The 72,089-nt window shown below is 38.4% G+C and overlaps 1 protein-coding gene and 1 pseudogene across 1 annotated transcript; one reads left to right on the top strand and one right to left on the bottom strand.

The window, feature by feature from the left end:
• The first annotated feature begins 36,144 nt into the window (after positions 1-36,144).
• On the top strand, positions 36,145-54,648 carry LOC114308685 (uncharacterized). The gene is made up of 8 exons (XM_082905048.1): positions 36,145-36,592; positions 49,847-49,916; positions 50,013-50,346; positions 50,937-51,035; positions 51,361-51,581; positions 52,270-52,339; positions 52,712-52,791; positions 54,133-54,648. The coding sequence occupies exons 1-8, from the start codon at positions 36,145-36,147 to the stop codon at positions 54,134-54,136; spliced, it is 1,326 nt and encodes a 441-aa protein (XP_082761174.1). The 3' UTR covers positions 54,137-54,648.
• A 4,820-nt stretch (positions 54,649-59,468) lies between these two features.
• On the bottom strand, positions 59,469-59,954 carry LOC114291101 (21 kDa protein pseudogene; annotated as a pseudogene).
• Positions 59,955-72,089: the final 12,135 nt, after the last annotated feature.

Raw genomic sequence — 72,089 nt, 5'->3', positions numbered from 1 at the left:
AAAGGGACCCTATTTTGCATACATTGAAGTCACTTTCCAGGCCTCATTCTGAGGGTTATAGCGATCCCGGGTTTACCCTTGTTGTACAGTGATCCGGACATGTGTCCGTGGATGTTGGTAGTTGTTTATTTCCTAGTTTGCATCCTCTTTACTTTGTATTTTGAGTTATGGGATGTGTTGGGCAGGTTTGTTACAGGTTGGTTGTGCTTGGGAGCCTAGTGTTGCTGCCCAGATTTTTGGTCCTTCGCTCGAGCGAGGAGTTTGTCGCTCGAGCGAGAGTTGTGTTGCACCTGGTTCTGGACCTGAGAGTTGTAGTTTTTGGCTCGAGCGAGCTTTTCGTGGCTCGAGCGGTCTGGGTTTTTCTTCGCTCGATCGAGAACTTCTTAGCTCGAGCGAGAGTTTTCTGTGTCTGGTCGCTCGAGCGACCAATCCTTCGCTCGAGCGAGAGTGTTTTATATCAGCGGACAGCAGCGTCTTAAACATCACTTTTTCAGTCCCTTTCTTTGAGCAAAACCTAAATTCGACACTCACTCTTCCTAAACTTACACTCTCTCTAAGATTTGATCTCCCTAGGGTGTGAATCTAGCCTAGGGCCTTTGTTAAAAAGATAGAGGGTGCTGAGAGCTTCGACTTAATCTGAAAAAGTTTGGATTTGGAGCAAGTTGATCTTGGAGTCTTCATCTCCTTTTGGGCTAAAACTTCAAGGTAGGGATATCCTACTCCTCTCTATGGGTTTTGTCTTTGAATTTTGGTATTTTGAGATGTTGGGCTTGGTTTGGTAATTTTGTGAAAGTTTGGGGCTTTTGTGCAATTATACAAAAGTTGGGGTTTGATTCATAATAAACCTAGATGCATGTTAGGCATGAAAAAATGGAATGATTGTTGAATCATTGATGAAAATGGGACCTAAGGGTTGAAATGGTAATTATGGAAAATGGCCTAATTACATTGTTTAATTAATTGGGATAATTAATTGATGAGAAATGAGGAAATGAAATGTTGATTGAACATCCATTTGTGCATTTATTTTCTGTTTTAGAAATAACTGCTTTGGGCTATCGGTGGAGGATAGTCGTGATTGTTGTAGACAATGCATGATGATTAAGTAAACGGAAACTAATCAATGGAATGTGTCATGGAACTTGACAGTTGATAGATTACATTAATTGTATGTATTGTGTGATTGTATATAGAACCAATGTGTTTATATACGTTATGTGTAGAGGAGGAGATAGGGGATGTACTCCGCGGTTTAGGGGAAGATAGGGGATGTACCTCTAAACCGGATAGGTATTGGGAGGAGATAGGGGATGAACTCCGTAGACAGAGCTCATATGCTTGTCTAGAGAAGTGAAGATAGAGCTCATATGCTTATCTTTGTGAAGTGTGGATACAGCTTGTATGCTTATCTGTGGATATTGTTGATATACATATCTGTTGTAGAATGTGGATACAGCTTGTATGCTTATCTGTGGATATTGTTGATATACATATCTGTTGAGAATGTGAGATATAGTTTTTATACATATCTGAGGAAATGATAATAGAGCTAGCATGCTTATCTATTGAAAAGGGAAAATGAAAAGTAATTGGGACTTGTAAGTCGTTGACATAAATATGTAATTTATGTGATTGTATCAGTGTTGACCAACTATCAATTGCTAATGTTTTAGCCATTGTCCATGGTTGGTTTAGTGTATTTCTACTGGGCTGTGGCTCACCCTATATGGGAATATCATTTTCAGGTACAGGAAGCATGCCACCTCCAAGGACATAGCTGGGAGGCTAGTGGCGGGCATAGTTTTGTCGTTTTTACTTTTGATGTATTACATGTAATTTCAAGCCAAGGGCTTAATGTGTAAACGAGTTAGAACTCTTTGTTGTATCCAAGTGTTAACTTGGAAAGCTGTAAGCCCGTAGGGCATTTTGTTATGAGGTTAACATGTAATACTTATGTAATGGAACTCTAATGAATGAAAGAATGTGGTTAGTTTATATGTAAATGTATGTCTTATTAGATGGGTTTATTGTTGTTATTTTGAGGGCGTTACAACTTGGTATCAGAGCGTGCCGGGTTCGAATACTTTGGGTACGTGGGAAGTGATTAGGATCACAATGGGTTTGTCTCGCTTGATAGAGACTTAGATGTGGTATCGTATGCTATGTGCCTAATTGCTAACATGCTTATGTGACTATGTGGGTATGGGATTTAATTTCTAGGATGTTGATTGGATCCTTGAGTTTCTGGGAGTCTTGTTGGAAAAGCACTTGATCAATGCTATTTCTAACCGGAACTCTAGTAACGCCTCGGGACTATCATTATCCGGAAATGAAATTCGTAAGTGCTTATGTGTTTATGTGCTTATGTGGAGTGAATTACAGTTGTCCACGCATTAGGACGTGAGTGTTTAGTTTCGGCACACCTATGAATGTGCTAACGTTCTGTGTTACCTTTATTAGGATGTCAGGACGAGGAAGAGGTGCTAGGCGTGGTAGACCTGCGAGGCAGGAAGTACCGTCACAGGGTGAGATTCCGGCTGTGCAGGAGGGAGTTGGGCAGGCCAATGTGGCCGTGCCAGTGGGTCAGCAGGCTATGGGTGCCTTGGCCAGAGAGATAGCAGGAGCCTTGGGTATTCTTAGAGCTGGGAATCAGGCAGCTGAGGCAGGGCCTTCTTTCTTGAAGAGGGAGTTCTTCCGGTGTAATCCGGACGAGTTTATCGGGGATCCTAAAGAGCCGCTTAAGGCAGATGAATGGCTCGAACAGACAACGAAGACGTTTGAGATGCTTGGCATCGAGGACGGAGCACTGAAAGTGACCTTGGCATCCTTCCAGCTGAAGGGAGATGCGGGTCAATGGTGGAAATACGAGAAAGCTCGTGTTGGTGGTACTTGGGAGGCGTTTATAAATGCTTTTCAGGAGAGGTTTTTGTCTGCAGTAGCAAGGGAGAAGCTGAGAGATCAGTTTAGTCGGCTTAATCAGCAGGGCTTGTCAGTGGCCGAGTTTGAGGCTACTTTTACCAGTCTGTCTAGGTTTGCACCTGAACTGGTGGCGTCTGAGGAACGCCGTTGCTATGAATTTGAGCGGAAGTTGAGGCGGGGCCTCAAGTTGAGAGTTGGTGGGTCTTATATTCGAGACTATAGACACCTAGTGGATGCTGCAGCTCATATGGAGCTTATGATGCAGGAGGAGGATGAGGGTCAGAGAGGCTCCAAGAGGAGCCAGGATAGTCAGAGTGATGGCAGGAGACAGAAGGGTAATAACCCTCAGCAGTCTCAGGGTGCAGTCTCTAGATCGACCTTTCCAGTGCCTAGTGTAGGCTCGGGGAGAGGCAGTCAGGGAGAATTCACTTGTTACAAGTGTGGCCAGCTGGGTCACAAGGTTTCGGTTTGCCCGCAGAAGGGTGGGGGTCAGACAGCTGCTTCTTCTTCAGCTAGACCGCCGAGTCAGAGTTTGGGCAGGGGGCAGCTCTTGACTTGTTATCAGTGTGGACAACCTGGGCACATGAAGAGGTTTTGCCCACAGTTGGGTGCCACTTCGGGAGCGTCTGGTTCTAGGCAGACGCAGGGTTTTCAGCCAGCTCAGTCTGTGCAGGCCTCGAGGGCCAATCCGGGAGCTTCGTCATCCCAGTCTGTGCAGCAGTCTTTTGCTCCGAGAGGTGAGCAGGTAGACCAGGGGCCTACGGGGCGCGTGTATGCTGTTACCGCGCAGGATTTAGTACCAGCTCCATCAGTAGTGAGAGGTACTTTTCTGTTTTGCAACTCGGTTGCTAATGTGTTGATAGACACGGGTGCATCTTATTCTTTTGTATCTGCTGCATTTGCATCTGTTTTGGAATTGGAGTTAGCACAGTTAGCATCTCCTATTTGTGTGGTATCGCCTTTGGGCGGTGAGTTGATCCTGAAACAGGGTGTTAGAGGATGTGATATTGAGGTCGCCGATTATAGGCTTCCTTTTCCGTTTGTTGTCATGCCCATGAAGGGTTTTGATGTTATTTTGGGTATGGACTGGCTATCGTCATACCGGGTTGTTATTGATTGCTACCGCCAGAGGGTCACGTTATGTACCTTGAGCGGGGAGTGGTTCCATTTCTTGGGAGACCGGGTTGGTAGTGTTTTGCCACCGGGGTATGACTCGCGAGGGCGAAGTGAGCTTAGTAGTCTACTTGCCAGCTTTGAGAGTGGTGAGAGTGGTGAGACCCAGGTTGTGTTACCGAGGGTGGTTTGTGAGTATTCGGATGTCTTTCCCGAAGATCTTGTTAGTTTGCCACCTCACCGAGAGATAGAGTTCTCTATTGATTTAGTGCCTGGTACGGCGCCGATTTCTATGGCACCTTACCGTTTTGCTCCAGCAGAGTTGGTTGAGTTGAAAGTTCAGCTCCAGGAATTGCTCGATAAGGGCTTTGTTCGCCCTAGTGTTTCACTGTTGGGAGCACTTGGCGAGTTTGATTTGCTACTGGGCGAATCTGTTGAGGCTGCGGCCTTGTTTTCTGTTGTTGCGCAGCCTACACTTGTGATTAGAGTGTTAGAGGCACAGAGAGGTGACCTTGAGGTAGAATCCCTCCGAGAGAAGATCTCTAGTGGGAAAGTTGAGAAGGGTTTGACGGTGTATCCCGACCTGAGTGTGAGATACCGAGACCGTTTGTTTGTACCGGAGGCTTGCCGAGAGGAAGTACTCCGAGAGTTTCACCATTCGCGCCTTGCGGTGCATCCGGGAGGTACTAAGATGTATCAGGATTTGGGTCGCCAGTTTTGGTGGCGGGGTATGAAGAGAGATGTGGCTGTTTTCGTATCGAAATGCCTTACTTGCCAGCAAGTGAAGGCCGAGCATCAGAGGCCAGCGGGTTTGTTGCAACCCTTGCCTATAGCCGAGTGGAAATGGGAGCATGTCACTATGGACTTCGTTGTAGGTCTTCCGAGGACTCAACGGGGTAGTGATGCTATTTGGGTGGTTGTAGACCGGTTGACTAAGTCGGCGCACTTTATGCCTATGCGTGTGAGAGATTCGGTAGACCATCTTGCCGACTTGTATATTCGGGACGTAGTGAGATTGCACGGGGTCCCAGTGACGATCGTCTCAGATAGAGATCCTCGTTTTACTGCTAGGTTGTGGCAGAGTTTGCAAAGTGCCTTGGGCACTAAGTTGACCTTTAGTACGGCTTATCATCCTCAGACTGACGGGCAGTCCGAGCGTACTATTCAGATCCTCGAGGATATGCTTCGGGGTTGTGTCCTGGACTTCAGTGGGACGTGGGAGAGGCACTTGCCATTGGTAGAGTTTGCCTACAACAACAGTTTTCAGTCTAGCATCGGTATGGCACCGTTTGAGGCCTTGTATGGCCGACCGTGTAGGTCTCCAGTTTGTTGGGCCGAGGTGGGTGATGCACCTTTGTTGGGTCCGGAGTTGGTTAGGGAGACGACGGAGAAAGTTGAACTTATCCGTAGGAGGCTTGTTACAGCCCAGAGTCGACAAAAGAGTTATGCCGACCGTAGGAGGAGACCTTTGGCGTTTGAGGTAGGTGACCATGTCTTTCTGAAGATATCACCTAGGCGAGGCTTGATGAGATTTGGGAAGAGTGGAAAGTTATCCCCTCGGTTTATAGGTCCTTTTGAGATCCTTGAGAGGATAGGTGAGGTTGCTTATCGGTTAGCCTTACCGCCGCAGTTGTCCGGAGTGCATGACGTGTTTCATGTGAGTATGCTTCGGAAGTATAAGCCAGATCCATCACATGTGTTGGATTGGACTGATTTAGAGGTAGATGAGGATGCCTCGTATGAGGAGAGACCGGTTCGGGTCTTGGATAGGCGGGATCAGGTCCTGCGTGGTAAGACCATTCCTTTGGTGAAAGTCTTGTGGAAACATCACGGAGTGGAAGAAGCCACTTGGGAACGTGAGTTGGAAGTCCGAGAGAAATATCCGGACTTGTTTGTTGATATGTAATCTTGTATTTAAATTTTACATTTTGTTGAACTTAAGAGCTTTTATATATGTCTTAAGTTGTGAAACATTGAAAATGTTTTGGTTATTGGAAGTATGTTTTGGAACTTGCCTCATATGGAGGTTGAATGTAACATTATAGGTGTTAAGTATATTGTTGACAATGGAAAGTTAGTGCGTATTGTTGATGCATGTTGATAATACATATGTTGTTTACATATTGTGATATGTCTCTTGTTAAAGGGATGGGATGACCGGTAATGGGTCGAATTGTTGAATGTTAAATTGTAACATTGTTTAAAATGGAGGAAAATCTGTTTTTGAAAACTTGTGCTTAATTTCGGGGGCGAAATTCTTTAAGGGGGGGAGGTTATAGCGATCTCGGGTTTACCCTTGTTGTACAGTGATCCGGACATGTGTCCGTGGATGTTGGTAGTTGTTTATTTCCTAGTTTGCATCCTCTTTACTTTGTATTTTGAGTTATGGGATGTGTTGGGCAGGTTTGTTACAGGTTGGTTGTGCTTGGGAGCCTAGTGTTGCTGCCCAGATTTTTGGTCCTTCGCTCGAGCGAGGAGTTTGTCGCTCGAGCGAGAGTTGTGTTGCACCTGGTTCTGGACCTGAGAGTTGTAGTTTCTGGCTCGAGCGAGCTTTTCGTGGCTCGAGCGGTCTGGGTTTTTCTTCGCTCGATCGAGAACTTCTTAGCTCGAGCGAGAGTTTTCTGTGTCTGGTCGCTCGAGCGACCAATCCTTCGCTCGAGCGAGAGTGTTTTATATCAGCGGACAGCAGCGTCTTAAACATCACTTTTTCAGTCCCTTTCTTTGAGCAAAACCTAAATTCGACACTCACTCTTCCTAAACTTACACTCTCTCTAAGATTTGATCTCCCTAGGGTGTGAATCTAGCCTAGGGCCTTTGTTAAAAAGATAGAGGGTGCTGAGAGCTTCGACTTAATCTGAAAAAGTTTGGATTTGGAGCAAGTTGATCTTGGAGTCTTCATCTCCTTTTGGGCTAAAACTTCAAGGTAGGGATATCCTACTCCTCTCTATGGGTTTTGTCTTTGAATTTTGGTATTTTGAGATGTTGGGCTTGGTTTGGTAATTTTGTGAAAGTTTGGGGCTTTTGTGCAATTATACAAAAGTTGGGGTTTGATTCATAATAAACCTAGATGCATGTTAGGCATGAAAAAATGGAATGATTGTTGAATCATTGATGAAAATGGGACCTAAGGGTTGAAATGGTAATTATGGAAAATGGCCTAATTACATTGTTTAATTAATTGGGATAATTAATTGATGAAAAATGAGGAAATGAAATGTTGATTGAACATCCATTTGTGCATTTATTTTCTGTTTTAGAAATAACTGCTTTGGGCTATCGGTGGAGGATAGTCGTGATTGTTGTAGACAATGCATGATGATTAAGTAAACGGAAACTAATCAATGGAATGTGTCATGGAACTTGACAGTTGATAGATTACATTAATTGTATGTATTGTGTGATTGTATATAGAACCAATGTGTTTATATACGTTATGTGTAGAGGAGGAGATAGGGGATGTACTCCGCGGTTTAGGGGAAGATAGGGGATGTACCTCTAAACCGGATAGGTATTGGGAGGAGATAGGGGATGAACTCCGTAGACAGAGCTCATATGCTTGTCTAGAGAAGTGAAGATAGAGCTCATATGCTTATCTTTGTGAAGTGTGGATACAGCTTGTATGCTTATCTGTGGATATTGTTGATATACATATCTGTTGTAGAATGTGGATACAGCTTGTATGCTTATCTGTGGATATTGTTGATATACATATCTGTTGAGAATGTGAGATATAGTTTTTATACATATCTGAGGAAATGATAATAGAGCTAGCATGCTTATCTATTGAAAAGGGAAAATGAAAAGTAATTGGGACTTGTAAGTCGTTGACATAAATATGTAATTTATGTGATTGTATCAGTGTTGACCAACTATCAATTGCTAATGTTTTAGCCATTGTCCATGGTTGGTTTAGTGTATTTCTACTGGGCTGTGGCTCACCCTATATGGGAATATCATTTTCAGGTACAGGAAGCATGCCACCTCCAAGGACATAGCTGGGAGGCTAGTGGCGGGCATAGTTTTGTCGTTTTTACTTTTGATGTATTACATGTAATTTCAAGCCAAGGGCTTAATGTGTAAACGAGTTAGAACTCTTTGTTGTATCCAAGTGTTAACTTGGAAAGCTGTAAGCCCGTAGGGCATTTTGTTATGAGGTTAACATGTAATACTTATGTAATGGAACTCTAATGAATGAAAGAATGTGGTTAGTTTATATGTAAATGTATGTCTTATTAGATGGGTTTATTGTTGTTATTTTGAGGGCGTTACAGTTTTGAGGTCTACCTTGGCTCTATCCGAGGCCCATTTCACCATATTTTAGGTCTATGTTGCATGTGTAGACCAATCCCATCCAAGGCCCTTCAAAGAGGCCTTTCTTTGCATGTTCCCTAGACCAATTTCAGGGTCAATTCGGTGAGTTTTAGGGCTGTCATATTTGATTTCCAGAGTTGGTTGTGCCATGCTAAGTGTCCTTGATGCATGTGCTTAATTTCCCCTTGTATGGCCTTCCAAAGAAGCCCCTCATTTTTGCATGCATTGGCTGCATTTCAATGATTATTTAGACATATTTTGGCATGTTTTATTCACTGATTTTTTCTAGTTTGGTGAGATTTCATATGCTTCATATGCATGCCATGTAAACCATGTTTGCTAGTCAAAGTTGCATGCTATTTTAGTCCATCATGCTAGCATCTTTTGGTCATGCTTTGAACTAGAAATGTTCATGTTTTGGGACTTCTTTGGCTCTGTATTTGTGCTTCACGGTCAAATAATGCATGCTTTGTATAGCTACAAGTCAATACATGTGTCTAGTTTTGAGTTTCGGGGCTTATTCCATTCATCGGGTGCCATGTTTGCATGATTCGGGACCATTTAGTATTATGTTTCAGTGTTGAAAATTACATGTTTGAATGCCATGCTTCATCCTTGCCATGCTTTGGTAGAGTGGTATTTTATGCCTTAGGTTCGGTCCTCGGTTTGCGTGCATGTGTGCACTCATTTCGGTCATCTCATTTTCAACTTATGGCCACTGATGTGAGTGTGGCTGAGGTCCACTCATGATTAGTGTAAGTCCATTATGCATTGTGTATGCCTTTCAATTCATAGCATTGTGTATGCTAGGTTGCATGTTACAGCTTTGTGTATGCCATGTTACATCGAGCATTGTGTATACCATTTCATAGCATTGCGTACGCTAGGTTGTATGTTAGTTGCATCATGTATGCCATCCTATTTGCATTGTGTTTGGAATAGGAGTTAGCCTGAGCACGGAAAACGAGAGACGTTTCGTACTCCGAGTGACGGAACGTGTCTCAATTCCCTGTCGCCGACACTCCGGATTACCCATGATGGAGTTTAGGTCCTGTTGTGTTTTCATGTGCATTCATCTCATATTGAGTCGTGCAATTCGACTCCTCGGCCATCATGCATCGATATGCGTGATTGGTGGCACGAGGATCGAGAACTACACTCCCCGAAGAGTAGTCATGCATACATATGTAAAATACTTTGCCATGCTCCTTTGTTGCTTTCTGTTGCAGCAAATCAGAAATCAGCAGCTTTCCAAAGCCTTACACAGCATTCCGAAAACAATTGCAAACAGAGGCGAATCGGGCATCGCAATGGATTTCCGCACTAGACAACTCAAACATGCATCTCCCATCATTTGGAACAGAGCTGAGGCAGTCCATAGGCTTGCATGCTGATTTATCGCTTTCCTAGTTAATTTGTTAATTAATTAGGGTTTTGTAATATTTAATTATTTATTCAAACTGTATTATTCTTTCGGACCCTTCGAGTGAGGGCACAATTGTAATAAGTGTGCGTGAGTGTGACGTGTGTCTTCCAACCCCACGTCTTTCTCCCTTTTATTTACCAGCTTATGATGGTTAGATTAGGGCATGTTTCAATTAGCATACAGTATGATAGCATGTTTGCATCATTCATCTGTCTTGCATGCACCGGGCTCGGCGCATCATACTAACTGCATTTGTATTTGAATTCCAAGTTGAATACGTGTTAGCTGTAGCATTTCATATGCCATCTTAGAATAGCCGAGCCTATCTTAGTTGCATTTTGCATGTGTTGCATTAGGCATTTCTGTATAGTTAGGATCATGCATGGATTTCTAACATAGCTTCTGTTTTGGCTTGGAGTACTCGGTAAGTTTTATGCTTTAGCATCCTTGCATGTGTGTGAGTGACTGCCATGATAGCATGCTTACCATGAGGCTATGTGCTTATATGATATACCTGCCTGAATGCCTGTGGGTGAAGGTTGGTTTATCCAAATTGGAACAATTCATTAAATGCGAGTTTTAAGCCCACTAGATAGTGGCAAATCATCTTGTTTTCTAAGCCCACCTGAGTCTGGCAAATCCACATTTTAGCCTACTTACGAGTAGCACCATCAAACCATTTTCAAATAAACAAACATGAGATGTTTCGTTCCAATTCAGGCGATCCAGTCTATACTTGTATGCTGTGCGCATCACATAGTAAATCTAGGCTAATAACCGGATTAAGAACGCATAATGTTTTCAAAACTAGATATCATGGTTAGTAGAGGCCGATCTTTGATCGGGCGAGCGGGGGTGCTCACGAAGTGACCTTCCCCAATTGTACCCAAGTTCCCGAGCTGAGGCAACTTTGGTGATGACGGACACGTGGCCTTAGGCAACGAGTCAGGGTTTCCTAAATTTCCTAAAAATAAAATATTTAAGTGGCGACTCTGTATCTGGCAAAGCAGTCCATGTTCGGCACTTCTTTCAAAAAAAAAATTTGTTTTCAAAAACGATTTGTCGGATTTGGACTCTTTGATAATTTCATCGGTCTTGCATTGCACTCTGCGAGATTAGATACAGGACCGTGACATTGAGTCTTGAACTGTAGTGAGCCCAATGAACAAAATGGGGAATTTCCCTCCCGGGACGTTCGGGGACGCCTACAGTTTCTGGCGACTCTGCTGGGGAATTAGAGAACTTGACTCGAACTCATGATATCTTGTTCTGATTACACTTATGTGTTTCTTTGCATTGGATGTGCATTGGTGCGCCTAGGACACCGTGTTTGCCATCTGCTATTCCTGAACGGTTTGCCGGAGGCTTGCTTTGTCAAAGCATGCCATAAGGCTGACCGGTTACGGGCTCTGCCAGTATGGGAGGACAAACCCCGGTTTTACCGGGGCACCCTTTTTGACCATTCGACCTAGTGCATATTCGGAATCCATAGTGATCATTCCAAACTAAGACAGGTTGCTTACCCGTGTATAGGTTGTTTGAAACCGCTGCGTGCGTAGTGAAACCCTAGTTCCTGACAGAATAGGACAGGGAAACCTTACCCCAACATAGGGGTGTTTTTGGCTCTTACTTGTTTGTTATGTGCTTTTAGAGTGCGTCTCTATACGAATGCATGTATCAGTCTGTAAGTTTGGGCATCAGGCCTGCGGGCACCGGTTCAGTATTTTCGGGTATCAAGGGCCTGCGGGCGCCAGTTCATTATTTTCGGAATCTGCTATCTGCGGGTATCAGATTCAGTCCCAAGGACAGTGATTTGGGAATAGTAATTCGGGAATAATGATCGGTCTTTGAGAACAGTGTATCAATTGCGTTTTAATTATACCCGACTGTGTGTTGTGTTTATTTATGCTGTTATGCTGTCCGTTTGTCTGCTCGTTTATTTCCTTATTATTGCTTTATTTATCTTTTTGCTAGGTAGTTTAGCACAATTGCGCCAGACCAAGCAGATATTCCCAAAGCACTCTGGACAAGAGGTCGCCGACTCAATCGATCTGAGGATCTGGTCGACGGACAACCAGTGTTTCACTCTCTACCCCCAGTTATCAGACGGAGGTTGAAAAGATGCAGTGTATTTGAGCAGAGGTTGCCAGAGCAGCGGATTACCCCATCAGTTGACAGTCGGATTGAGATCCCAATTATTGCTATAGAGATAGACTTGCCAATAGTTCAGACAGATCAGGGCAGTATGGCGGGACCGACAGGAGTTGAGGAAATGATGCGTCAGATGCAGGACACCATGAGAGCCATGCAGCAGGATGCTGTTCGCCAGGATGAATTTGCTAAACAACAGGCCGAGATCATGGCCCCGTAGGCGGAGTTAATTGCCAGATTGTAACAACAAACTGGGGCATCTGCTTCACACCCAGTTCCTCCCCCACCAGGAATCCTGGCACCCGAAGAGGCACCAAATGTCCAGGCAGATACAGACATACTAACGGGGCCAGCTCCGCCCCCAATTCTGCCCCAGCTATCTAAGGCTCCCACGCCTATCAATCAACTAGACTCTCCCTTTGAGTTCGAGGTAGACCATACAACACTGAAATTGAGCAAGCTTGAGAAGTTGTTCAAGAAATCCCAAGGGGTAAAGGCTATCCCAGATATCGAAGACGAATATACCGACGTGGCTGTGATGCTGCCGGATAGGTTTAAAATGCTGCAGATTGATCGCTTTGACGGATCTGGAGACCCCATGGTGCATCTCCGGCTATTTTCAGATATATTACGGCCAATGGGCCTCACCAGACCACAAAAGCTTTCACTACTCGGTCGGACCCTGTCGGGTGTGGCCGCCATCTGGTATGCGAAGTTAGAGGATGATGTCAAGCGGAGTTGGGATGAAATGGCCGAGGCCTTTGTCACGCAATACTCTTACAATACCCAAATCGAGATTACGACCTGAGATCTCAAAACAACAAGGCAAGAACCTAAGGAGAGCTTCTCGGATTTCGTAACTCGGTAGAGGGCGAAGGCTTCGATGATGACCCTGAGGCCTACCGACAAAGACCAAATCAGGATGATTGTACACAATCTCCAGCCAAAACTGATGCAAAAGATGATTGTGCTCCCCTTTCCCACTTTTTCAGATCTACATGAAATGGGGGTACAAATTGAAGATGCAATGAAACAAGGTCTGATTGACCAAGATAGAGAGCAACCCCGAAGAACTTTCAACCGCAACAATAACATAGGCACCAGCAATGCCACAAATGCCAGAGCTTCAGAAGTAAGCGTAGTCACCACCATTCCCCCTCCCCTTCCAAGACCCATGACAGCTAGACCTTTCTCCGGCGCGTCCGGAAGCAACACACAAACCACTCGATTCCAACCCAGAGGCCAAAGAACCTTCACCCCACTGTATATGCCCCTGTCCAAGGCTCTAGGGGTATTAATCAAGAAAGGGCACTTAAAGCCCCTGGAGCCGAGGCCATTGCCAAATCCACTCCCTCATTCTCATAATCCAGCAAAGTACTGTACATATCACTAACAACACGGTCATGACACTGACCAATGTTATAGATTGCGTCATGAGATTCAAGACCTCATTGACAAACAGGTGATTGTACCTCCAGAAAAACCCAATGTCACAACAAACCCTCTCCCACCGCACAACCAAGCTCCACCTCCCAAAAGAATCAACTTCATCCAGACTGGGGTCGCGTCTTACGATCCCAGCATATATATCACTTCTTCCTACCTGCCTAAGCCAGAGGTGCTCCTTCCTGATTGTACTGGCTCTTTGTGCATGTTGGACATCTCCAGAATCCAACCCCAGCCAATGGTGGTGACTGGCAAAGATAGGATAGAGGAGATTTTGAAGGAGGATGGAATTGTTCAATCAGGGTTTGAGCAGTCTGGGAGTGTCGCTGGGGAAGCCTATGATCCGAGTGATTACATTCTGCCAGCAGGCCGATTTGAGCCTAATATTGAATTGCCAGAGAGGACAGAGCTGTGTATGATCCGAGAAGATGGATTTGAGAAGGGGACAGATGATTTGACGATTGTGGAAGAGGACTTGGCCAACCTCCAGTTTTTCAATGATCAAGATCCGGGAGGCGCGGCAGTCGACTGGTTTGATTATGAGGAATCGACACAGGCTACTGGGTGGCTTGATGACTTGCCAGATGTTGTTGACGAAGCTCAATTGGAGCAGGGCCCGGCAGGGGCGAGCATATCAGTGGTGGCCGGAAGAGCCGAAAGTCAGAATGAATCACTAGAGAGCACCGGTGCTAAGAATTCCGCTCGAGACTTGGGCAGTATGAATGTGGGAATTGTTGAACAACCAGCTGTACTAACGCAGCTGGAACAAGAAATGTTTAAGGATGCTGAGAGAATTAGGAAAGCTAAGGGCCCTGAGGGGACTGAGAGTGCTATGTGCACGAAGATAGAGAATGCTGCGAGCATGTGGACGGAGGTACTGCGAGTGCAATTGAACCGGAGCCAGACAGGTGTCTGTTGGCTGTCGACGAAATATGGTGAGAAGACGATGATTTATGTCTTGCCCACATGGATGGGGATTGGGGGCATAATCAGCCAGATGATACCTGGTATATCGGTGAGGTCGATCATATGACGAGAAGCAGACGGTATTTCAAGCCCCCGTACCTAGACCAGCCAGAGGCATCTGGGAAAGATAAGGAAGCTGAGAGACAGAAAGAGAAGCAAGTCGAAGAAGAAGCTGTACTGAAGCAGTTAAAGAAGATATAAGCAGACATCTCCATCTGGGGACTGCTTATGGCATCGCGAGTACATCGACAAGCTGTCTTATTGGCCATGGACAAGGCTAAGCTCTCTATAGACACCACGCCCGAACAGCTGGTGGGCTTAGTTTTTCCAGGAGGAGCTACCCCGATGTTGACCTTTTCTGACAAAGAACTGCCACCTGAGGGTGCGAATCAGAACAAGCCACTCTACATCTCCGTGGAGTGCAGAAACAAATGGATACCCGTGGTGCTTGTCGACACAGGGTCCGCCATCAATGTATGTCCAGCGAGGACTGCCTATGCAATTGGCTTAAAGACCGCGGACTTTGTGCCAACAGCCCAGGTGATTCGGGCTTACGACAACACAAGCAGAGAAGTCATGGGGACAGCGAAAATTCAAACCAAGGTTGCTTTCACATCCTAGAGGTTCCCGCCACTTTCAATCTGTTTTTGGGGCGGCCGTGGCTGCATCAAGTGAAGGTAGTTTCTTCTACCTTGTATCAAATGGTGAAATACCCCCATGGAAAGGGAGTAGCCATTGTTTTTGGGAATTCATCGATCCATCTACCGCCGGAAGTATCTACGCCAGTTTTGGAAATTGAGCACGGTATGGAGGATGTGTTCTTATCCGGTTTTACCCTAGCTGAGGCCCGGGTCGTGCATAACATCTTAGCTGTTAATGAGGGGGTGTATGTCAGTGCTCAATCGATATACCTCATGAACAAGCTTCGACATATCCCCGGGATGGGATTGGGAAAGAGTGGCCGGAAGGGCGTTGCAGCATCGGCCGAGGTGCCACATAATCCACATACCTTTGGTTTGGGTTATCTGCCCACCAAAGAGGATTGGATAAGGAAGGGTAAGGAGATAGCTGGGAGAGCCAGAGTGAAGAAGGCGGGGAAGCCTTTTGACTTAATGCACCGGCCCATTCAGGGTACCCTAAACAGACGCTTCGTCCGGGAGGGGGGAACTTTCCGTTCTGTGGCTTCCCAGAGCCGTGGCTGAACGCGGAGAGGAAGCGCGTGCCGGGGTTTGAGATCTTCTTTGACCTGCAGTTATCCAGGGATGACGTTGCCGGAGAGCAGACAGACCCAATAGCTGAGGTCGAGCAGAGCAAGAAAGTGGAGTCCGAGGACGTCGAAAGTGAAATGGGGGTAGCGTTGGCATGTCTACTTTCAGATCCTCCGATCGAACAGAAGTGCTTGGGGGATAACTTCTCGGTATGCATGATCGGGAACGGAACGGCTGTGAGCCTACCAGCAAACATTTTGGATGCATCTATCGCACCCTCTCTCATTTGGCAATATGAAGAGGGATTTTTGTCCAGCAGCACCGGGTCAGGTAGTGAGCCGAAATCTAATTCCACCGAATCTTGTGAGTCGGAATTAGGTTCCAGCTCGACTGAGTCTGAGTCTGGTAATCCTGGGGATGATAACCCGGATGCCACAGTCTTGTCCAGGTCGTCTTTTTCTTTCTCTTTTGAGTCTGTTGTAACCGAGGAATCAGACGATTTGGATGTGCTTAATGAGAATCAAGTAGCTGTGGTTTCTGAGTACTTTTCTGTGCCCTTGATTTATTGCATTAATTCAGACTTTCAAAATTTTGATGAAAACGACGAGGAAGAAATTCCTCCGGTTTTACAACGCTTAATTGATCAAGAGCAGGAAAGATTTGTTAAGCCCTTAATGGATGAAATCACTACCGTGAATGTCGGTACTGAGGAGGACCCGCGGTTGGTCCAGATCGGGTCCACGTTGTCTTCGGAGGAACGCGAGCTCTTAGTCGCTTTATTAAAAGATTTCAAAGATGTTTTCGCGTGGTCCTATGAAGACATGCCTGAAATCGATCTTGAGATTGTACAGCACTGGATCCCTCTTGACCCTGAGGCCCGACCAATTAAACAAAAACTCAGAAGGATCCGCCCGGACTGGGCTTTCAAGATTAAGGAAGAAGTCACCAAGCAAATTGACGCAGGTTTCCTGCAGGTATCCGAATACCCGACTTGGTTGGCCAACATTGTTCCAGTGCCGAAGAAGGATGGTACGATCCGAGTATGTGTGGATTTCAGGGATTTGAACAAAGCTAGTCCAAAGGACGACTTTCCCTTGCTGCACATTGATGAGCTAGTAGACTTCACAACGGGGCATGCTTTGCTTTCGTTTATGGATGGCTTCTCGGGCTACAACCAGATAGTAATGGCACCTGAAGACCGAGAAAAGACTGCCTTCACCACCCCGTGGGGGACCTATTGTTATAGAGTAATGCCGTTTGGGCTGAAGAACGCTGGAGCTACATATCAACGGGCTGCGACCAAAATATTACATGACATGATCCACAAAGAGGTTGAGGTGTATGTGGACGACATGATTGTCAAGTCCAAGGAAAGAGAGGGCCACTACACCACCTTGCAAAAGTTCTTTCAAAGGATCAGAGAATTCCGGTTGCGGTTGAATCCTCAGAAGTGTACGTTCGGTGTTACAGCGGGGAAAATGCTGGGGTTTCTCATTACACAGAGGGGTATCGAAGTCGACCCTTCCAAAATCAAGGCCATCCTAGAAATGCCACCACCAAGGACTAAAAAGGAGGTGCGAGGCTTTCTGGGTAAAGTGCAATTCATAAGACGGTTTATCTCAAAATTAACCTTGACTTGTGAACCACTTTTTGGTCTCCTGAAGAAAGGAATAAAATTCCAGTGGGACGGCCGATGCCAAGCTGCTTTTGAAAAGATCAAGGAATATTTACAGAACCCACCTGTGTTGTCGCCACCAGAACCGGGAAGATCGTTGATATTGTACCTTTTGGTAATTGAGACCACAATGGGCTGCATGCTCGCGTAAGAATCAGAGGACAAAGTGGAAAGGGCCATCTATTATCCGAGTAAGAAGATGCTGGAGTATGAGACTCGCTACACACCATTGGAGAAGGCTTGCTTAGCCTTGGTTTGGGCTACTAGGAAGCTGCGGCACTACCTGTTAGCTCACTCTGTAATGTTGGTTTCGAGATTAGATCCCATCAAATATCTCTTCGAGAAACCGGCACTTACGGGTAGGCTAGCTCATTGGTTGTTGTTGCTTTCCGAATTCGATGTAAAATATGTGATGCGCAAGTCGGTCAAGGGAAGAGCAATAGCAGAATTCTTAGCTGATCATCCAGTGGAAGGGGGTGAAGCAGTTGAGTACTTATTCCCAGATGAGGCCATTTTGCATATCGACGACGAGTTTTGGACGATGTATTTCGACAGAGCGTCCAACCAGTATGGGTATGGAATAGAAGTGTTGCTGATAGCACCCGACAATTCCCGTATCCCTCTAGCCTTCAAACTCCGATTCAAAGTCTCGAACAACGAAGCAGAATATGAGGCATGCATTGCCGGTCTAGAAACAGCCCTAGAACTAGGGGCAAAACGGTTAGACGTCATCGGGGACTCGAACCTTGTTGTATCTCAAGCGAAAGGAGATTGGAAAGTCAAAGAAGAAAAGATGTTGATGTATCATCAGGCCCTGGACTTGTTAATTCCTCGGTTTGAGAAGCTAAACTTCGCTCATCTAGCAAGAGAGAACAACAGGTTTGCAGATTCACTAGTAACTCTATCTTCCATGATAGACATCCCGTTCGGAGTCTGGATGCGTCCAGTCATTATTGACCAGAAGTTTGCGCCAGTTTACGAGTCAATTGCTACTATAGACGAGGTTCAAGATGAGAACCCCTGGTATTACGACATTTGGAACTTCTTAGAGAAAGAGGCGTATCCACTAGGGGCAAATGCCAAGGATAAAAGGGCAATCAGAAGAATGGCTGTTCAATTCATCATCTGCGGAGGTAAATTGTACAAGAGAGGTCATTTGGGAATGCATAAGCTATGTGTTGAAGCTGAAGAATCAAAACACCTGATGGAGGCCATCCATGGAGGAGAATGTGGAGCACATGTGAACGGGGTTATGCTGACACGGAAGATCCTCAGACAGGGTTATTATTGGTCCACCATGGAGGAGGATTGCATCGGCTTTGTTCGGCGATGCCACAAGTGTTAGATCTATGTAAACCGCATGAACATCCCGCCATCGAAGCTGTACAATATGACTTCGCCATGGCCATTTTTAGTTTGGGAAATCAATGTGATCGGGGCTGTCACTCCGAAGGGGTCTAACGGGCATGAGTTCATCCTGGTTGCGATAGATTATTTCACGAAGTGGGTTGAGGCCTAATCCTATGCGGTGTTGAAGGCTTCGTATGTTGCAAAGTTCATCAGGAACAACATCATCTGTCGCTATGGGGTCCCAAACGAAGTCATTTCAAATAATGGTTCCCACTTCAAGAAGGAAGCATTAGACTTGTTGGAGAAATACAACGTGACTTTTCATAAGTCGTCTACATACCGGCCGCAAACCAATAGAGCAGTTGAGGCCGCCAACAAGAATATCAAACACATATTGCAGAAGATGGTGGAAACCTACCGGGATTGGCCAGACAAGCTGCCGTTTGCTCTGTGGGGGTACCGGACTTCAATTAGAACTTCTACTGGGCCGACTCCGTATTCATTAGTTTATGGGATGGAGGCTGTTCTACCTATTGAAATTGAGGTTCTGTCTTTGCAAGTGCTGGCTGAGTGTCAGATAACCGAAGCAGATTGGCAACAGAACAGATTTGAAGAACTCATGCTTTTTGACGAGCGCAGACTGAAAGCACTGTACCATGTTTAAGGCTATCAGCGTAGAATTGCCCGGGCTTTCAACAAGAAAGTTAAGTCCAAGAATCTAAAAGAAGGAGATTTGGTGCTCAAGGACAACCGAGCTCCCATCCATGACCCAAGGGGCAAGTTCAGACCTAATTGGACTGGTCCCTACATCATCAAAGCTATCTGGTCAGGTAGAGCTGTGGTTCTAATGGACCTAGATGGCTTAGAGTTCTCGCAACCGATCAACATGGACAAGTTGAATAAATACTACCCTTGAGAGGCTCGCTAGGCCGAAAACCCGAAAGGGCGACCTAGGCAAAAGTTAGAGCATTGAAAAATTCAAAAATATAAAAACTGAGCTCGCAAGGTTGAAAACCCGCAAAGGGCGGCCTTGGCAAAAGTTAGAGCGTAAAAGGAGAGTGAAAACACTCGAGCGAACCTAAGCCTGAACTACGTAAGGCTTGATTCCCATCTTTGGGATACGTAGGCAACTTCATCCTAAAGTTCAGCCATAAACGTTTCCCCAATCAACTTTGTCCATTTGATCATCTCGGCTATCTTTGTCTATTCAGCATTCAAGAGTTCGGTTATGATCTCCGGTGCAGTGCTCTTCAGACTAGGGGCAACTTTCCATTGCTGTGTAGTGTCGCGGTACTCTTCAGACTAGGGACAACTTTCCAGTTGCAGGGATCCGGGGTTGTGCACCTTAGTGACAGATTTCAGACATGTCTAGTTCTGATCCATATCGAAAATGGTTTTGAAAAGTTTTAATAAAAGTTGACTTTGTTCAAAATTAATCTTTTTACAACTTAGACCATTTTTGGACCAAAGCGAAAAAATTTCAGTACCTACAACCTTCAATTTCACTGATTTCAATACAGAGTTCTCCTGCTCTTGCATATGTATTGAAGTTGCTTTTTATTACAATCACAAAGAAAACTTGAAAGTTCTAATAAAGCAATAAATCCGGGACATAGCTAAGTCAGGTGTTCCTGCGCCCCCTCCCAGAGTTGGTCGAAGCCTCTGATGCCAAAGTGGGCCCTTCCTGTGCCTCTTCATTGAGCCAATCCAAGCACTCATCAGACAAGGTGCAACTGAAAGTGGGAGCAGGGGCCAGGAGCTCTCTAATCCTCCATGCTGTGGCATACCGGGCAAGTTGTGCGCCTCGAACCGAGAATGCAGCAGGATACTCTATCCCCTCTGGCGGGCATGTCTGATCATGGCCGAACTGGTGCCGGAATCGAAACGAAAAGTAGAACACACAGTGAGTCAGACCAATCAACTGGATCCCGATCTGCCGGGACATGCTATAGCTCATTGCCGGGAGATTGAGCTAAGGACAACGCCAAGCAATGCGATCCACAGACAAATTGCACATCCAGTCGAACCACCATCCCTCATCAAGGGCATTGACTAGTCATTGTCGGAAGAAGTAGTCACGAGCTGAGTAGGCCGGGAAAGAGTCCACGACCTGCAATTTATCCATCAGCCATACCTGGGGAGGGATGAAAAATGAGAAAACAAAGCATAGAGAGATGTGCGATGAGAGAAAAGTAAGAAAAGGGTTTTGTGAGAAAAATCGAGCTTGAGGACCGAGTAATGTGAGCAATATATATGTGAGAAAGGGTGGGAAACATTACCTGCAGCAGTAGTGGACTTCCCGCGAATCTGGTCGTCTCTCGGCGATAGAAAGCATCCAAGCCCATCAGCGTCTCGGTCAATGTCATGGCAATGCAGCTCTTTCCTTCTTTCAAGCCTTGAGAAACTTCAACTAGACGGATACTAGATCCGCTAAAGTCTGGGGCAAGCAAAAAGTGAGATAGTATGCACAAGCAAAGGGCGTGTTGCCAAAAACCTTGCCAATAATGGTCACCTCGGTTACCGGCATCAGAAAAGCGGTGAATCAAGCCAAGGACATCTAGTTCCCCATTGCAAATCAAAGACCGGGCATCATGCATGGTGAGCCCACACATCTATCATAAAGCTTGGGCGTGACCGAAGCGAAGCTGAGACAAAATCTCTTCATGGCGCTCAGATTCCATCAAAACTTGAAAATCTTCAAAGGTCGGACACATCTCTTGCCTGCCGAAGCTAAAGACGTGTGTTACCGGATTCCAAAACCTCGCCGCGACATGGAGGAACGGAATGTGCAGCGAAGTACGGCTCAGCGTGAATAGTGCATTCAAGCCGAAGCCCCAGAAGTTCAACTTTTCCGAGCCATCTAGAGAAGCAATCCAAGTTGTGAGATTTTGGGTAAGAAATGCTTCCATTTTGGTGCAAAACTAAGATGAAATGAGAGAACCATGAGGCTGGAGTTTTTAAAGAGGATAAGGCACTGTTCGGAGGACACGTGTCAAAAATTTGGTGGTTGCCAAGCTAGGTGGCCGGTCGGCCACCTTTTTTGGCAGGTCGACCACCCCTCTCCCCTCCAATGCAAAAAGCTGGTCGGCCAGCTCCCTTAGGTGGTCGGCCATCAAGAGGAGGGTGGCTTTGGTCTTGTTCTAGCCTCTAGAAGAAAGTTCCAAGCATTTCCATGCATTGGGGGCCTCAAAGGTGCGAGTTTTCCTCTGTTTCGGATGCGTTCCGTCACCCAGATCGTCCGAAATGTGTTTGTTTATCGAGTTGCTGTTTAGTCTTGCTTATCGAGTTGTTGTTTTGCTTATCGAGTTATTGTTTTGCTTATTGAGTTGCTGTTTTGTTTGTCGAGTTGTCAAGTTCACCAAGTTGTTAAGCTTTGTCGAGTTGACGAGTTTTGTGTATTGAGTTGTTACTCTTTGTTTATCAACATTGTTGTGTCTTGCTTATCGAGTTGTAAACTTGCTAAGATTCTGTCCTTTCTTAGTAAGTTAAGTTGCTTTGATTGTTGCGTCGGTTCACTACCTGGCTTGGCAATTTTCAATGCATAATTTCCATTCAATCTCATTTTTGTGCAAAATAATGCGATGCGATGCAAGAACATAAAATACAACACTTTTTTGAACAAACGTTGTTTCATTCCATCATGCTTCCTTTGTTACAACATTTTACAACAAGGGTACAAGTTTTACAGAAAATAAAACTACCTAATAATGTACAATGTGCTACAACTACTAGTAAAAAAGGCAAATAAAGCAGGAACATCTGTGCTCACAAGCGCGAGAAAAAGAGGCCCTCTTCGTCCTCTTCTGCGGAACAGTCTCAGCACCATCATCGCCATCTGAGTCAGAGCTGTCATCCTCAAGGTCCTCCTCGGCATCATCTCCGCCCACAGAACCAGACTCAGAGTCATCCTCTCTGCCAGCAGATGTCTTTGACTGTCGATGCGTGGACTCCTCCTCCTCACTAGACTCCTCCTCAATGATATGTGCTCGGCGCCCACCTCGTCTGCGAGACGACTCCCCTCTCCCGGCTCCTCAAGAAGGCCTAGATGGCCCAGCTCCTCCGGAAGGCCCAGATGGCCCAGCCTGTGGTCCGGTATATATTGGAGGCATCTGAAAAGAAAGAGTGCAAATTGAATACATCAGCCAAAATATGTATATCAGATGTACAGACAAAAAGCTACATGGAGTGGATGTATGCAAATATAGTACATGGATGTGGTGTGTGTCAGATGTGCTCTCCACATACAGTCGGTCAATCAATGCAGCGAAATGTTCAAATTCAGCATGTCATCAGAAATATGATAAATGCAAGAGAACTGAACAGTACCGAGACGCCCATAATGGACAGCTGCATCTCTCTCCGCAAGACCATGCCTTCGAGCGAGGCCACTAACCCGAGTAATCCCTCAGCATACTCTGTGGTAGGCTGCAGATGGAAGTGTAAATCATCAGCGAATGAATGAATGTCCAAGTATCTGAGTGATAAAGCAAAGATGTAAAACATACCGGTGGTGAGTCAGGGTCTCTGGTGTATGGATGATCTGGCATAGGAGGCTCTAGGGGAATTGGGTAGGAAGCCCCGTATCTCCATCCCGTCAACTCAGTCAGGATACCTGGCCATCCGGCATCGTGATAAGTCGGGGGAATCGAGGGGACCAGTCCATCCCCGCCTCTGAATGTGCAAGCCCTACCGGCCGAAGGAATGTCTCTGGCTCGAGTGCGACTCGAAGACGGCATGCCGGTAGACCTCCTCGAGGGAGTACGAACACTTGTCAATGGAGGCATCAAGTAGGTGTGACGGTAGGTCGCGTACCCCCCGTCCTCCAAATACAGCAGTACATCAATGCCCAGCCTGGCATCAATGACACCCTGGGGAGTAAGCCTATCAGCGAGCCGCATATCGTTTGGGGGTGCTGAAGGGACACTCAGCACAGGGAAGCCCATAGTTTGACGAAGAAAGCGTTCCCCCAAGAACCAGGCCCTACCAACTGGCCCCTCAAACAAGATCCTATACCGGGAGGAGGCCCATCCTCCAGCAAACTGGAATCGAAGATCTCCACCCAGAGGCGCCCAGGGCTGCCATGAGATCTGCGGATGACCAATGCATAAGTCGGTTAGAAATCGCAAATGTGCAAAATAAATCAAAAATCAACACATAAAGAACTGAGAGTTCTGACATACCTCGGTCGCCCGCACAGTGTCAAAGTACTGCCGCAGGTAAGGGAGAGTCTCCTGGGGCCGCGACCGGTACTGGCCCTCGAAGATGAGCGAATAAGGGGTCATGAGAGGAGCCTCCACCTCAAGCTCCAGGGCTAGCGTCGGAAAGTACGCGAAGACCCATAACTGTGGAAAACAGGGCAAAAGCCATCAGAATACAGAATGCTGAGTGCAGAATCTGAATACAGAATGCTGAGAGCAGAATACAAGTACAGAATGTAAAGTGTGCCGTGTGTGCAATGTACATATAATGAAAAGCAGAAATGTAAATCAAGAGGGTAGAAGGTACCTCCCAGGCTCTCCAATAGCCGCCGACTATGTTCCCCCGTCCGCGGGAGGTCGCACTCATATAGCAATAGAGGGTAGCCAAGCTGGCACCACCCCAGTCATACTGACTAACCTGTGTGAGGTCTACCAAGGCACTCAGCAAATATAGCCCAACGGTGTTCCCCCTGTCGGCGAACAGAGTGGTCCCGAAGAGGAACATCAAAAACCCGTGGGCGTACTGCGCAATCTCCTCAGGAGTCTCGGGCTCAGTCCCTCTGAACTGTGTAGAGAACCAAGTATATCGGACTCGGCCCGAAGATCGGTCGACTGGTGGGTGAGCTCCCAACAGATGAATCCAGGATGCCTCTCACTCGCTCATGTCCTCGTCGTAAGGGATCGCCCAGCCTCCCACATCAAGGCCCGTCAAAACGACGAAATCAAATGGGGTCATGGTCATGTCCCCGGCAGTTGAGAAAGGGAAGGAGTTGGTGGTGTCCCACCGTTTCTCTACCAAGGCGCCCGTCAATGTCCGGCTAGCTGGATAACGGGATATCCCGGTACAAAAGGTCCCGAATCCTGCCAGATCAACCCAATCGCGGACAGCCTCCGGGAGCTCTGCGTACCAATCTCTCGCAGCAATAGAACCGTATCCCTGCGTCACGCGGGAGGATGTCTGCATTCATAACGAACACATGTATTCAGTTTCAAAATGGAATGAATAAACTGTATGCAAATAAAGGAAATGTGTTGTGTGCAAATCAAATCAACTTTCAATCAAATGTGGGCTGCGTGTTCAGATTTCAGAAATTTAAAGTTTGGGCTACGTGTTCAACTTTCAATTAAATGTGGGCTGCGTGTTCACCATCAAATTTGGGCTGCATGTTCAGATTTCAGAAATTTAAAGTTTGGACTACGTGTTCAACTTTCAATTAAGTGTGGGCTGCGTGTTCACAATCAAATTTGGGCTGCGTGTTCAGATTTCAGAAATTTAAAGTTTGGGCTGCGTGTTCAACTTTCAATCAAATGTGGGCTGCGTGTTCAGATTTCAGAAATTTAAAGTTTGGGCTGCGTGTTCAACTTTCAATTAAATGTGGGCTGCGTGTTCAGATTTCAGAAATTTAAAGTTTGGGCTGCGTGTTCAACTTTCAATTAAATGTGGTCTGCGTGTTCGCCATCAAATTTGGGCTGCGTGTTCAAATTTCAGAAATTTAAAGTTTGGGCTGCGTGTTCAACTTTCAATCAAATGTGGGTTGCGTGTTCACCATCGAATTTGGGCTGCGTGTTCAGATCTCAGAAATTTAAAGTTTGGGCTGTGTGTTCAACTTTCAATTAAATATGGGCTGCGTGTTCACCATCGAATTTGGGCTGCGTGTTCAGATTTCAGAAATTTAAAGTTTGGGCTGCGTGTTCAACTTTCAATCAAATGTGGGCTGCGTATTCACAATCAAATTTGGGCTGCGTGTTCAACTTTCAATTAAATGTGGGCTGCGTGTTCACCATCGAATTTGGGCTGCGTGTTCAGATTTCAGAAATTTAAAGTTTGGGCTGTGTGTTCAACTTTCAATTAAATGTAAGCTGCGTATTCACAATCAAATTTGGACCGTGTGTTTCGATTTCAAGGATTCAAGTGATTGAGCTATGTGTTCAAGACGGAGTATCGTGTTATAAACTAAGCGTGCAGAACAAGTTGTGTGCTAAAATGAGCAAGAGCATGGCATGCGAATGTGTTCAGAACGAGCAATAAGCATACATAACATGAAATGCAGGGAAAATGTAGAATTAAGGCAAGAAATGTAAAAAAGTGAAGTACATACCTCTCGCGCCTCATGAGAGAGATGGGACTCCGGCTCCCGCAATAACAAGTCTACAGGAGCTCGAGGGTCGAAGTCGGTAAAATTATAAAAAATCGCTCGAGGGAGGACAAGAGTCGAAGGATCGTACCTCTCCGGGATAAAGGGGTGAACCCTTGGGTGCAAAGACGTGATGTCAGGCTTGCCTCCGGCGCCTGGAGAACCTCCGCCGTGGGGAAATTGACCTGCCATTTCAAGAAATCTACAAAAGGAGCAAAAATGAGCGAAATGAGCCAAAATTGGAAAAAGTCAACAAAAGTCAACTCTCGGGAAATGAAAAAGTCAACAAAAGTCGACTCCCGAGAAAATCTTCCAAATATTGAGACAAACTTACCTCAAGTGGTGAAAATGAGAAAAGAAGTCCTGAAATCAAATTTTAATCGGTTCAAAATGAAGAGAACTGAAGTTTTCACAAAACAACTTGGCGTGGGACGTTGGAAAACGCGTATAAAGCGTAGATCTGAGAAATAAAATGGTCTAGGAAGGAGGAGAAGGCAGTTTCGGAGCTGAAGTTATGAGCAAAAGGTGTTTTCCTTTGTATATTTAAAGAAATGAGAGCAAAAGGACCAAACTGCCCCGGATTTGGGCTGGGTGGTCGGCCGACCACCTTTTCTGGTAGGCCGACCACCCCTTACACTCCAACCTGGTTGGTGACCTCCCCCTGGGACCAAACCTGGTCGGTGGTGTTCCCAAGGTGGTCTACAAGGTCTCTGCAAATTTTGGTGATGATTGGAGTCCCCGGGACCCGAGAAAGTACAAGGAAAGTGCACTTTTCGTCGCGAAATCCCTCCGCGGGAACTCCAACTCCAACTTTCGATGCATGTTTCATCGTCACTCGTCAAGAGCAAGATGTATCCTTTTTGAATATGCTGTGACCCTTCCGGGAGGTAAACCGGATGGTCGCGATTAAATTACACTCGTCGAAACTTGCATTTCTTTGCTCGTTGTTTCGCGCCAAACATGCATTCGAATTTGCACTTATCTTGCATTGTTATGCACGTCACTTACATTCTTACGCATACCACTTTCATTGTTATGCACGTTTCATTGGTATTGTTATACCCTCATGCTTAACTTGCGTTGTTACGCGCGTATCTCTCACATTGCGATGCACTTTCCCATCAACATCCTGTTTGTCTGCATTCGATGTAATGTTGAACATGTGTTGCTAACTATATTGTACTTGTTGAGTTTCTGCCTCTTTCAGGCACAATATTGTATGTACGATTCATTTGAAGTTGGTGCGACCAGACGAATTGCGTAGGTATTGTACCTTCTCCGTGTGAGACGTGACGAGAATCGAACAATTCTCCGCATCCTTAAACTGCATGAAATGTAGTTGTTGCTTTGCATTCTTGCTTAAAACTGTTGCGTGTGCGCTTCATTACAGCTTGCTGCTTTGCATGATCATGAGTTATATCCGGCTTTGTGTATATCATTTTGCATTTTGCCCCTGCCTGCAAGCACATCTTTGTTATCTTGTATGTTTGTCTAAGTCTTCGGCCTTGTCAAAAATGGGTCGTCTCTAGGCTTTGACATTTACTCCCGTCACATGCGACTTTCGAGTTCTGTCAAAGAGGGGCAACTGTAGACACTCCATTTTTGACCGACCTTTAGACTCAGACGTCACCAGTTGAGCACTCGGTGATGTTCCATATTGTGCTCGTTTTGAGGTTTCAGAGTCTCGGCTGCGAGCCTTGCCGCCTGACTTCGGAGCTCTTTTGTGCCTTGCCTCGGTTTGCGAACCGGGTCCTGTTCTCTCCGTTTTCTCTTCCCAAAGGGAGGGAGAGGTCTCGTAGATCATCTCTCAGTGGCCGCAGGCTACATTTCGTGGTCGTAGGCCATTTTTCCCGTTTGGAGCCTGGTTTCCGATTTTCAGAGCTGTCGGCCGTGTGCCTCGGTTTGGGACCGCTTAACTACTTCCATTTGCTCCGGTTTTTGGCACACATCTTATTTCCTCCCTTTAGAGGAACACTGTGGCCCGGGAGACCACCTTCGTGGTCATACGCCGCTTCAGGTACCTAACAGCTTGTTTTCGGGGGCCCGAACCGCGCGTTTTGGCCCCCGAACCTTCGTTTTGCATCCGTTTTGGTCCATTTTTGGTAGAGACCCTATTTTCACTATTAGGAGGATGGTAGGATGGTGGCCGGCCACCTATTCCCCTGAAAAGCCAGTTTTCTCATTTTCTCTCTCCAAAAGCCGATTTTTCTGACCGAAAGTTGGTTTTTCCCACTTTTGAGCCACATTTTCTGGCTTTTCATACCACCATGGTGATCTACTCACCTGGGAGGCCACCAATATGGGTAGGCCGACCAGTAATTCACTTTGCCCCTTTTGAACCTTGCTTAAAAGCTAGCTTTTCTCTCTCTTGGGTCACATTTTCTGGTTTTTATCCACAGGGCTGTGTTCTACTCATTTGGGAGGCCACCTTTCTGGGTAGGCCGACCAGCAATTGTTCTTGAACCTTTTGACCCCTGGTATCCACAGGGCTGTGTTCTACTCATCTGGGAGGCCACCTTTCTGGGTAGGCCGACCAGTAATTGTTCTTGAACCTTTTGACCCCTGGTCGGCCGACCAGGGGGAGTGGCCGGCCGGCCAGTTGAACTGCCGGCCTGCTTATTGCTTTTTCCTCTCTTTGAGTGTAATCCAGCTGTGCTAGCTGGAGATCATTTGGGGCATCCTCCATACACGTGTATGGAGGATCTTTGAAGCTTCCAAGGGAATCTTTGGCCTCTCTTCTCTATAAGAGAGGCCCTCCTCTTCATATCTAAGGGTTAGACATTTTTGGCCAAGGCACACAACCTCCCACCTCCATTGCTAATATTCCAAGCTCCAAAACCCAAACTTCCTTGGCCCATTTACACTACAACCCATAGCACCACACCACCATCATCCATTCCAGCCCCTTGGAAGTCATTTGCAGAGGTTGAAAGCTCATTTACTTGGACCAAAGGCTGCTGGAAAGTTGGGCTACAAGGGTAAGCTCCTATTATCCCCATTTTTGTACTATTTTGTTCTATATCTTAGCCCCTTTTTCTTACATTTTTGGGCTTCTGCCTGAACTAAAAAAAGTCTTATTTTGAGCTCATATTCATTTTTGATTAATGACTTTTCTCTATTTGAAGTCTTCTACTCCCCCTTTGTGCTTTATCCCTCTTTTGGGGCTTATATTGCATGATATATTAGCCCTATTTTTGAGCATTTCTGGGCTTCGAGCCAAACTGTGAAGTACCTTATTTTGAGCCCCTCTTCAACTTTGTTGAAGGGGTCTTTACTATTTGAGGCCATCTACTGCCCCTTTCCCTTTATCTCTCTTTTAGGGCTATTTTCGCATCATATTTTAGCCTTATTTGTGAGCATATTCGAGATTTGCCATAAACTAGAAAGTATCTTTTTTTGAGCCCCTATTCAACTTTGTTGAAGGGATATTTTCTGTTTGAGGCCTTTTGCTCCCCTGTTTGTTCAATCTCTCTTTTAGGACTGTTTTTGCATGATACATTAGCCTTATTTGTGAGCCATTTTAGACCTCGACCTGAACTGAAAAAAATCTCGCTTTGATATCATATTTATGTTTGATTAAGGTCTATTCTCTGTTTGGGGTCATCTTCCCCTATGCATGCTTCATTCCTTCATGATTAAGGCTATGCATTAGAACATTTGCATTGGCCATGGTTTGGTCTCTTAGCCACTGAAATCCAGTGAATTTTCAATGGCTTTGATGCATTTTTGAGGGCCAAAATTAGAGGGGGGTGACCCTCTCTCTCCTTGTCTTGTTTGGGGATCTTTTAGGCCTTCCAAAGGGACCCTCTTTTGCATACATTGAAGTCACTTTCCAGGCCTCATTTTGAGGGTTTTGAGGTCTACCTTGGCTCTGTCCAAGGCCCATTTTGCCATATTTTAGGTCTATGTTGCATGTGTAGACCAATCCCATCCAAGGCCCTTCAAAGAGGCCTTTCTTTACATGTTCCCTAGACCAATTTCAGGGTCAATTCGGTGAGTTTTAGGACTGTCATATTTGATTTCCAGAGTTGGTTGTACCATGCTAAGTGTCCTTGATGCATGTGCTTAATTACCCCTTGTATGGTCTTCCAAAGAAGCCCCTCATTTTTGCATGCATTGGCTACATTTCAATGATTATTTAGACATATTTTGGCATGTTTTATTCACTGATTTTTTATGGTTTGGTGAGATTTCATATGCTTCATATGCATGCCATGTAAACCATGTTTGCTAGTCAAAGTTGCATGCTATTTTAGTCCATCATGCTAGCATATTTTGGTCATGCTTTGAACTAGAAATGTTCATGTTTTGGGACTGCCTTGGCTCTGTCTTTGTGCTTCACGGTCAAATAATGCATGCTTTGTATAGCTACAAGTCAATACATGTGTCTAGTTTTGAGTTTCGGGGCTTATTCCATGCATCGGGTGCCATGTTTGCATGATTCGGGACCATTTAGTATTATGTTTCAGTGCTGAAAATTATATGTTTGAATGCCATGCTTCATCCTTGCCATGCTTTGGTAGAGTGGTATTTTATGCCTTAGGTTTGGTTCTCGGTTTGCGGGCATGCGTACACGTATTTCGGTCATCTCATTTTCATCTTATGGCCATTGATGTGAGTGTGGCTGAGGTCCACTCATGATTGGTGTAAGTCCATTATGCATTGTGTATGCCTTTCAATTCATAGCATTGCGTATGCTAGGTTGCGTGTTACAGCTTTGTGTATGCCATGTTACATCGAGCATTGTGTATGCCATTTCATAGCATTGCGTATGCTAGGTTGAACATTAGTTGCATCGTATATGCCATCCTATTTGCATTGTATTTGGGATAGGAGTTAGCCCGAGCACGAAAAACGAGGGACGTTTCATACTCCGAGTGACGGAACGTGTCTCAATTCCCTGTCGCCGACACTCCGAATTACCCATGATGGAGTTTAGGTCTTGTTGTGTTTTCATGTATATTCATCTCATATTGAGTCGTGCAATTCGACTCCTCGGCCATCATGCATCGATATGCGTGATTGGTGGCACGAGGATCGAGAACTACACTCCCCGAAGAGTAGTCATGCATACATATGTGAAATACTTTGCCATGCCCCTTTGTTGCTCTCTATTGCAACAAATCAGAAATTAGCAGCTTTCCAAAGCCTTACACAGCATTCCGAAAACAATTACATACAGAGGCGAATCGGGACATCGCAATGGATTTCCGCGCCAGACAACTCAAGCATGCATCTCCTATCATTGGGAACAGAGCTGAGGCAGTCCATAGGCTTGCATGCTGATTTATTGCTTTCCTAATTAATTAAATTAATTAGGGTTTTGTAATATTTAATTATTTATTCGGACTGTATTATTCATTCGGACTGTATTATTCTTTTGGACCCTCCGAGTGAGGGCACAATTGTAATAAGTGTGCGTGAGTGTGATGTATATCTTCCAACCCCACGTCTTTCTCCCTTTTATTTACCAGCTTATGATGGTTAGATTAGGGCATGTTTCAATTAGCATACAGTATGATAGCATGTTTGCATCATTCATCTGTCTTACATGCACCGGGCTCGGCGCATCATACTAACTGCATTTGTATTTCAATTCCAAGTTGAATACGTGTTAGCTGTAACATTTCATATGCCATCTTAGAATAGTCGAGCCTATCTTAGTTGCATTTTGCATGTGTTGCATTAGGCATTTCTGTATAGTTAGGATCATGCATGGATTTCTAACATAGCTTCTTTTTTGGCTTGGAGTACTCAGTAAGTTTTATGCTTTAGCATCCTTGCATGTGTGTGAGTGACTGCCATGATAGCATGCTTACCATGAGGCTATGTGCTTATATGATATACCTGCCTGAATGCTTGTGGGTGAAGGTTGGGTTATCCGAATTGGAACAATTCATTAAATGCGAGTTTTAAGCCCACTAGATAGTGGCAAATCATCTTGTTTTCTAAGCCCACCAGAGGGTGGCAAATCCACATTTTAACCTACTTACGAGTAGCACCATCAAACCATTTTCAAATAAACAAACATGAGATGTTTCGTTCCAAATCTGGCGATCCTGTCTATACTTGTATGCTGTGCGCATCACATAGTAAATCTAGGCTAATAACCGGATTAAGAACGCATAATGTTTTCAAAACTAGATATCATGGTTAGTAGAGGCCGATATTTGATCGGGCGAGCGGGGGTGCTCACGGAGTGACCTTCCCCAATCGTACCCAAGTTCCCGAGCCGAGACAACTTTGGAGATGACAGACACGTGGCCTTAGGCAACGAGTCAGGGTTTCCTAAATTTCCCAAAAATAAAATATTTAGGTGGCGACTCTGTATCTGGCAAAGCAGTCCATGTTTGGCACTTCTTTCAAAAAAAAAATCTATTTTCAAAAACGATTTGTCAGATTTGGACTCTTTGATGATTTCATCGGTCTTGCATTGCACTCTGCGAGATTAGATACAGGACCGTGACATTGAGTCCTGAACTGTAATGAGCCCAATGAACAAAACGGGAGATTTCCCTCCCGGGACGTTCGGAGACGTCTACAGTAAAGAAAATAGAGAGGTGATGTGACCCAAATAACTTATTTGGGAGATGCTATTTTTTCTATTTATTATTATTATTATTGTTATATATATATATATATATATATTGGAGGTCAAATTGATATTTTGGGAGGCAATAAAATAAATTCAAAATAAGTTTTAGTGTCACATCAACAACTTCTATTTGATTATAAATGTATGCTAATGGAATGAGTGAAATTGATACAAAAATAAATAGTTCATATATAAAATTATATTATTAAAAGAATATGAGATAAATTGATTTTTGAATACTAATTTTGCGGGCAAAATAAAATTTCCTTTTAAATCAAACATTTTACTTAAATTTAAAATCAAATTACATGTTAAAACTAATTGAGTCCAAAATTCTAAATCTACTCTCTCTCTCTCTCTCAATAATTCTAACTATCTTATCTTTCAGATTAATTTTAATAGGACTGATCAATTAGTACTAGGTTGAAAATCGTGTTGGTAAAAAATCTAGACCACATGTATTTTGAAAGAAACATATTCTTTTGAGATTTTCGAAGCAATATAAAATGATTAAATATTCAAATTTATTTATGTTTATAAATTTAGGGCTCAATTGATATTTTGGAGTTAGTTTGGGGGAAAAATGAAGTTCTAATGTAACATTAGTAATTTTCATTTGACCATAGTTAGTCGGCGGCAAGAGTAAAAATTGATTCAAAATCAAATAGTTTAGGTATAAAATTAATATTATTAAAATAACATGTGTTGAAATGATTTTTGAGTGATAGTTTAGAGAGCAAAATAATTTTTTTTTTCTATTTTTTAATATGCATACATATCATTTGATTCATTAATTTAAATGGCACTTGACAACTTTTTAGAATCAATATGCCATTGAATTTCAGACTTAAGATTTTTGTGTCATCTTTCATCTTATTTCAAAGTTTAATTTTAACAATATTCATAATCAAAGTTAAGTTTCTATATCACTTCTTCGAAAGTTGGGGTCATTTTATATTAATAACTAGTTGCAATTGTTAAAGAAGAGAGAGAGAGAGAGAGAGAGAGAGAGAGAGAGAGAGAGAGAGAGAGAGAGAGAGTTAGTAGACTTAATTTTGGGCTCAATTAGAGGTAGTTTGGGATAATTTAAATAAGTACACTTTTTAAGTTTTTATGAAATATGGGTTGGATTTGAAGTGATGTGGTAGAAAAATGATGTGACTTAAATAAGATGATATGACTTAAATAGGATAGTGACTTTTTAACTTTTTAGCTTTTTTAGATTATGACAAATAAGGCCTTAGTTTTTCTGGAGTCAACTCAAAGTAATTTGAGACTCAAGGCAACTTACTATTTTAGCCTAAAAATCAAAAAAAAAATTAAAACAATTAAAAAAACAAACATACATACTATACAAAAAAAATTCAAAAAATTTATTCTCTCTACTTTTTACATTTTTTTTTTTGGTAAAAGGTCAAAAAATTATCTCAAATATACTAGTTTTTTTACCTCATATTTTGTCAAAAAATTAAAAAATTACTAAAATAGCTTGCCCAAGTGACGATTTTAAATGAAGGTTTTTTTTTTTTTAAATAATTGTTTCTTGCAAATATTATATAAAATTTAATTTTCCCACCTTTTCTAGATGAAAACTATTATCCGTTTGGGATCTATATTAGCCTTTTGGCCTTTTGGATATTTTAGCCTAAGGAAAAAGTTCGTTTGGATTGAGCTTTTTGGCTTTTTTTATTTTTGTGACAAAACAAATAAAATGATTATAGTTTGAATGGGACACTTTGTCTTCTGGACATTTTAGCCTATTTTATCTTTTTGCGGTCAATTTAGCCAAAAAGCCAAATTAGTCTACATGCCAAACGTAGGCTAAGTGTTGTATGGTTTCGCATAAATTAATAAGTATACACTTTTTAACTTTTTGAGGTTACATCACCTCTTTATTTTTTTACGCATCTTTTCATAAAAATTTAAAAAATACACTTATTTAAATCATCCCAAACCACTCATTAATACTTTAACTTTTAATGAAACGATGTGAAATGTGATAGAGAGGTGATGTGACCCAAATAAAAGTTGATGTAGTCCCAAAAAAGATAAAAAGATGTGCTATTCTAACACATCACAAACAAGGCGTTAAATTGAGTTGTTTGAGATGATCCAAATAAGTGTATTTTTTGATTTTTTATAAAAAGATATACAGAAAAATAGAGAGGTGATGTGACCCAAATAAGTGCACTTATTTGGGAGATGCTATTTTTTCTATTTATTATTATTATTATTATTATTATTATTATTATTATTATTATTATTATTATATTAGAGGTCAAATTGATATTTTGGGAGGCAATAAAATAAATTCAAAATAAGTTTTAGTGTCACATCAACAACTTCTGCTTGATTATAAATGTATGCTAATGGGATGAGTAAAATTGATGCAAAAATAAATAGTTCATATATAAAATTATATTATTAAAAAAATATGAGATAAATTGATTTTTCAATACTAAATTTTAGGGGCAAAATAAAATTTCCTTTTAAATCAAACATTTTACTTAAATTTAAAATCAAATTACATGTAAAAACTAATTGAGTCCAAAATTCTAAATCTTCTCCCTCTCTCTCTCTCTCTCTCTCTCTCTCTCTCTCTCTCTCTCTCTCTCAATAATTCTAACTATCTTATATTTCAGATTAATTTTAATAGGACTGATCAATTAGTACTAGGTTGAAAATCGTGTTGGTAAAAAATCTAGACCACACGTATTTTGAAAGAAGCATATTCTTTTGAGATTTTCGTAGCAATATAGAATGATTAAATATTCAAATTTATTTATGTTTATAAATTTAGGGGTCAATTGATATTTTGGAGTTAGTTTGGGGTAAAATGAAGTTCTAATGTAACATCAATAATTTTCATTTGACCATAGTTGGCAGTCGACGGCAAGAGTAAATATTGATTCAAAATCAAATAGTTTAGGTGTAAAATTAACATTATTAAAATAACATGTGTTGAAATGATTTTTGAGTGATAGTTTAGAGAGCAAAATATTTTTTTTTTCTATTTTTTAATATGCATACATATCATTTGATTCATTAATTTAAATGGCAATTGACAACTTTTTAGAATCAATATGCCATTGAATTTCAGACTTAAGATTTTTGTGTCATCTTTCATCTTATTTCAAAGTTTAATTTTAATAATATTCATAATCGAAGTTAAGTTTCTACATCACTTCTTCCAAAGTTGGGGTCATTTTATCATACAAATTATTTTGAGACTTTAATATATTTTTTGCAACAAATTTTTCACATTAGAGACAAAAACACTTGCTTCATAAAACTCTTACATGTTGCAAGGAAATGAATTTCACAAAATTTTTCATATTATACGTGATTTACACAACAAATATGATTGGTTCATATGAGTTTATGCAGTTTTCAAGTTCGATAGTGTATATTTTGCGCATTTATACCTTATCTAAATAAAGTAAATGCTGAAATTGCTATGGTACATGGTCAAATTGGTGACACAATATTCACCAAGGGTTACGCGCAACTCACGTTAGAACAAAAATAGACCAAGGCGTGCTCTATAAAATGTTGCCATAGAGACCTCTTAACCTGCATCCTCCTCATTTAACAAATTCACTCTATTCTAAACCATCCTCCTCAATCAATAAATCCACACTACTCTAAAACATGGCAAGTCCTACCCTTCAATTGCTTGTCCTGGCCCTCTATGTCTTGTACATTTCGAGTACAGGTGAATCCACAACCCTGGCAAATATTGTTAAGGCCCGCACTGCGTTGACGACAAGCTTAGCAACAGCTGGATCCATAAAAGCAAATATGTTGAAGCTAAAAACCCTTAAGGGACTTAAGGCCACAGATTCCGAAGTCTTGAAGGATTGCTTGGGTCATGTTGAAGAAAGTGTGGACAAACTTAGCCAATCAGTACGAGAGATTAAGTTCTTGGGCCAAGTCAAGGGTGACAAGTTTGTTTTTCACAAGGGCAACGTGCAAACTTGGACTAGTGCTGCCTTAACTGAAATAGATGATTGTGAGGAAGGATTGTCAAGCAAAGCTATAGATAGTAAAATTAAGGGCTCCATACAAGGACAGGTCACTGATGCTAAGAAACTTATTAGTAATGCACTAGCAACAATTAACCAATTGGCACAATGAGCCATACCAACAATGTTTGAATTGCAAAAGGTTCAGATGACACAGAGTATGAGGGGGATCGACTTTATGTCGTTTGTTTTTATCATGAAGATTGTATTTTGAGACCTTGTATGGGAACTTTAAAATATGTGATATGACACGTGGTTAAAAAAATCATAATTATTAGTTCCTTGTGGTTTTGTTTTATTTATTTAAGAATATGAATTAAGAGGATGCAAAAGTAACATAAGAAACATTATTTTTCAATATGCGTACTAAATGATTTATCAATTAAAGTGGCACTCGACGACTCTTCAGAATTAATATATAATTGAATTTTGTATTCAAGTGGTTTTGTCATTGTTCATATTGTTTCAAAGTTTAATTTTAACAATATTCATAAAAGAAGTTGAGTTTCTATATCACTTTTTCGAGACTGAGGCCATTCAATCATATAAATTATTTTGAGACCTTAGTATATGAGGGTTTTTTTGTTTGTCTATTAGGAGTCACAACCACCCTTAACCTTAGTGTACCTTCATTGAGAATAGAAAAATTCGTACCATCTACACTTATCTCAAGCTCTTAAACCTGAGTCCTACAAAAATAAAAAAAAACAAATGAGTCTGGAGATGCATTAATTGTTATTTCTTTATTTTTCCCTCTACTCAGTTGCATGAGACTCATCAAGGGTTGGTGGTATATCTTGTTTGAACATCTTGTCACTCTAATGTTTTACCAAGAAGTTAAAAGGACAATTTGTTAGAAAAATTCAGATCTTCAAGTTTGCAGTTTTGGAGAACCTCTAACGAAATGATAAAATCTACTTATTTCAAATTGCGTTGCGCCGTCAGTTTCTCAAGGCAATATTTTTTTCTCCACCAGATAATGTGCACAATGTTATTGCGAATTCGATTCTAAGATACCCTTGAGATGAATAAGAGAACCAAGACACTAATTTTCAAGTTTACAATAAGTCGATATTAGAAATTAGCGAAACCATAATGCTAATTTTGGAGAGAGTTAGAATTGCAACGATAATTCTGAATTCGGAGAAGTATTTTTTCGGGTTGGACCATTGCATATTTATAGGCCAAGAGGCACACTATGAATGAATGTGGTGTACCCATTTGGGTATGAGTGCATTACACTCAAACATTTCCAGGTTCAATTTGATCCGTCAGATCTCTGATTGTATAATTGATCGTATCGCCGGGTGGTTACTAACATTTGGTTGTCTAACATTCCATTCCACCCCATTCAAAGGTGTGTGGAAATATAAACTTTCAATAATATATGATGTATTGGAAAAAAAAAATTGAAGATGGTCGTAGAATCATGTAAGGCCATGTTTGTTTGGTAATAAATAATCGTGGGAATGATTTCTTTGTCCAACAAAAACTTTTATCCATGTTTTAGTGTAAAAATAAAAATAAAAAAGGATCTTTGGACTACTAGTCTGATTTGGACAATGTATCCCATATGAGGAATAACTTAATCCTATGGAAGGGGTGGGATACAAATGATTAGATTGAGGCGAGCTTAGATTTTGATGAAAATTTGATAACACGGTTGAAATAATTCATATCAAATCAAGAAAAAAAATTCATTTTATCTCTAAATAATCTCTAAATAATCTATAAAAAATTATTTTAATCTATATTCTTTTAATAATATCAATTTTATATTGAAATTGCATAATATTTTATTCCGCTATCAACTGTTGTCTATAATTAAATAAAAGTTACTAACACGGCACCAAAATTTTATTTGAAACTTTATTTTGCCTCCCAAAACTATATCTAAAATATAAATAAGACCTCTAAATATATAAAAATAAATAAAATTAAAGGTATTATACAAGTACATTCTTTAAGATTTGTTTAAAATACAAATTACGTCCTATAGTTTTGGAAATCACAATACACCTTCTTAATATTTTTTATTTAACAGAATTAATGAAAAAAAAATAAAATTTCTAATTACTCTCCTACATAATAATAAAATTATTTGAATTAATTGAAATATATTCATAACATCATTAAAATCATTAATTGACTTGATAATTTAATTATAAAATATGTCATTTGTTATGCGATTACAAACTTGAATGGGTGAGATGTAATTTCTAGAATTACAGGAGACAATTCATATTTTAAGCATCACAAAAAGTACATTTACAATTTATCTTAAATTTTAAATATTTAATAATAATTTTCATCATTCAATATCATTTTTCGAATCTCAGTGGAAAATATTTCTCTCGAAACATGTATGGTGTAGATTTTTACGCACACATTTTGCAACCCACTACTTTAATTTGTGTGATAAATTAGTTACAATTGAGAGGGGGGGGACTTAGAATTTTGGGCTCAATTAGCTTTTCTAGAGTTGACTTAAAGTAATTTGAAAAGTTAAGAATTTAAAAAAAAAAAAGCAAAAAAACAAACATACTATACAAAAAAAAGTCAAAAATTATTTCTCTTTATTTTTTACACATTTTATTTTTATAAAAAGTTAAAAAATTATTTCAAACATATTATTTTTTTTCCTCATATTTTAATAAAAAAATTACTAAAATAACTTGTTTCTAAGTGACAATTTTAAATGATTTTTTTAAAAACATTGTTTCTTGCAAATATTATTCAAAATTTAATTTTCTCACCTCTATTAGATGAAAACTATTAAATTGGGTTGGTTGAGATAATCTAAATAAATATACTTTTTGATTTTTTATAAAAAAATGTGTAAAAAAGTAGCGAAGTGATGTGATCCAAATAAGTGCACTTACTTAAGAGATGCTAAATTTTTTTATATATTGGGGGTCAAATTGATATTTTGGAAGGGAGTGAAATAAAGTTTTAAAATAAATTTTGGTGTCCATCAGCAACTTTTGTTTAATTATAAATGTAAGCTAACAGGATAAGTAAAATTGATTCAAAATTAAATAGTTCAGATGTAAAATCAATATTATTAAAAAAATATGAGTTAAATTGATTTATGTTAGCAAAAAAAAAATCCAATTTAAGCCCAATCAACGGTGATTTATTGACAGGCTCAAACAAATTTTAATAAACACAAAAAGATAAGGTTTTGTGGTTAAGTTCTATACCTTAAACAGATTAAGAACTTCCCTGAAGATAATTAAGTAAAGAAGGATTTGAATAGAAAAGAATATTTATTTATTCAATTAAATTACTACTTGCTATCAGTTACAATAACTCAAATAAGAACAAAGAAATGAAAAAAATACAATAATCAACAACAAGAAGAGAAGTGAGGGTTGGAAAAACTATTATTAATCTACTCCTAACAAATGGTAAGTCAAATTACTCCTAGATAAATATCACGTTTTATCCATGGTGGTTGCGATGATTTCTTCCTCTTTGTACCTATCTTGGCCTATTTATAGGCTCAGTTACATGAGAGAAAGAGATAACCTAAGCTCACGATTTTCTCAACAAGCCCATGATTTCCTCAACATTATCCATATCCCATGTTTGATAGGAACCATTTTACAGATTTGGTCCTTGATTTGATCTTGACTCCTTGATCACAGCAACTAACTTTCAAATTGCTGCAATTGCTAACTTTTCGGCCCTCCATTTAACACGTCATCATGCCAGGTTCTTAATACATCTGTCATGCCACGCTAGCATGCATGTTAACAGAAATAATAACAATAAAAACAAATGTGCTTAAGGTTATTCTTTGAAAATAGTTTATAATGTCAATTGACAGACCATAATCGAACTTGGCCACAATTGACAGAAAAATAAAATGTAATGCAAATAATGCCCCCTCATTTAAATGGATTGAAGAATGAAATCCGATTAAATGAATTATAAGGCGTTTTAGCACAATCAACATAAAGTATTTTATGGTGCAAATAATTCAGATTCTTGAAAAGTTATATTACATCCATAATAATTTTTAATCTACCATTGTCGATTTGGCGAACACTCCATCTTTGGCTTTATCGAGTGACATAGCAAAAAGTATATCCCTTATTTTTAAAATAAAGCAATTCTTTGTTAGCCACATTTTAGCTAATTAAAGAGAATTTATTACATATAACATTTTTCATCCATTGTTGTTTTTCAAACCATGTCATGAAAATTAATTTTTGGTATGATCCACATGTCCAAAGTGGATGTTGGATCCCAAAACTCACATAATTGAATGTTATGAAAAATTCATAAATTTTGACACTTCGAATAATGCCAAAAATTCACATTCAATGAACGTGAATTCATAATTTTCAGACATCTTTGGCTTAAAATCATGCCCCACAAGTAAATTTTTACCATCATTTTGTGATGATTTTTTTAACATTTTTTGAGAGAATGGGTTGTTCTTTTCTTTTTCTTTTTTTAGCCATTAATGACTTGTCACTTTTTGCCACATTTGGCAAAACATCATGCCCCCCAAGTAAATCTTTATCATCAGGATTCTCAATATTTTTTTAGAGAATGGGTTGTTTTTTAATTTTAGCCATTAATGGCTTATGAAAATTATCCAAAATCATATTATCTCCTTGACTTGATGTGCTAACCCTTCGAGCCACATACCTTGGCTGACTTTTCATGAATGATTGGCTCTTAAAAAATATGTGTGTTAACCGTATGAGCCACATTATTTTCATATCTTAATTTTCCATTGGCCATTATGCCTTTTGATTTTTGCTTTCAATATAAAATTTCTTCATCAATTAGAAAAATTTGGCCTTTAAGTCGATGAGTTTTTTTATCATAGTAATTTAAATCTCTTTGCGTCAAATAATACAGAGATAATGAAATTATTTGAAATCTTTGCCTATAAAGAGAATTAATTTCTTCTTTTAGGGCAAAAATTTTACTCCCGTACCAATAAATTTCATCCTCACTGTGTGGGTGATTTTCCAACCACACTGCCCGCTTAGTAACCAGCTGGAGAGCACTAGCAGAATAGATAGCACCTGACTGACCTGCAACAGAAATATAAGAATCCCGCAGTGGTTTCGACCACCCGGGGGCACTCCGACGATCAAGTCAGTATATCTCTCAAAGATAAATCAAGTACTAAACTCACAAGCTTGAGTATCAAAAGCATACTTTAGACCCATGGGGGTGTCTATCTTTTATAACCAATACATTCCTAGTCCCAATAGGAGCCTGGCCCTAATGGACTTAGGATTACTGCTAATCTGGGACTCCCAGTGGGATAATGATAAACTCGCTAAGAGTCTTATCTTTACCCAAACTGAAGTCTTCTCCCAATTTAGGACTCTTGTCCATATCCAAGTTGAGTTCCCTCTTCATTCTAGGACTCTTGTCTCTTATCTGCTTATCTCGGATTCTGATATCTTCAGAGGCAACCTCGGCCTAGCTGAGATGACCTCGGCATAACGACCAAGACACGTGGCACCTCGGTTGACACGTCGGCGTCACCTTGCCACGTGTTGGTACTCAGAAAATATATCCCCACAACTGCCCCCTAGGTTCTATTACCTCGGCATTCTGAGGTGATGGAACCTACACTGTTCGTTTATCTGTGCCCCTTTGCCCGAGATCAAACTCGCCGACCTCAAAGTTCCCTGGACTTTACTGTCTACTTCTGTTAAGTATCAAGCTTCATGCTTTCCAAGCTGCTCAAGATCACACCTCTTAACCGAGGTTCCGGTTCCATTAATTCGTAAACTCCAAGAGCTTTGCAACTGTTCCACTCACACTCTCTGGTGAGTTCCCGATTTCCAGTCATCTATTTGACTCCGGCGATTTTCATATCGGCGCTCATTTGGTAAGTTCATAAATTCTTACTTTTTTATTAAGCTCAATCTTTCATAATTCTTCTGATTTACTTTGAATCTATTTATTTACCATCTATGGCCTTCTGTTCTCGTCTGTCTTCAAGTTTTTGATTTATTGCTAAAATGCCTGAAACTGTTCTTGTCATAGCCGCTTTCTGTTGCTAGCATCATGTCTGGTTCATTACTTTCTTGTTTTTCACATACTTACTTAGTGCCTGTGTACTTGGCTTTATTCTTTGAACTTTGTCATCTTCTTGACTTCTGTTTTTTCATTCAATCCTCTGGCTTTTTCTCTTTCTAGCTCTTTTGCTTAAATCCGTCATTGTTCCAAGCTTTCAAGCTTCTGCAACTGTCTTCGTTCCTCTCCTCCGGTGAAGCTTACGTCATTCTGTCATTGTCGTCAGACTTCGGTAATTCTCATTCCAGCTTCCCTCTTTCTGGTAAGCCACTGTTCCTCCTGGTTTTATTTCTTGTTGTTTTCCAAGAAGCTCTGCTTCATTGTTAATCACCATTGTTGTTTTACCCGTTGTTTCCAAATCATCTTCTTGAATACACACTGTTCACACATCTATTGATTTCTGCCACTGTTCTTGGCTTAACACACTTGTGCAATCTTTTTGTCTTGATTTCTTGATAGCTTCATCACCATTCCTGATTACGAATCACATTCTTGTTTCTGTTTTCTGTGTCTTTTTCCAGATTCTTGCTTTCGTTTCTGTTTTCTGCATAGTCTTAGAACCACGTCCCTTCTTGAACTTGTTGCCGAGATAATGGTAAAGAAGCTCTTCCCAGCTGACTGCCAATGCTGAACCACTTTTTTTGCTTCTGAAAAATGTCTGCTGTTGGCCGATGTTAACATTCCTTGCTCCTTGATTATCATTTCTTCTTCCACTGTATTTGATAGCCATGTCGGGTAATTGACTTCTTGGGTGGCCCTGGGCTCCAGAAGTCTGTCTACTTCTTCCTCTACTGCTTCGACGTGTATCAATGTTGGTCCTCTTGCTTGTTGGATTACAGGTTTGGCCAACTTGTCGACGTTCAATTTGTGGTATGTGACCTCGAGGTCAATGCCAGGCATTTCATAAAGTGTCTAGGCAAACACCTTTATACTTGCTCTTAGAAAAGTTTCCAGTTTTCTTTATTCTTCTTCGGCTAAGCCCGAGCCGAGAAAAAAGAAGCGTTCTTCATTCCTCTCCTGGACGAGGATTTTCAGTGCCTCTTCACTCCTCTCGGCTGGCTCCTTGCCGACATCATCTAGGACCTCTATGTCCTCGTTTTCAATCTCTGCCTTCTCTGGTTCTCGAATGCTGCAAGTGGATTTCATTGCTGCCATGGAGTAATTCTCCGCCTGTAGTTGATCCCCTCTGACTTCTTCAATCCCATGTTCTGTTGGGAACCGCAATAGTTGATGTAATGTTGAGGGAACTGCCCCCATTGCATGCAACCATGATCTTCCCAAGATTTATAAGGAGATGGAGTGTCGATGATGGTGAATTCTGTTGTGATCTTTCTGGTGCCAGCCTGCACCTCCAAGCTTACTGCTCTTAGTAACCATGTCGGCGTTCCATTGAACCCAACCATTGGGCCATTGGGTTACTCCATATCGTCTAGATGAAGGCCGAGCTCCTTGTAACATCGGACATACATGATGTCACAAGAGCTTCCTTGTTCAATTAGGATGTGTTTCACTTTGGCACTCCCCAACCTAGAGAGATACTACCAAAGCATCATTATGCGGGTGCTGGACCATTTCGAGGTCGGCTTCGGTAAAAGACACTACTGGTCCCAAGCACTCATCTGCCCGATGTCTCTTGTCCCCGACTTGGTACACATGTTGCAGGTGTTTCACCTTCTGAGTCTCCCCCCTAATTTCGTTCTCATTGACCCTCGAGTGAATTAGATTAATTACCCGAGGTCTTCCTGTCTGAGGTTGTTGTGCTGGGGGAGGCGGAGCTGCTGGCGCCCGAGGCAATTTTTCCTGTTCTTTCCTTTGTTCTGGTCTCATCGACGAGGTCCCTTCAGATTGCCTTGCCTCATCAGATCTTCTAAGAGTGCTTTTAGTGTTCTGTAGACCTGAGTCATGCGTCCGCCTTCAACATATACCTTTAACTGTGCAATCTCCTCGGGGTTACATACCTCGGGTATAATAGCTACAAAACTTTTTACTTCAGCAAGATACTGACCTGCAAACTTTTCATAAATTCTAACAAGTGTGAAACATGTACTACTCAATGTTAACTTTGCAAACTTTTTCTCAAGTTTCAACAAGTGTTTAAACGGTGATCTCGGTCTAGCCTACTTGTAAATTGCTACAAATTTCAACAAGGATTAACATATACTGTAACAGGGATCAACAAGGATTAACATAACAAGTGTTAAACAATAATCTATTTGTAAATTGCTACGAATTTCATCAAGTGTTTAAACAACATACTTAGCTTTTTCCTCAACCTGTAAATTGCTGCAAATTTCAACAGATGATCATATGTCGGCTTAACGTTATCTTGTAAATTGCTACAAATTTCAACAAGTGTTAAGCATCTTCTTGGCTTAACCTAACTTGTAAACTTTTCTTAAGTTTCAACATCATCTCGGCTTTTACTTGGGTTAAGCATTACCTCAGTTTAACTTCGGTTAAACATCATCTTTGGCTTAACTTCAGTTAAGCATCATCTCGGCTTAACTTCGGTTAAACATCATTTTTGGCTTAACTTCGGTTAAGCATCATCTCGGTTTAATTTCAACTTGTAAATTGCTACAAATTTCAACAAGTGAAGATAAGGAACCATCTCAGCTTAACTTCAACTTGTAAATTGCTACAAATTTCAACAAGTGAAGATAAGGAACCATCTCGGCTTAACTTCAACTTGTAAATTGCTACAAATTTCAACAAGTGAAGATAAGGAACCATCTCCGCTTAACTTCAACTTGTAAATTGCTACAAATTTCAACAAGTAAAGAAAAGGAACCATCTCCGCTTAACTTCAACTTGTAAATTGCTACAAATTTCAACAAGTGAAGATAAGGAACCATCTCAACTTAACTTCAACTTGTAAATTGCTACAAATTTCAACAAGTGAAGATAAGGAACCATCTCGGCTTAACTTCAACTTGTAAATTGCTACAAATTTCAACAAGTGAAGATAAGGAACCATCTCAGCTTAACTTCAACTTGTAAATTGCTACAAATTTCAACAAGCGTTAAGCATCATATCAGTTTAACCAACTTGTAAATTGCTACAAATTTCAACAAGTGGTAAACAGATTGTTCTTATCTCTGCCCCCTGCATAGGTTTCACATGCTCTTTTGTGGACCTTATAAAAGGTCTTCAACCTGGCTAACTGCAGTTTGACCTTGTATGTTTTTTTTTTATCTTCTAGGATCTGAGATCTGCTCATTGTGCTCTTCTCTTCTCAGACTTAGGTGCCGAGATCTTATCTTTTAGAATCTTGGATCTGCTCACTCAGGTTGAGCTCTTCTTTTCTCGGACCTACTCATCTAGGCCGAGATCATGTCTTCTAGGATCCGGGATTTGGAATCCGGGATCTGCTCACTTAAGTTGAGCTCTCGTCTTCTCGGGCCTACTTGTATAGGCTGAGATCATGTCTTCTAGGATCCGGGATCTGGAATCCGAGATCTGCTTACTTAGGTTGAGCTCTCGTCTTCTCGGGCCTACTTGTCTAGGCTGATATCATGTCTTTTCGGATCTAGGATCCAGGATCTGGAATCCGGGATCTACTCACTCAGGATGAGTTCTTCTATACTTGAATGTTATCTCCTTGGGATCGCTCATGCCCCCCTGACTTTGCATCCCCTTTGGAAGGGTCTTCGTTCCTCCGCAGGTATCTATCCTTCCATACCTGGAGGTCATCTTTGTTGTAGTATCCGCTTCAATCTGTTGTCTTTGGTGCGTCACCTTCCTGGCCAGCGTTTTTCACTCCGTGACTTTGGTCACGAGTTTCTGTGTTGCTATTATCCCTTTCAACGTCGAGTTTGATAGATCTCCCATTCCCAGCAGGAGCGTTGTCTCCAATCTGATCCTTTTGTCCGTCATTGGCCATCTATTCTTCGTTCGATTCCCACAGACGGCGCCAAATTGTGTGGGTGATTTTTCGACCACACTGCCCACTTAGTAACCAGCTGGAGAGCACTGGCAGAATAGATGGCACCTGACTGACCTGCAACAGAAATATAAGAATCCCGCGGTGGTTTCGACCACCCGGGGGCACTCCGACGATCAAGTCAGTATATCTCTCAAAGATAAATCAAGTACTAAACTCACAAGCTTGAGTATCAAAAGCATACCTTAGACCCATGGGGGTGCCTCTTTTTTATAGCCAATACAATCCTGGTCCCAATAGGAGCCTGGCCCTAATGGACTTAGGATTACTGCTAATCTGGGACTCCCAGTGGGATAAGGATAAACTCTCTAAGAGTCTTATCTTTACCCAAACGGAAGTCTTCTCCCAATCTAGGACTCTTGTCCATATCCAAGTTGAGTTCCCTCTTCATTCTAGGACTCTTGTCCCTTATCCGCTTATCTCAGATTCCGATATCTTCGGAGGCAACCTCGGCCTAGCCGAGATGACCTCGGCACAACGACCAAGACACGTGGCACCTCGGCTGACACGTCGGCGTCACCTTGCCACGTGTTGGTACTCAGAAAATATATCCCCACACTCACAATGGCAAATTATTCTTTTCATATCATTTGGCATGCCATTATGTTGACAATAAAGTGGTAAAACCACCACCATAACACTGACAATTTTCAGAATATGAGGCATTCCACTGATAATCTATCTCCATAGGAACACTGCCACTCCATTGGCGGTTTGTATCCATGGGTGCATAAGATGTAAGCATACCTATTAAAGGCATGATTCCATAAGGATGCTTCTTCACCATCATCATTCCAAGTTAGAATGGTCCTACCGGGCGTGCCAATTTATGTTAGGAAAAAAAATTTAGTTTAAGCCTGATTGACAATGATTGATCTACAGGCTTAAACAAATTTTAATAAACACAAAAAGATCAGGTTTTGTAGTTGAATTCTATGCCTTAAACAGATTAAGGACTTCCCTAGAGCTAATTAAGTAAAGAAGGATTTGAACATAAAATAATATATATTTATTCAATTAAATTGTCACTTGCTATCAATTACAATAGATCAAACAAGAACAAAAAAATGAAAAAATACAGCAATCAACAGAAAGAAGAGAAGTGAGGGATGGAAAAGCTATTATTAATCTACTCCTAACAAATGCTAAGCTAAACTACTCCTAAATAAAAATCACGTTTTGTGAATGGTGGTTGAGATGATTCCTTCATCTTTGTATCTCTCTTGGCCTATTTATAGACTCAGCCACATGAGAGAAAGAGATAACTTAAGCCCACGATTTCCTCAACAACCCATGATTTCCTTAACATTATCCATATCCCATGTTTGATAGTAACCATTTTGCAAATTTGGTATTTGATTTGATCTTGACTCTTTGATCTCAACAACTAACTTCAAATTATTGCAATTGGTAACTTTCTAACCCGCCATTTAACATGTGATCTTGTCACGTTCTTAACATATCTGTTATGCCATGTTAGCATGCATGTCAACAGAAATAATAACAATAAAAATAAATGTGGTCAAGGTTATTCTTTGAAAATAGTTTATGATTTCAATCACAAACCATAATCGAACTTGGCCATAATTGATAGGCCACAATCGACAGAAAAATAAAATGTGATGCAAATAATTTTTAAATAATAATTTTTGGGGCAAAATAAAATTTCCTCTTGAATCAAACATTTTACTCAAATTTAAAAACAAACTAGATGTAAAAATTTATGAAGGATTCTTAGAGCATCTCCAACGTTTCATCAAATTTGAATAAAGATTTGATAAAATGTTTGATTTGATATGATACACTTCAATGGTTTCATCAAATCTGGCAAATCATCCGGCTAGTCGTCTGGCCTAAAGTAAGTTTTCATCAAATCTTTTTTCAAAATTCTTAATTCATTCTAAAATCCGATTGACAAGCAGGTGTTCGGTCGATTGTCCACCAACAGTTACCTGCAAAATTTGAAAAAAGGATAAAGACTTCCTCAATTTGATGAAAAGGTTGGAGCTCAATTTGGAGGCATTTTTCTTATCAAATTTAAATTTAATAAAACATCAGCTATCTACAAAATTTGACGAAAAGATACACAAAAAAATCTCTTACTTTGATGAAAGGTTTGGTTCTCTTTTCATTTGCTATGAATTTGATAAAAGAATTGAGGCCCAGCATCAAAGCATTTTTTATCAAATGGGTTCTTACAGCGTCCAAGATCCATGAGCTGCAGCCCGACCCGCCTGGCATGGAATTACGACCCGCTCCGAAGTCCGAGTTGGCCCTCGCTCGCTCTCTCTCTCTCTCTCTCTCTCTCTCTCTCTCTCTCTCTCTCTCACACTCTCTCTGAGATATGGGTGGGCGCGGGTCGGTTGCGGCCACGGAACCTCCAATCCGTTATTCGTCCGCCAGATTAGCGGATTGAAGAAAATCAATCCGCATCTGTCCGCCAATCCGGCGGATGTGGATTGAGCGGATTGGCAGTTTGGCAGATGGATGCGAATCGGTTTGGCAGTTTAAAATTTTATAAATGTTCAACATAATTCAACTTGTGCACTTCCTCAAAAAAAAAAAAAAAAAAAAAAAGAAAAAGAAAGTATTACAGTCAATGACTTAAAAAAGTATTACAATCACTGTATGCCTTATTCAAAGAAATAAAGTTTGAAACTTTAGAATATCACGATCACTACATGCGTCATCCACATAAAGTATTACAATCTGTGATTCTTAAAATATAATAATAATTCAAACCACCAAAACCAAGAACAGAGCAGTATCTACATATGTTTTTGAAAATAAAAACCAACCAGCATATATCATATTTTCTATTTATTATTTTTAGAGTCAGATTTAAAAACTAAAAATATAGATGAATAATACGTTTATTTTTCTCAATTCAAAAAATATATTCAAGTTGAAAACTTTTTTTCAACAGAATATTTAAACTCTTTTTCAATTGAAAACACAAACATAATATTTAAACAAATTGAAAATACAAAGTCTTATAAATTACTAGGGGTGCTCGCGATTTGGCAGTTTGGTGGTTCGGTTGCAGCCACAAAATCTCAAACCCGCCATCCGTCCGCCAAATTGGCGGATTGGAGAAAATCAATCCGTAACTATCCACTCGTCATCACGCATCCGTCCAAAATGCGGCGGATCGGTTCCGTTTGGACGGTTTTGGCGGATCGGTATATCCGCTGCTCACCCCTACTCTGAGACGCACAAAACCATCCATTAGGGTTTCGCTACGGTTTTGATCCCTTGAATATTCGTTGTGAGTTGTGTTCTTAAACTGTTACGTTTGAAAGTTCCTTTCTTTGATCATACTTGAAGTACTTGGATATAGAATTTATGGATATGGTAGCAATTCAATCATCAAATTTGGGATTCTCGAATGCTCATGGTTCTTTGATTGGATTTCATTCAACAAAGCAATGGAGTTAGAATTTTATGGTCGAAGTTAATTCATAAAAATCGTGGCTCTGCAACACTCCAATAGGAGGGACAAAGATGTTTTCAGATTCAAATGCATTAGTTCAGATTCTGCAGTGAAGACAATCACGGTGTTGCCGGACTCTACACCGAAAACTGACAATGGAAGTACAGGCGGCGGCGGCAGCTTTGGCGGCGATGGGAGGTTTCCGTCTGGCAGAGGCGGCGGTGATGGTGAAGAGAATGATGAGGATGAGGAAGAGTTTGGACAGGTAATGAAGTATGAGGAAGCGATGAGAGAGATTGAATTGCGAGGGGCTAGTCTTCCTTCTGATATGTTAGAGGCTGCAAAGACTATGGGACTTCGCAGACTGGTTCTTACTCGATACTTGGATTTGCAGGTGAATGAGAATTTATTTTTGATATGATTTGTAGCCCGAATAGCTCGAATGTCTCAAAACGATATCATTTTGGAGTAAAACGACGTCGTTTTGATACATTCGAGTCATTCAGACTACACAAATTCGAGTTACGAATTACGAAGCATTTTTGAAAGCAAAAAATTTGTGATTTCTCTATATGTTATTTCATGGTAGATAATGATTGATATGCCCTTTTTGGCATATAAATTTTGTATGAATTTTTTTGTTTGTATGAAATCTCTATTGACACATAAAAATTATACCAAAAAATAAACTTTACAGCGCGATTTTTGTAAATAAACTTGTCTTGGGTGTTTTATTTTAAAATGAAAGGTTTAAAGTGATCCACATCCTTCTATATGAATTATCTGATTGTATATCATTACTTGGCATGGAAAACTCTGTTCATACATAAAAACTATACAAAAATACTCTAGAAGTGCTATTTTTGTAAAAAAACTCATCTTCATGGATGTTTTATTTTAAAATAAAAGGTCTAGAGTGAGCTTTCTCATTCTATATGAATTTCTGGTTGTATATCATTACTCTTTTGGTATTTGACCTTTCAGGGATCAGGTTGGCCATTAAGCTTTTTGGTGAGGTATTGTGGAATGCTTCGGAACCGAATGCTTGCTGATCCGAATTTTCTTTTTAAAGTTGGAACAGAGGTTTGTTGGTTGCTATCTTTGTTGCATTAGTATGTCACTTAACGGTTGTACTTGCACGCAATGTAATATTGTGTGTCAATTGACCAATATTGTTGAATGTTCGTATGGTGCGTGGAGCGTAAGCCAATAATTATAACCTTGTCAATTTATTTCCTTTTCATTTTTTGAAGTAACAACCATATTAACTTGAGATGACCAACAGGTGATCAAATATTGATATTGAAAGTTATGTTTAAATGTTGTAAATGTTTATACATTGAGTCCTTAGAATGTATTGTGGTGGTGTTCATCTAATAGTATATGTTATGAATTTGATGAGACACAGGTAGCCATTGATTCTGGTTGTACAACCTTTGCTGAATTTCAAAAAAGAGGAAAGGATTTTTGGGCAGAATTTGAATTGTACACTGCAGATCTTTTGGTTGGCATGGTTGTTGACATTGCTTTGGTTTCCATGTTAGCACCGTACACTCGAATTGGGAAGCCATCTACATCTAGTGGTTTCTTTGGACGATTCAATCGTGCTTGTGGAGCTCTTCCAAGCAGGTTATTGATGCATAATATAACTTTGAAACTCTTTTTTCTCATTGGATGTACTTGCACATTTGTCATTATCATTGCACTCTCCATTTATAATCAAATTTTGCTCCCTTTTTGGCACTTCTAATACTTAATTTGGGAACTTGGCTTGAGCTGGTTTAATGATTTAAGGCCTAGAATTTGGGAATTCAATGACCTAGGTCAACGATTTATGTCGTGCCTACTTAGCCTAAAGAGGCACAGTGGAGTTTGAGAGAATGTAAAAATATCATTAGATGGGAGATGATTTAAAACTGATGCTTGGTAACTTATGGATGAGGGGCTACCCAATTATATTTGCATTACCTCCAAATCTATTCAAGTACCTCTGTCTTTATTTTCTAAAGGTTTTATGTGTTATATAGTGCCGTTTGTCATTTCATGCCTGCATCTTGCAAAAAAGTGAAAGTGGAGGAAAGGCATTACATTTCTCAGAGTCTACAGATGTAAGAAAAATGGACCATATTTATGTTGTACAATCCGAAACTAAAGGTTTCAAGTGTCGGGACATAATTGGACCACAAGACTTAGTTTGGTTTAAGGATTTGCTTGATTTAAATTTTTATACTTACAGCTTGGAATTAAAGGGCCTTGCTTCTAAATGAAGCTTTGATTGCCATATGCTTCTAATTAAAGGCCTTTCTTGCATATGCAGTGTTTTTGAAGCTGAAAGGCCAGGATGTAAATTCTCAATGAAACAGCGGATTGCTACCTATTTTTACAAGGTACCATAAGTTACTGGGCTTATTGAGTTAGTGGTATGCTACCTTGTGGCCTTTTGGACTACAGATCTCAAAAAGAAAACTTTCTTTCCTGCCACTCTATCTTGAAAATCCCACTTACTTGCTTCAGACCTTTTTCTGGTTAAATATTCTTGCTTCGTCATTTAATATCGCAATAGGGGAGGAGAAAAAATAAATAAAAATAAATGTATGTTTGCTTCATCTCTTGTTTTCATTGTTGATTTATCTAATTCAAGTGTTTTCTAGATTGGGTTTTAGTTATGGTTACAGTATGCCTGAAGTTGGGTTTAGTAGTTTTTTCTGCCATCTAGTTTTTACCATTAACTGTGATTGATTTATTCATTTGGGTTTCAGGGCATATTGTATGGCTCAGTTGGATTCGGGTGTGGTCTTATTGGCCAAGGCATTGCAAATTTGATCATGACTGCTAAACGGTACAGTTCTATCTAGATGCATCTTGTATTAGATGTCTTTCTAGAATATATTCAGTGTGGTGACTAAACGACGTATATGGGAAATGATCTCTATTCTATATTTTATTTGTTAAGACTAGTGTATAACCAACAGGAAAAGATCATTTGCCTAGAAGCATGGAAGAAATGGAAAACAGCATCTCAAGCTTTGAATTTCCTTTGTATGAAATTCCATCCTACAAATCAACATGTCAACTTGTTTTCAATTTATTTTTAGTGACAAAATTTGAATATTAGTGATGAATTATTATCTCTTGAGACCAAAAGTTTTGTTTAAAAATAAATAAATCCTTTTGGGACAATTATTTTGTCCCCAAACTGCTTTTATTAGAGAATTTTTTGTTAAAATTTTGTGGGTAAAATCCTTATTTTTTACTTTTTAAGATGACATTTTAGCGATTATCCTTGCAACGACAAGAATTGGTACTAAAATGTTTTTTGCAACAAATTTTTTACTTCAGGGATAAAAATGTTTGATCCCTAAAACTCTTACATGTTGCAAGGAGAAGAATTTCATGAAGTTTTTCAAATTATACGTGCACTTACACAACAAATTATGAAGTCACGATATTGTGAGGAAATATCATTTTGTTCCCTAAACTATCACTTAAAAATTAATTCAACCCCTATTCTTTAATAATATCAATTTTACATCTAAACTATTTAATTGGATCAACCTTACACTTGTTATTAGTTGCTGTTTATAATCAAACGAAGGTTGCTGATGTGACATTGAAATTTCAAGTGAAGTTTGAATGCCACATCAGTAACTTCTGTTTTATTATAGTCGGCAATTAACGGTGGGGTAAAACTGATGTAAAATTGAATAGTTTAGATATAAAATTGATATTATTAAAAGAACATGGGTTGAATTAATTTTTGAATGATAATTTAAGAAGTAAAATGATATTTACCTATTGTTTATATTAAGTCATAATCTCATTTATCATTTTTAGGAACTTAAAATAAAATATGACCATAGCTAGAGTCCTATGCTATTTTGTCCATCTATGCCATATCTAAATGAAGTAAATGCCAAAATCATTATATTACATGGTCAAATGGTTGACATGGTATCCACCAACAGTGATGCGCAACTCACGTTAGGACAAAAATAGACCAAGGCAAGCTTTATAAATGGTTCCATAGAGACTTTTCAACCCTCATCCTCCTCATTTAACAAATTCAGTTTGTTCTAAGCATCATCCTTATTTAACAAATTCACCCTATTCTAAAACATGGCAAAATCTACCCTTCAATTGCTTCTCTTGATCCTCTATGTCTTGTACATTTTCGATACAGGTGAGTCTGCAGCCTTGGAAAATATTGTTAAGGCCCGCACTGCGTTGTCGACGAGCTTAGCAACAACTGGATCTGTAAAAGCAAATATGTTGATGCTAAAAAACCTTAAGGGACTCAAGGCCACAGATTACAAAGTCTTGAAGGATTGCTTGGGTCATGTTGAAGAAAGTGTGGACAAACTTAGCCAATCAGTACGAGAACTTAAGTTCTTAGGTCAAGTCCAAGGTGACAAGTTTTTCCCTCACCAGAGCCATGTACAAACTTGGACCAGTACTGCCTTAACTGAATTAAACGATTGTGAGGAAGGATTGTCAGGAAAAGATCTAGGTGGAAAAATTAAGGACTCGATACGGGGACAAATCACTAATGCTAAGAAACAGATTAGTAATGCACTAGCAACAATTAACCAATTGGCACAATGAGCCATACCAACAATGTTTGAAGTGAAAGAATTTTCGATGACAGAGTTTGAAGGGGGATCGACTTTATGTTGTCTATTTTTACTATCAAGGCTGTATTTTGGGACATTGTATGGTTAAAAATATGTGATATGACATCTGGTTAAAAAAATCATAAGTGTTAGTTCCTTGTGATGCCTTAGTTATTTTTCCATTTTATTACGTATTAGTCCCAGTGTCACTTCAATACATGAAATTCAAAGATTTTTTCTTTCTTTTTGTTGCTCTTTTTCTTTCTTTGTCATTATGAGCTAAGAAACGTAATATTTTTTTTTATTATTATTTTACTTCAGATGGATAAGAAATGGCGCAATTGAAGTTTAACCCAAATTATAGAATTTTGAATTTTATAACATGACAAAATGTAGATTGGCATCGTCGAAATACAAAATTATTGGAGAAGATCTAAATTTGTCACATCAATAAATCTAAGGATTGTAGATATAAAATTATGGTTGAGCACACCATATGTGATTCTAGTTAGTATATGTTGCCATAATGCCATGCTTAGCCAATCGTCATACATTTACCTAGTTTGTTTTAATATATACAATATATTACATATAATATGATTTTGTTAACATGTCAGCTTAGATATATTGTGCATTCAGCGGGAAAGCGCATGTATAAAAATGTACAATCTTCTAATATCATCGGTACGTGTTAACAGGACTTTATATAATATATACGTATATGGACAACTCGAGTTATAGTATTTTATACATTTTAATATAATATCATTGACATATATATTGCTCTCAAATTTGTGTTTTGGTTGGTGCATTTTTCACAGCTACTCAATATTAGTTATTTGTCCAACACAATACATGTCCTCAGGCACGAATCTAAAATTTTGTCATGCGAGGGGTCAACAACATGCTGCGACCAATAATATTTGGTCGCCAAAAATATTTGATCATTCGCGACTAATTAATATTTGGTCGCCAAATGTCATTTTTTTGCGACCAAAATTTTTTTGGTCGGCAAAAGTGGTCGGCAATTGTGTAAATTCTTGTAGTGATGTTTATTAAGATTTTTTTATTTATTTAAGAATATAAGTTATATTCACTATAAAAGGAATCATAAAAAAAAATTGTCACTCAAAAATCAATTCAACTCTTATTTTTTAATAATATCAATTTTACATCTATATTATTTAATTTTTGATCAATTTAACTCCCTCCTTTAACTACCCTCTATAATTAAACGGAAGTTGTTCATGTAGCATCAAAACTTCATTTTACCCTCAAACTATGCCCAAAATATCAATTAGACCCATGAATATATTAAGAAAATTAAATTAAATATCTAATAATAATTTTCATCTAAAAGAGTAAAAGAAATATATTTAAATAATGAACTTTACAAAAAATTATTTAAAAACTATATATCTTTTAAAATGGTCTTTTCAATTCTCGAATTACGTTGAGTTGGACAGCTGAAAACTAATTGAGCCCCAAATTCGAAATCTACTCTATCTCTATCTCTATCTATCTATCTCTCTCTCTCTCTCTCTCTCACAACAATTCTATTTTAGAAATTAGTTTTAATTTAACCTGATCCTCATGCAATTTCTAAAATAATCAAAGTTATCCTTCACCGATAGCCCAAAACAGATATTTCTACTCAAAAAAATATTTTTCCAACAATAGATAAAATCTCAAAATTTCAAAATGGGAGTGATAATAAATATCCAACTCTACTCTCATCATCAACAGATACCCTTTTCCATATCCTTTCAAAATCTAACACTATCTCATTTTCTTTTAAAAACCAACATCAATGATTTTTCAACAAAACCTTCTGTATTTTCAAAATCAGATTTGAAAGAGGAATTTCCAACACAATCCAACAATATATACACACATCCACAGTCCTTCTCAAAAATTTATTTGAAAAATCCCTCTTTTACTTTTCAACCTCAAACCTTAGGTTTAACCCAGAACCCCCAAATCACTAAACACTTTTCAAAGAGTAAATAACTAAGCTAAGAATCATGCAAAAGGTTGAAGAAATCCCCACCTCAAGTCTAGAATATGAAGAAAACAAGGGTTGAAATTGATGGAGCCAAAAACAAGATCCTTTCCGATTAGAATGAAACTTTTGACGAGCTCTACCTTTTTCTCCAAAAAGCTATGGTAGAGACATCAATAGGCAAGGGTGTATTTGGGGTTTTAAGGCAAGAACTAGAGAGAGAAAGAGAGAGAGAGAGAGAGAGTGAAGAAATTAGGATTTGGAAGGTTTTAGAGAGAGAGGGGAATGGAAAAATGATTGAAACCATTTTTCCCGAATTGATTATACGTAGACCGCTCGAGCGACCAAAACATCATTTGAGCGAAAGAGACAATAAGCGACACCGTTCCAGCGACCAAAACACCACTCGAGCGAATAATGACACCATTCCAAAAGTTTTGCAGACTGAAGAAGACCGCTCAAGCGCAAGAAATACTGCTTAAGCGAAAATACCCTACTCTCAGAACTTTTGCAAACCTGCAAAATACTGGGAGATCTCAAAGGCCGCTCGAGCGACCAAAATACCGCTCTAGCGAACAACCAGAAAAGAAGAATAACAACTCTTTTGAAAAACTAACTTCCAACCTGTTTCAAACACAACTAACAACTCTACGCGACTACGAACAAGACAACAAAGGATATGAACCACAATTACAAGTAGTGAATCTTAGATCTAAGAGTATTAAATGGGTCGGGTTTAAGCCGAAACCGTTATAGCAGCTGACGGCGGGGTAAAAGTGATCCAAAATCAAATAGTTTAGGTATAAAATTAATATTATTAAAAGAACATAGGCTAAAATGATTTTTGAGTGATAGTTTAGAGGGCACAATAAAATTTTCTCTATTTTTTAATACGCATAGATGTCATATGATTCATTAATTTAAATGGCAATCGACAACTTTTTAGATTCAATATACCATTGAATTTCAAAATTAAGTTTTTTGTGCAGTCGTTCATCTTATTTCAAAGTTTAATTTTAACAATATTCATACTCGGAGTTAAGGTTCTACATCACTTCTTCCAAAGTTGGAGCCATTTTATAATATAAATTATTTTGAGACCTTATTATATTTTTTGCAACAAAATTTTCACATTAGAGACAACAAAAAAAAAAAAAAAAAACCTTTATCCCTAAAACTCGCAGTCACATATCCAACGAATCAAAATTGAACCTGAAAATCTTTGAGTGTAATGCACTCATACCCAAATGGGTACACCTCATTCATTCATAGCGGTGCCTCAGCCTCTTGGCTTATAAATATGCAATGGTCCAACCCGAAAAAACACTTCTCCGAACTCAGAATTATCGTTGCAATTGTAACTCTCTCCGAAATTAGCATTATGATTTTGCCAATTTCTAATATCCACTGATTGCAAACTTGAAAATTAGGGTCTCGGTTCTCTTATTCATATCAAGGGTATCTTGGAATCAAATTTGCAACAACATTATGCACATTATCTGGAGAAGAAAAAAATATTCATTCAGTTTGGTTTCAGTTTTCAGAATTCACTTTTCAGAAAATTCTATTTTTTTGTTTTCTGTATTTTTTTGTTTTCATTGAATTTTTTTGATATCTTAAGTAATTTTTTTTTAATGTTTAGACGCCTTTAACATAAATACACTTAAAAAGTATAATATTTGTGAAAAAAATCTTTAAAAAATTCATTAAATACCAAAAAATATATGAAAATTCAATACATTTTTCGTATTTTTATATATTTAATAATTTTTAAAATATTTTTTCACAAATATTTTACTGCTTAGATACATCTAAGTAAGGTGCATCTAAAAAAATAAAAAATTGCTTAAAATTTTAAAAATATTCACTAAAAACAAAAAAATACGAAAAATAAAAAACAAAAAACTCAATTTTCAAAAAACTGAAACCAAACAAACTGATTGTCTTTAGAAACTGACAACGCGACGCAACTTGAAACAAGTAGTTTTGTCATGTCCTTAGAGGTTCTCCAAGACTGCAAACTTGAAGATTTGAATTTTTCTAACAAATTGTGCTTTTAACTTCTTGGTAAAACATTAGATAAGAAGCATCGTGCATCCGTGTAGCTTATTTTAATAACTAAATAAAATAGAGTGACAAGATGTTCAAACAAGATATACCACCAACCCTTGATGACTCTCATGCAATTGAGAAGAGGAAAAATAAAGAAATAACAATTAATGCATCTCCAGACTCATTTGTTTATTTTATTTTTATAGGACTCAGGTTTAAGAGCTTGAGATAAGTGTAGATGGTACGAATTTTTCTATTCTCAATGAAGGTACACTAAGGTTAAGGGTGGTTGTAACTCCTAATAGACAAACAAAAAAAATCCTCATTTACTAAGGTCTCAAAATATTTATATCATTGGATGGCTCCAGTCTTAAAAAAGTGATATAGAAACTTAACTTCTTTTATGAATATTGTTAAAATTAAATTTTGAAACAATATGAACGATGACAAAACCACTTGAATACAAAATTCAATTATATATTAATTCTGAAGAATTGTCGAGTGCCACTTTAATTGATAAATCATTTAGTACGCATATTAAAAAATAACCTTTCTTATGTTACTTTGCATCCTCTTAATTACAATTGATTTGATGTTATGCTTTATCTTTCTTTCTTTTTTTTGGGTTATTTTATATAGTAAGTGTAACTTATATTCTTAAATAAATAAAACAAAACCACAAGGAACTAATAATTATGATTTTTATAACCACATGTCATATCACATATTTTAAAGTTCCCATACAAGGTCTCAAAATACAATCTTCATGATAAAAACAAACGACATAAAGTCGATCCCCCTCATACTCTGTGTCATCTGAACCTTTTGCAATTCAAACATTGTTGGTATGGCTCATTGTGCCAATTGGTTAATTGTTGCTAGTGCATTACTAATAAGTTTCTTAGCATCAGTGACCTGTCCTTGTATGGAGCCCTTAATTTTACTATCTATAGCTTTGCTTGACAATCCTTCCTCACAATCATCTATTTCAGTTAAGGCAGCACTAGTCCAAGTTTGCACGTTGCCTTTGTGAAAAACAAACTTGTCACCTTTGACTTGGCCCAAGAACTTAATCTCTCGTACAGATTGGCTAAGTTTGTCCACACTTTCTTCAACATGACCCAAGCAATCCTTCAAGACTTCGGAATCTGTGGCCTTAAGTCCCTTAAGTGTTTTTAGCTTCAACATATTTGCTTTTATGGATCCAGCTGTTGCCAAGCTTGTCGTCAACGCAGTGCGGGCCTTAACAATATTTGCCAGGGTTGTGGATTCACCTGTACTCGAAATGTACAAGACATAGAGGGCCAAGAGAAGCAATTGAAGGGTAGGTCTTGCCATGTTTTAGAGTAGTGTGGATTTATTAATTGAGGAGGATGGTTTAGAATAGAGAGAATTTGTTAAATGAGGAGGATGCGGGTTAAGAGGTCTCTATGGCAACATTTTATAGAGCATGCCTTGGTCTATTTTTGTTCTAACGTGAGTTGCGCATCACCCTTGGTGAATACCGTGTCACCAATTTGACCATGTACCATAGCAATTTCGACATTTACTTTATTTAGATAAGGTATAGATGTGCAAAATAGGCATTCGACTCCAACTGTAATCATATTTTGTTCAAAGTTTCTAAAATTGATAAATGATATTATGACTTAATATACACAATATCGGACTTGATAACTGCGTCAACTCATACAAAGCAGTCATATTTGTTATGTAAATCACATATAATGTCAAAAACTTAGTGAAATACATTTCCTTACAACATTTAATAATCGACAGTTGTGCTCGCACTGCTAGATGTTTACTAGCATTTGGTTGTCCAACATTCCATTTCACTCCATTCAAAGGTGTGTGGAAATATAAACTCCCAATAATATATGATGTACTAGGAATTTTTTTTTTTTTTTCTAAGATGGTCGTAGAATCTTGTAAGGCCATGTTTGTTTGGTAGGAAACAATCATGGGAATAAATTCTTTGTCCAACAAAACCTTTTGTCCATGTTTTAGTTTAAAAATGATTTGGACAAGTATCCCACATGAGGAATAACTTAATCATAAGGAAGGGATGGAATACAAATGGTTAGATTCAGGTGAGGTTAAATTTTGATGAAAATTTGATAAAATGGTTGAAGTAATTCATATCAAATCAAGAAAAAAAAATTCATTTTATCCCTAAATTATCACTTAAAAATTAATTTAACCCATATTCTTTTAATAATATCAATTTTATATTGAAATTATATAATATTTGATCAATTTTATTATGTTGTCAACTGTTGTCTATAATTGAGCGAAAGTTACTAACGTGACACTAAAATTTCGTTTGAAACTTTATTTTGCCCCCAAAACTGTATCAAAATTATCAATCAAACATCTAAATATATATAAATAAATAAAATTAAAGGTAAAATACAAATTACACTCTTTGAGATTTACTTAAAATATGAATTGTTCTCTATAGTTTTGGAAATCACAAATACACCTTATAATTTTTTATTTAACAAAATTAATGGAAAAAATAAAATTTCTAATTACTATCTTATACAATAATAAAATTATATGAATTAATTGAAATATATTCCTAACATCATTAAAACCATTAATTGACTTTATAATTTATTAATAAAATGGATCATTTGTTATGTGATTAGAAATTTGAACAGGTGAAATGTAATTTCCAAAACTACAGGAGACAATTCATATTTTAAGTAATTACAAGGAGTATATTTGTAATTTATCCTAAATTTTTTAATATTTAATAATAATTTTCATCATTCAATAATGTTTTCCAAATCTCAGAAGAAAATATTTCTCTCAAAATATGTATGGTCTAAATTTTTACCCACACAATTTTCTACCTACTAATTGATTAGTTATATTAAGATTAATTTGCAAGATAAACTAGTTGCAATTGCACACACAGAGAGAGAGAGAGAGAGAGAGAGAGAGAGAGAGAGAGAGAGAGAGAGAGAGAGAGAGAGAGAGAGAGAGAGAGAGAGAGAGAGAGAGAGAGAGAGAGAGAGAGAGAGAGAGAGAGAGAGAGAGAGAGAGAGAGTTAGTAGACTTAATTTTGGGCTCAATTAGAGGTAGTTTGGGATAATCTAAATAAGTGCACTTTTTGACTTTTTATGAAATATGGGTTGGGTTTGAAGTGATGTGGTAGAGAACTGATGTGACTTAAATAAGATGATATGACTTAAATAGGACAGTGACTTTTTAATTTTTTAACTTTTTTAGATTATGACAAATAAGGCCTTAGTTTTTCTGGAGTCAACTCAAAGTAATTTGAGACTCAAGGCAACTTATTGTTTTAGCCTAAAAGTCAAAAAAAAATTTAAAACAATTAAAAAAACAAACATACATACTATACAAAAAAAAGCCAGAAAATTTATTCTCTCTACTTTTACATTTTTTTTTTTGGTAAAATTCAAAAATTTATCTCAAATATATTAATTTTTTTACCTCAAATTTTAGTCAAAAAATTAAAAAATTACTAAAATAGTTTTCCCAAGTGACGATTTTAAATGAAGTTTTTTTTTAAAAAATAATTGTTTCTTGCAAATATTATTTAAAATTTAATTTTCCCACCTTTTTTAGATGAAAACTATTATTCGTTTGGGATCTATATTAGCTTTTTGGCTTTTTGGATATTTTAGCCTAAGGAAAAAGTTCGTTTGGATTGGGCTTTTTGGCTTTTTTTATTTTTGTGACAAAACAAGTAAAATGATTACAGTTTAAATGTGACACTTTATCTTCTGGACTTTTTAGCATATTTTATCTTTTTGTGGTCAATTTAGACGAAAAGCCAAATTAGCCTACATGCCAAACTTAGGCTAAGTGTTGTATGGTTTGGTATAAATTAATAAGTACACACTTTTTATCTTTTTGAGGTCACATCACCTCTCAATTTTTTTGTATATCTTTTCATAAAAAGTAAAAAAATGCACTTATTTAAATCATCCCAAACCACTCATTAATACTTTAACTTTTAATGAAAAGATGTGAAATGTGATAGAGAGGTGATGTGACCCAAATAAAAGTTGATGTAGCCCCAAAAAAGATAAAAGGATGTGCTATTCTAATACATCCCAAACAAGGCGTTAAATTGAGTTGTTTGAGATGATTCAAATAAATGTATTTTTTGACTTTTTATTGAAAAATATAAAGAAAAATAGAGAGGTGATGTGACCCATATAACTTATTTGGGAGATGCTATTTTTTCTATTTATTATTTATTATTATTATATATATATATTGGAGGTCAAATTGATATTTTGGGTGGCAATAAAATAAATTCAAAATAAGTTTTAGTGTCACATCAACAACTTCTATTTGATTATAAATGTATGCTAATGGGATGAGTAAAATTGATGCAAAAATAAATACTTCATATATAAAATTATATTATTAAAAGAATATGAGATAAATTGATTTTTGAATACTAATTTTGGGGGCAAAATAAAATTTCCTTTTAAATCAAACATTTTACTTAAATTTAAAATCAAATTACATCTAAAAACTAATTGAGTCCAAAATTCTAAATCTACTCTCTCTCTCTCTCTCTCTCTCTCTCTCTCTCTCTCTCTCTCTCTCTCTCTCTCTCTCTCTCTCTCTCTCAATAATTCTAACTATCTTATCTTTGAGATTAATTTTAATAGGGCTGATCAATTAGTACTAGGTTGAAAATCGTGTTGGCAAAAAATCTAGACCACACGTATTTTGAAAGAAACATATTCTTTTGAGATTTTCGATGCAATATAGAATGATTAAATTTTCAAAGTTATTTATGTTTATAAATTTAGGAGTCAATTGATATTTTGGAGTTAGTTTGGGGTAAAATGAAGTTCTAATGTAGCATCAGTAATTTTCATTTGACCATAGTTGGCAGTCGACGGCAAGAGTGAAAATTGATTCAAAATCAAATAGTTTAGGTGTAAAATTAATATTATTAAAATACCATGTGTTGAAATGATTTTTGAGTGATAGTTTAGAGAGCAAAATAATTTTTTTTTCTATTTTTTAATATGCATACATATCATTTGATTCATTAATTTAAATGGCAATTGACAACTTTTTAGAATCAATATACGATTGAATTTCAGACGTAAGATTTTTGTGTCATCTTTCATCTTATTTCAAAGTTTAATCTTAACAATATTCATAATCGAAGTTAAGTTTCTATATCACTTCTTCCCAAGTTGGGGTCATTTTATCATATAAATTATTTTGAAACTTTAGTATATTTTTTGCAACAAAATTTTCACATTAGAGACAAAAACACTTGCTCCATAAAACTCTTACGTGTTGCAAGGAAATGAATTTCACTAAATTTTTCATATTATACGTGTTTTATGTTGTTCATTGAAGTCTGCACGGTAGCAGTTTCCTTAAAACATATTTCGCCGCTTCACGGGTCGAGTGCTTGAGGAATCCTGACGTCTGTCTCCCAGGATACGACGGTCAAAAAACCAGCTACGGCAGAAGCACTCTCTGTCTAGCTTAGCGAACAAAAACAGTGGCAGCACTCTCTCACAGTAGGAACTTTCTGGCAAACTGACTAAAGAATGGAAGAAACAATTTCTGTGTTTGAGACTTGACAGGAGGGTTTCAATTTATACATGTATAGGGGAGAGAGGAAGACCCTTCAGCCTTTATGGCTGGTCATTAATGCACCATTAACCTTTGCAATAAAGACAGGAGTTACAAACCCCATTAATGCACTATTAAACTCTGCAATAAAAGCAGAAGTTACAAAACCCATTAACTCTTTCATGAAGCTAACTTCATGGGACAATTTCTCATTCAATTCTCAATAGTTTTTGCTATAGTATTTGTGGTGTAAAGATCTCATTGCAAAGTATCTAGACCCACTTGGACCCAACATAATAGATGGTTGGGACCCACTTTAATATTTAATTAAAGTCACCAAAAAACCATTTTTTTCCAACATTTTACACAACAAATATGATTGGTTCATATGAGTTGATGCAGTTTTTAAGTTCGATATTGTGTATATTTTGCACATCTATACCTTATCTAAATAGAGTAAATGCCGAAATTGCTATGGTACATGGTCAAATTGGTGACACAATATTCACCAAGGGTTACGCGGAACTCACGTTAGAACAAAAATAGACCAAAGCATGCTCTATAAAATGTTGCCACAGAGACCTCTTAACCCACATCCTCCTCATTTAACAAATTCACTCTATTCTAAACCATCCTCCTCAATCAATAAATCCACACTACTCTAAAACATGGCAAGACCTACCCTTCAATTGCTTCTCTTGGCCCTCTATGTCTTGTACATTTCGAGTACAGGTGAATCCACAACCCTGGCAAATATTGTTAAGGCCCGCACTGCGTTGACAACAAGCTTGGCAGCAGCTGGATCCATAAAAGCAAATATGTTGAAGCTAAAAACCCTTAAGGGACTTAAGGCCACAGATTCCGAAGTCTTGAAGGATTGCTTGGGTCATGTTGACGAAAGTGTGGACAAACTTAGCCAATCAGTACGAGAGATTAAGTTCTTGGGCCAAGTCAACGGTGACAAGTTTGTTTTTCACAAGGGCAACGTGCAAACTTGGACTAGTGCTGCCTTAACTGAAATAGATGATTGTGAGGAAGGATTGTCAAGCAAAGCTATAGATAGTAAAATTAAGGGCTCCATACAAGGACAGGTCACTGATGCTAAGAAACTTATTAGTAATGCACTAGCAACAATTAACCAATTGGCACAATGAGCCATACCAACAATGTTTGAATTGCAAAAGGTTCAGATGACACAGAGTATGAGGGGGATCAACTTTATGTCGTTTGTTTTTACCATGAAGATTGTATTTTGAGACCTTGTATGGAACTTTAAAATATGTGATATGACAAGTGGTTAAAAAAATCATAATTATTAGTTCCTTGTGGTTTTGTTTTATTTATTTAAGAATATGAATTAAGAGGATGCAAAAGTAACATAAGAAACATTATTTTTCAATATGCGTACTAAATGATTTATCAATTAAAGTGGCACTCGACGACTCTTCAGAATTAATATATAATTGAATTTTGTTTTCAAGTGGTTTTGTCATCGTTCATATTGTTTCAAAGTTTAATTTTAACAATATTCATAAAAGAAGTTGAGTTTCTATATCACTTTTTCGAGACTGGGGCCATTCAATCATATAAATTATTTTGAGACCTTCGTAGATGAGAGTTTTTTTGTTTGTCTATTAGGAGTCACAACCACCCTTAACCTTAGTGTACCTTCATTGAGAATAGAAAAATTGGTACCATCTACACTTATCTCAAGCTCTTGAACCTGAGTCCTATAAAAATAAAATAAACAGATGAGTCTGGAGATGCATTAATTGTTATTTCTTTATTTTTCCTCTACTCAATTGCATGAGACTCATCAAGGGTTGGTGGTATATCTTGTTTGAACATCTTGTCACTCTATTTTATTTAGGCCAAGTTTGGCAACCTAAAAATAATCTATCTTTTTTTCATCACATCACCTTTCCACTTTTCTGCACATCTTTTCGTAAAAAGACAAAAAGTATACTTATTTAGGTCATCCCAAACAACCCCTTAGTTATTAAAATAAGCCACACAGATGCACGATGCTTCTTATCTAATGTTTTACCAAGAAGTTAAAAGGACAATTTGTTAGAAAAATTCAGATCTTCAAGTTTGCAGTCTTGGAGAACCTCTAACGAAATGATAAAATCTACTTATTTCAAATTGCGTTGCGCCGTCAGTTTCTCAAGACAATATTTTTTTCTCCACTAGATAATGTGCACAATGTTATTGCGAATTCGATTCCAAGATACCCTTGAGATGCATAAGAGAACCAAGACAATAATTTTCAAGTTTACAATAAGTCGATATTAGAAATTAGCAAAATCATAATGCTAATTTTGGAGAGAGTTAGAATTGCAACGATAATTTTGAATTCGGAGAAGTATTTTTTTTGGGTTGGACCACTGCATATTTATAGGGCAAGAGGCACACAATGAATGAATGTGGTGTACCCATTTGGGTATGAGTGCATCACACTCAAACATTTTCAGGCTCAATTTGATCCGTCAGATCTGTGATTGTATAATTGATCGTATCGCCGGGTGGTTCCTAGCATTTGGTTGTCTAACATTCCATTCCACCCCATTCAAAGGTGTGTGGAAATATAAACTTTCAATAATATATGATGTATTGGAAAAAAAAAAAAAAATTGAAGATGGTCGTAGAATCATGTAAGGCCATGTTTGTTTGGTAGTAAATAATCATGGGAATGATTTCTTTGTCCAATGAAAACTTTTATCCATGTTTTAGTGTAAAAATAAAAATAAAAAAGGATCTTTGGACTACTAGTCTAATTTGGACAATGTATCCCATATGAGGAATAACTTAATCCTATGGAAGGGGTGGGATACAAATGATTAGATTGAGGCGAGCTTAGATTTTGATGAAAATTTGATAACACGGTTGAAATAATTTATATCAAATCAAGAAAAAAAATTCATTTTATCTTTAAATAATCTCTAAAAAATTATTTTAACCTATATTCTTTTAATAATATCAATTTTATATTGAAATTGTATAATATTTTATTCCGCTATCAACTGTTGTATATAATTAAATAAAAGTTACTAACATGGCACCAAAATTTTATTTGAAACTTTATTTTGCCTCCCAAAACTATACCTAAAATATAAATAAGACCTCTAAATATATAAAAATAAATAAAATTAAAGGTAAAATACAAGTACATTCTTTAAGATTTGTTTTAAATACAAATTACGCCCTATAGTTTTGGAAATCACAATACACCTTCTTAATATTTTTTATTTAACAGAATTAATGAAAAAAAATAAAATTTCTAATTACTCTCCTATATAATAATAAAATTATCTGAATTAATTGAAATATATTCATAGCATCATTAAAACCATTAATTAACTTGATAATTTATTGATAAAATATGTCATTTGTTATGCGATTACAAACTTGAATGAGTGAGATGTAATTTCTAGAATCACAGAAGACAATTCATATTTTAAGCAAATCACAAAAAGTACATTTACAATTTATCCTAAATTTTTAAATATTTAATAATAATTTTCATCATTCAATATCATTTTTCGAATCTCAGTGGAAAATATTTCTCTCGAAACATGTATGGTGTAGATTTTTACGCACACAATTTGCAACCCACTACTTTAATTTGTGTGATAAATTAGTTACAATTGAGAGAGAGAGAGAGAACTTAGAATTTTGGGCTCAATTAGCTTTTCTAGAGTTGACTTAAAGTAATTTGAAAAGTTAAGAATTAAAAAAAAAAACAAAAACAAAAAAAACAAACATACTATACAAAAAATAGTCAAAAGTTATTTCTCTTTATTTTTTACACATTTTATTTTTATAAAAAGTTAAAAAATTATCTCAAACATATTATTTTTTTACCTCATATTTTAGTAAAAAAATTACTAAAATAACTTGTTTCTAAGTGACAATTTTAAATGATTTTTTTAAAACATTGTTTCTTGCAAATATTACTCAAAATTTAATTTTCTCACCTCTATTAGATGAAAACTATTAAATTGGGTTGGTTGAGATGATCTAAATAAATATATTTTTTGACTTTTTATAAAAAGATGTGTAGAAAAGTAACGAGGTGATGTGATCCAAACAAGTGCACTTAAGAGATGCTAAATTTTTTTTTATATATTGGGGGTCAAATTGATATTTTGGAAGGGAGTGAAATAATGTTTTAAAATAAATTTTGGTGTCCATCAGCAACTTCTATTTAATTATAATTGTAAGCTAACAGGACAAGTAAAATTGATTCAAAATTAAATAGTTCAGATGTAAAATCAATATTATTAAAAAAATATGAGTTAAAGTGATTTATGTTAGCCAAAAAAAAAATCCAATTTAAGCCCAATCAACGGTGATTGATTGACAGGCTCAAACAAATTTTGATAAACACAAAAAGATAAGGTTTTGTGGTTGAGTTCTATACCTTAAACAGATTAAGAATTTCCCTGAAGATAATTAAGTAAAGAAGGATTTGAATAGAAAAGAATATGTATGTATTCAATTAAATTATCACTTGCTATCAGTTACAATAACTCAAATAAGAATAAAGAAATGAAAAAATACAGTAATCAACAAGAAGAAGAGATGTGAGGGTTGGAAAAACTATTATTAATCTACTCCTAACAAATGGTAAGTCAATTACTCCTAGATAAATATCACGTTTTATCCATGGTGGTTGCGATGATTCCTTCCTCTTTATACCTATCTTGGCCTATTTATAGGCTCAGTTATATGAGAGAAAGAGATAACCTAAGCTCACGATTTTCTCAACAAGCCCATGATTTCCTCAACATTATCCATATCCCATGTTTGATAGGAATCATTTTACAAATTTGGTACTTGATTTGATCTTGACTCCTTGATCTCAGCAACTAACTTTCAAATTGCTGCAATTGCTAACTTTTCGGCCCTCCATTTAACATGTCATCATGCCAGGTTCTTAATACATCTATCATGCCACGTTAGCATGCCTATTAACAGAAATAATAACAATGAAAACAAATGTAGTTAAGGTTATTCTTTGAAAATAGTTTATAATGTCAATTGACAGATCATAAGCGAACTTGGCCATAATTAATAGGCCACAATTGACAGAAAAATAAAATGTGATGCAAATAATGCCCCCTCATTTAAATAGATTGAAGAATGAAATCCGATTAAATGATTTATAAGGCGGTTTAGCACAATCAACATAAAGTATTTTATGGTGCAAATAATTCAGATTCTTGAAGAGTTATATTACATCCATAATAATTTTTAATCTATCATTGTCGATTTGGCGAACACTCCATCTTTGGCTTTATCGAGTGACATAGCAAAGAGTATATCCCTTATTTTTAAAATAAAGCAATTCTTTGTTAGCCACATTTTGGCTAATTAAAGAGAATTTATTACATATAACCTTTTTCATCCATTGTTGTTTTTCAAACCATGTCATGAAAATTAATTTTTGGTATGATCCACATGTCCAAAGTGGATGTTGGATACCAAAACTCACATGATTGAATGTTATGAAAAATTCATAAATTTTGACACTTCGAATAATGCCAAAAAATTCACATTCAATGAACGTGAATTCATAATTTTCAATCATCTTTGGCTTAAAATCATGCCCCACAAGTAAATTTTTTACCATCATTTTGTGATATTTTTTTAATATTTTTTGAGAGAATGGGTTGTTCTTTTCTTTTCTTTTTTTTCTAGTCATTAATGACTTGTCACTTTTTGCCACATTTGTCAAAACATCATGCCCCCCAAGTGAATCTTTATCATCAGGATTCTCAATATTTTTTTAGAGAATGGGTTCTTTTTTAATTTTAGCCATTAATGGCTTATGAAAATTCTCCAAAATCATATTATCTCCTTGACTTGATGTGCCAACCCTTCGAGCTACATACCTTGGCTGACTCTTCATGAATGATTGGCTCTTAAAAAATGTGTGTTAACCATATGAGCCACATTATTTTCATATCTTAATTTTCCATTGGCCATTATGCCTTCTGATTTTTGCTTCAATATAAAATTTCTTCATCAATTAGAAAAATTTGGCCTTTAAGTCGATGAGTTTTTTTATCACAGTAATTTAAATCTCTTTGCGTCAAATAATACAGAGATAATGAAATTATTTGAAAACTTTGCCTATAAAGAGAATTAGTTTCTTCTTTTAGGGCTAAAATTTTACTCCCGTACTAATAAATTTCATCCTCACAACGCCAAATCATTCTTTTCACATCATTTGGCATGCCATTATGTTGACAATAAAGTGGTAAAACCACCACCATAACATTGACAATTTTTAGAATATGAGGCATTCCACTAATAATCTATCTCCATAGGAACTGTTAGTAATGGGCGCCCATGTGGCATGACCATTAAATTTGATTTTGAATCCTTATCCAAATAGGTTTTGATTTTGAAATCAAACCTATTTAGGATAACCACTCTTGAAACAGACGTTATCAGTTTGAACTGATATAGATAGATATAATATATATTAGATATTATCTGTATCTTAACTGATATGGATAGATATTATAATATATTAAATATTTGTTATATGGTTATGGGTAATCCAAGAGAAACAACGTTGAGTCTGTTTTCTACCCATATACTGACTCTCTCCCAAGAAACAACGATCAAGTCAGTTGCACCGTGGTTTGTGTGGGTGATATTCACCATTGTAATATCACCCCACTGCTGGGATTGATTGATCTGATTCTGGAAGCACGTGATTTATCCACGAGGTTCTATCATCAAAAGGTATGATCTGATGATTTTATTCCGCTGCATGTTTTGTGTTTTGATTTACATTGGTATCAGAGCCAATGATGGATATTTTCGTGCTTTCTTTTATCATGTGTATATTTATAAAAGATGTGGAGATCCAAAATATTTTATTTTTATGATCATTAATGTCATTTTTAAGAGCATAAATGATTTTATTTTGGAAAAAGGAGTCCGGCAGTACAAAAATCGGAACTGTCAGTACCCTGGAAGGCGGCGCGTGGCATTCACGCGCCACCACGCCGAAGCCACGCGCGCCCACGCGCGTCCACGCGCCTACACGCGCCGGATGCCATGCTGATGCGCCTGCACGCGCCATCACGCGCGCGTCGGCGGTGCTGTCCACGCACGCGCGCCGTCCGCGCCCGCACGCGCGCCGCGTGCTGGAGCCGCGCGCCGAGCCGAGGCTGAGCCGCGCGCCGAGCCGATCCTTGAGCCGACTTGCGCTGAGCGGCGCCGAGCCGAGCCGAGCCGTTTTTCCGCGCTGGCTTGGCTCTAAGGCTCTGTTTGTTTGTTTTTTAATTCTGAATTGCGTTAATTGGCCATAATTTATTCGTTATAGCTTTGTTTTAAGCATGGTTGGTACCCTTAGACTCAGAATTAATTTTTCTATATTCTGTAAAATTTTTGAAAATTTTACGAAAATATGTAATATTTTTCCTGTGTTAATAATGCATTTTTTTTTGCTTTAAAATGCATCTGGTGTTGCATGATTAATTTTCTGGGGTTGAAATTTTTATTGTGGACTTCTGAAATGTTTTAATATCTACTGGTAATATTGTCTCATTTTATCAGTTTCTGGATTTTTTTTATTTCTAATTTTATGTGTATTTATTAGTCATTTAAAATTCCAGAATATTTCAGAAAAATTTCAGAAGATTTCAGAACAATGTACATTTTAATTATGGCATAATCTGAATATTGTTTCTGTTTACTAGTTTCTGGATTTTTTATTTCTAATTTTATGTGTGTTTAATTAGTTATTTAAAATTCCAGAAAATACCAGAAAATTTCAGGATGATGTACTTTCTGTTATGGCATAATTTAAATATTGGATACAGCATATTTTTTTGGGTTTGTAATATGTTGTAATTAGAAGAG

This window comes from Camellia sinensis, chromosome 14 (genome assembly GCF_055761805.1).
Source record: "Camellia sinensis isolate YWXY chromosome 14, ASM5576180v1, whole genome shotgun sequence".
Classification (NCBI taxonomy): domain Eukaryota; kingdom Viridiplantae; phylum Streptophyta; class Magnoliopsida; order Ericales; family Theaceae; genus Camellia; species Camellia sinensis.
This window is presented reverse-complemented; position numbering and strand designations above follow the sequence as displayed.

Bases quoted from the DNA above. Each gene is read 5' to 3' on its own strand.
- LOC114308685 (XM_082905048.1), top strand. From the start codon at position 36,145: ATGGCAAGTCCTACCCTTCAATTGCTTGTCCTGGCCCTCTATGTCTTG. The intron at 36,593-49,846 runs GTAATGCACTAG...TCATACTTGAAG, and splicing joins TGATGCTAAGAAACTTATTA to TACTTGGATATAGAATTTAT. The intron at 51,582-52,269 runs GTTATTGATGCA...TTGCATATGCAG, and splicing joins TGTGGAGCTCTTCCAAGCAG to TGTTTTTGAAGCTGAAAGGC.